A 51,254-nucleotide genomic window follows, 5' to 3' on the forward strand; every position below is an offset into this window, starting at 1 on the left:
ATCACTAAAATTTCTTTGAAAATAAGCAAATTACGCATTTGTGCAGAAGGCTGGTCCCTTTGACCTGCTTGTGCTCAGGGGAGATCTGGCTCCCTTCCTCCTTTGAATAAAAAGAGGGTTTCTTTTCTTCTTTAGATTTAGTTTTATTTCTTTTATTATTTTAATTTAGTTTAGTTTTTAGGCTTTATTTTATTTCTTAGATTTTACTTTATTTCTGAGTTCCTTATTAAAACAGCACAATTCTTCCTGTTCCATTCATGAAGTTTCTTCAGGGGAAAGATCAGCCCAGCACGAATTAAATGTTCCTTTATTTAATTTATATCTCAGGCTGACCTCAGCTAGCATGCACTCACACCACACACCTGGAAATGGAGATGTCAAAGTGCGGCTGGAAAGCCAAGCTTTCCACACCAGTTCCTGTACAAACCAAGTGATGGCTTTGTTTCATTTCATTCATTTTTCAGGTGGGAAAGAGAAGTCACATTATTTCGAGTTTTGGTATGATTTTAATCACTTCAAAGAGTTCAGGGGCAGGCTGAATTCCCCTCAATTCCCACCTCTCCCATCTGCCGACGTGTGTGTACACATATTTTGGTGTTTTGGTGGTTCTTTTTCTCAACTTTCTGCTGACACATGGAAACACTAAAAGGTGTTTTTCTTAAATAATAGCCCATTGTTCCTGCCGGTTATGAACCCTGAGCATAAAGCGAGATCAAACCCTGTGGAGTTCATGCCTTTGAACCCCGCAGATGCCGATGCCTTTGCCATCAGCAGTGAATTAGCTTGGCAATCTCGCACTTCACGTGTCCCGAAACACGACGCTGAGAGTCACCTGATGAGAGATTAAAAAAAAAATAAGCCAAGACGGTTATTTTCTGGGTTAAAGACAAAAATTAAATGCTACGTGAGGCTGTGCCACTATATATTAAAAGCAGCGTTGCCTGCGAGCTACCGCCGCGGTGGCAGGCGGCGGCTCTCGAGCAGGGCAGGAACTCGCAGAACGAGACTTTCTAAGGAAACCGGGAGATGTTTCCCGGTGACTTCGCTCCCTTCTAGCTACAGATAGGACGGGGCGGGGATTCATCACAACCAGTCTGATCGCTACTACCCAAACACATACATAGGTGTAGTCTGTGCCCCGAGGAAATTATAGCTCAAGACAAGCTAACGCAGGCACTCCCGTGCCGGCTGGTGCCAGTGGGGGTGGCGTGCAAAGGTGATAATTGAAAGTTGTTGGGTTTTGGGGTTTGTTTGTGTGTTTCCCCACCGCCACCACCTAGGCAACAGGAGGTTGTTTTCTACCTCCTTCTTTCTTCGGTGAAGGCGACAGCTTCTGTTCAACCTTGATGTAGCTTGGTAAGACAAGCAGCTAGCCATTGGGGTTGTGCCAGGAGCATCATCCAGCACCCAGGGAACAAGGGCAGGGAAGTCTGGAGGAGACAGGCAGTCGCTCGTGTCTGTGGGCAGGTCTAGGGACCGTGTTTACAGAAGCCAGGAGGCAAGTGATTCACTTCATTCATAAAATCTGAACCTCTGATCTGGTCTCCAGAGGTTAAGATAAACACAAGGTAGGAATCGCTTACCTTTTGGGAGGAGAGCGGTAGATGAAGGCAGAGGGTGTGCCAAGGGAAAGGGGAGATGGGAGGGAGAAATGCAGCCGGTGTGGGGTGCTGGCTCCAGGGATGGCCGTGCTGCGCCCCAACCATGGACATGGGCTTGACATCAGCCCACTAGTGCTGCAGGACCTCAGCCCCAGATGTCCTCTGGCCCCACGGCTGGCTGCTGCTTGTGTCTTTACAAACAGACAGGTGAAAACTTCGGACACCCAAAACAAGGCAGGCTTGAAGCATGAGAAAAACAAGTCTCTGCTTGCAAGATGAATCTCCTCCCTCCCCCTCCCTTGATTGAGAACTTCATATTTGAAAATCATTGAGCAGAAGTACAACAGCTCCAGCCTCTGAAGGCTGCCAAGCATTCTTGCTGAGTGAAGCTGTTCAGATACACCGAAACACGGCCGAACCTGGGGCTTGCGTAAACCCTCCTTACCCTGGAACAAAAGACCTGCTCCCATGGCAGTCAGGTGCACACCTGAATCCCCGCCTGTGAAAACATGCTGAACCGGTCTCTGTGCAAAAAAAAAGACAGGTTTGACTGGAAGGGCCCCTTGTGCAGAAGGGCTCTGCCAGCCAGGCCCCAGCATCAAAGGCAGGCGGCTGCGCTGGGTGCTCCACAGCCTCCGATTGGCATCGGCGTGAGCAGAGCCCAGATTTTGCAGCACTAAAGGCCACAACCAGCATCCAGCTCCAGGCTCCAGCAACGCACCTTGTTTGCATGAACACACCGGAGTTCGTTCATCCGTCTCCCTCGCCAGGATGGCTGCAGAGAGCTGCAGCGTGCGCAGCAGCATGCTGACCGCCAGCCCCAAAGTCTCCTGGCTGTTCAGCATCCCCGTTGACCTGCGTTTGTGTGAAGGACCAAACATCTCGACGTGCGAGGTGCACTGCATGCACTGCTGCTGCTAGAGGACCGCCCACAGAAGCGGTTGCCTTGGCATCCTAGCACTCGTATGGGTTTGGGTTTGGTTTTTTTCCATTTCACCCCTTTCTCTTTCATTTCCTTCCTGCCTCGCAGGAAGCAATGGTAAGAGATACGCCCGTCGCCACGCTCACGGCTTGTGGTGCCTACACCTCAGCTCCTCTGGCTGGCCCACCAAATGCTCTCACTTCTCTATGGGGTTTCACTGAAATGCTCATTCAGTATCAGTGCTTGCTCTTCCCATATCACCTTACTCTGTGCTCTGCTAACCCAGAAAGGTCTCTGCGGACCTTGCCACCATCTATCACCTTCTCCCATCCACGCCTTCGGCAATCATCACTCCCCTTTAATTCTTTCCCAAGCAGTTGGCAGGGGTGAGCCCCACCAAAGCTGCCGTATGAAGCTGCCTTTACCCTCTCAGCCTGCGGATGGGACCGGGCAGCATGGAGGACGCGGACGGGAAGCGGAGGAGGAAGCGACCGCGCTAAAACCATCGCTCAGCCAGAAATAGGACTTGGTGCTGCTCATGCTCAGCCCTGCGCTGTAATGTTCGAGCCTGTTGCCTTCCACCGATCTATCCATGGCCTTTTTTCCCTCTCCCCCACCTCACTCACACATCCTGAATGAGGTCCCACAACTCACTGGCCCCGCAGCCACGAGCTCGGCCCCGGCTCTTATCGCCTCCTGCGCCGTTTCCCCTCTGACCCTTCTCCAAGCCCTCCTCTTTCACCCAGACATCTGTATCCCTGTTTTCTTCCAAGTAGCCAGGGGTTAAGATGCAAAGCAAACACTTTTCTCAGCCCAGCACTTGCTGCACCTGAGCCAGCCCCACATGTGAAGGGGTCCCCGGGTCCGAGCTCTGGCCAGTCGCAGGCAGACGTGGCAGTTTCCTCCTCCCACCCGGGTTACTCAGACTCTGGCAGTGTATTTTGGAGATAAACTGGGGATTCAGGGTCTGTCCTCACAGCCCTTGCCCTGAAGCTAAAGTCTCGCCTCTACAACACACTCAACCCCCAAACGCTTTCAAATCACACACAGCACCACGAAAACTCCCTTTGCATTTAGGACAGGTGCAGGTTTACAAAGTTTTTTCCACGTGTAATAAAATATTACTACTAATTAGGATAATAATAGCAAGTGCTAGCTAAGTTCTGCTTGCTTAATTTCCACCTGCTCCTTATTTGCAGTTTGATGTGGTATTCTCTTCCTGCCATGCATTCTTGCAAATTACTTCTGTGCCGCGTTATCTTGCCGATGCGGTTCACCCAAGGAGTGGCCGAAACGCAGCTCTGACCGTGTGTCACTGCCAAGAAGTTCATTTTCTCCTGTAGGAGGAGAGAAAAAAAAGATAACAGTAAAAAGAGAAAAAAAATCAAGGCTGCTTTGTAACCATACGCTATGCACGTGTGCGTACGGGAGCACATGCTGCTGTGGGCTTTTTTTTTCTTCTTTTTCCTTTCCACCCACATCTTTGCAACCCAGAGAGCTGGAAGTTTTTTGTTCAGCTGCAAAGTGTCCGTTTTTCATGGAAAAGGTGCTGGTGCAGAGCGTAGTTGTGAGTCCTCCCAGGCAGGGGCTGTCCAGGACACCACCCATCAGCCACACTGTGGCTCTTCAGACTCTTCTTCATTTAAATAATATTTCTTTAAAGCTTATGATATTGCTAAAGAAAAAGGGATGCCCTCAATAAAAAGGGATATGCTCAAAGACTAGGCATAGCCAAGAGCAGCGCGATGCAAACACACAATGTCCCCGTCACACCCTCCCCAGCCAGGAGCTGGTGGGACCTTCTCGCACGACCATCTGAAGTGGCATTGGGTCCTTTTTATCATGTATCATAAAATCCCAAAGGGTCACTCACCTCCAATCGTCCCACTGGGCAAGGGCCCTATTTCCCTGGCAGGGGAAAGGTCAACCCAAAGGCAGAATGCAACTCGCACTGGGTTGTTTAGTTGTGTTATGAGCTTTTATTTAAAAAGCACATTTATACAGCAATAATTTCGCAGATACAAACTTCAATTTTGTATTCTACAAAAGTCTTTGAATATTCTTCTCTTTACAAAATGGAACATTACAAAAATACAGACAATTTAATATGATTTTTTTTATACAAATGTCTCTAATTGTAGTTATTCTCATTAAAATATTACTACCACAGAACTACAATATTTTAGTCGACTATAAAAAAATTAATTCAATGCTTTTTTAAGCAGCAAAATGTAAATAACACAGGTCAGGACACAGTTTATAGTCATAGTGGATATATCTAAAATTGTTTCAGAAATAATATTTTACATAGTTAATTTTTAAGGTTTTATACATTATTTATATAATATTTATATATAAAAAAAATCGTAGCTTGCTATAGTTGAAATGATAGGACGGATTCTGTAAGAAGGATGTGCAAATGGCCGTTCTGCATGCTTTGCGGGATCCCTTTGCAAACGTGCTCTGGGAAAGGGCTGCAAACCAAGAGCCTGTGGTTTCCGGGCAAAAAAAATATATATATATATAATAAATCACACTCGATATAGGCACGACTGATTTATCACAGTGTCACCGAGCAGAGCACAGGACCTGGCACCTGCTGCGGTGTGCACCGGGGTGCCCAAGGGAGAAGGAGAAGGGGGGGGGGGATGCACAAACCGACTGACACCCAGGCTGGGACGTGCCGCCCAGCAGCCCGTCCCAAAACTGCAGAATAAAAGTTTCCCCGGGACTCAGCCCCGAGGTCGTAGTGCGAACGCGTCTTCGACAGAGCCGCCGCTGCCCGCCCGCGAACCGCCAGCTCCCGCGGGCGGGCAGAAAAACCTGCTGTGGGTTGTTTGGGGGAGGAGGGCCGGGAAGCGGAGGATGCTCTTTTCATGAAGGGCCATTTGCGGGTGCTGCGCACGCCTGGGGGGCTCGGGCAGGACAAACCCTCACCAGGCAGCGAGCGGAGAGGAAGAAACGTGGCTGCTCCGTGCGGAGGATGGAGTTACTGAGCCTCACCGCGCGGCTCAGGACTGCTCGTTAAAGGTGTGTAGTGTGATGAGAGACCCTTCGGAGATCTTTGACTGGGCAAGCTTCTAAACTAAGTCACAGTATGGAATAGAGGAGGCAAAAATAAACTAGTATAAAAAAAAGAGAAAAAAGCAACTCTGACAAACCAATCCCAGATCTTGACTCAGTGCTGTTGCTCATATATAGTGCTATACAATTTAGTCGTGAGTTGGTTTTTTTCCTCGCAGGCATTGGAAATCTTCATAGTAAAAAAACCTAAGATGGCCAGCTTTCCAAAAATCCCTTAGTGTTCATCAGGCTATGAACAATTTGGCGTTCACTACAACATGAACACTCAAACCAATTGCACATCCAGAACTCCGGCACCTCTCTTTGTTCGGCTTTTGTATTTTGTTTTTTTTTTGTGGTGTTTTTTGTTTTATTTTTCCTTTCTCACTGTTGCTTTTGACTTAGTTGACCACCACCCCTTTCATCCACATGTCGCAAGTTGAAAAGACCACAGAGTAAGACTTTACTGGTCAGGCAAGAAAGTCTCTCCCTACATTCTACTGTCTGATGAGATTTGAGAGCAGCAGGTAGTTGCTGTCAGCAGTCATTTTTTGAAAAAAAAAAAAAAAAAAAAATTTTAAAATAAAATACAACATCCATCCGATTTGTCGAAGGTCTACACCATGTTGTGATGATTATTTCGCTCAATGATGTCCACAGGTGAAAGGATCTCCTTCCGGATGGGCGGTGGAGGCAGGCAAGTCTTTGTCTTGGGCTTGAAGAGATCTGAGACGTAAAACACCTGTAGGAGTAAGGGGAAAAGGCAAACTTAGCCACACTGGGTGATGCTTTGTTAAAAAATCTGGCTTACAGAATACATGCGTATCTTTAAGTTGCAAAAATAGCACTTTTTGTGCTATTGAATGCCTGCATGTAACACCAGTAGCTGTGAAATCCCAAGTGCCTGCTACCACCTTTCTGTACAATACGGGAAACACAAAACACAGCCTAAAAACATTACAGAACAATTTCATTTCTCACTGTGTAATCACCGAGTGCAATACTCAAACCTCCGCTGAACAGGTTGAAAAGCCAGGAAACAGATACGCGGCCCACGCTCCAATAAAATAACAAAGGTCTCCAAAGGGCTGGCCTGACTCATGGTGAGTGGTTTTAGGGATGGACCCAGTGTGAAACAAGTCATTCAGCCAGATATCAGGTAGGCAATTAAAAGCTTTCCAATCAAAGCTGCATTAAAAGTTATCGGCAATGAGCCAACGGCGAGTGATGCTCTCCGCTTGCCCCACCAAGGCACTGGTACACAGCTGGGGTCTGGTCCTGAAGGCAAAGCCTAAGGAGAGGAGGAACTATTCCTGACTACTTCTTCCTAAATACCCCGTGATGTAACCCCTCTCCCGGATGTGAAAAAGCCAGCACTTGGCAATTTCAGGAGGTAGCAACACAATAAGAAACAAAGTGCTGGGAGGAAACTTCCACATCCTCCCTTGGCAGCCGCCGCACAAAGCTTATCGCTCCTCCAGGACCGGGGCACTTTCTCCCTTGCCAAACCTCAGCCCCTCGCCAGAAGGGAAAAGAGTCAGACAGCGCGGGTCCTCCGGACGGGGCAGAAAGCGGCGAGGACTCATCATTTTGTTAGCTGGCACCAAAGCCCCAAACCTGGGTCCTGCCACCGACTGCCTCTGCCAGCCCCAACCTGCTGGCTCATCTCAGCCATCCTTAAGCACCGAGACCTCAGACTGAGCTGTGGGTTTGCTGAGCCGAAGCCTCGGAGGAGCAGCACACGGTTGTAGGAATTAGCAGCACGTTTGAGCTTCCTCCCACAGTACTCAGATGCAACATTTAAGCAACAAAATAAATCAGGGGAAAAAAAAAAAAAGTCCAAGGTGCTCAAAGGAATAATATTAGATTAGCACATCCAGGCTGGGTAACACAGGGAGGGAGTAAAGGTTTTTCCCTCTGCATTTCCACATTTTCTAGCTACCCAGAGCCCTACACAGCAGGTCTAGTTGTCCTTGCAAACAACTTTTGCAAGTCTCTATCAGCACGGGCAGATAAGGAACTGAGCTGAACAGAGAGTGAACCTGCTGGAAGCAGCAATTCACTCCTACAATTATAAGCGGGGACGCAGGAAGCTGAGCTGTTGTTGCTCGGCTTTTATTGCTTTGTGGAAAAGCAGGGAAGGAGCTGACTTATAAAACAGCTCTTTTTTTGGTGTATGTGTTGGTGTCTGGCTGCCTAGTTGTATAAGGGAGCTGATAAAGTTGTTTACGGGCAACCAAGTAGCAGTGTTTGTGCTTTTGGTTAAATAACAGGATCCAGCTGAACTCGTCAAGGATCACACGCTGGAGTCTGGCCTCTTGCTGCAGCATCGCAGTGTAAGAGCACGTTGGACTGCTCTGGCAATGGTTGTCTTTTGGGTCGTTAATAACTGTAAAACCCAGGTTCAGTGCATCTCTGATGCCACCTCGCTAACCTGCCCACCTCGGAGAGCTGCATTCAATCAAAAAGATGTCCAATTTCTGAACCAAGATAGCCATGACAAATCAATTTATGGGAAGAGATTGCTGAGTGCAAGAAGCATATGGGGATTACACGGAGTCTGGTCCTTATTTTGGACAGGAATGAGTTATGGTGGAGTGTCATCCTGAGTATTTTAGCTTTTACTGTGCTGCTCGCTGCTTTTCAGGGTTGAATTCAGAGACTGGGTAAGAGCTTTCATTTCTCTTTAAACTGTATTTCACTTTAACATGGCTGGAGGTTATATAAACACTTATAGGAATCATGAAACGTGATCTTTGGGGGTTAAAACAGTGTGTTAAATCCTCCTAATGCTTGAACTGTTTAACACAAAAAAAAAAAGGACTAATAAACGTGCAAAGTTTTTCACTTGGATTAGCTCCATTTCCTGTAGAAGGTGCTCTCCACCCGTAAAGAAAACTTGATGGCAGAAGACTGAGCGTGTACTATACAAAGTAAGCCAGTATCTTATATTGCCACTTAACCATTCCTATTCCTTTTCATTATATTGAAGAAATCCTTAATCACACACACAGAGGTTAAAACAACTCATCTGAGCTAACCAGAGCAACAGCAGAAGGAGCATATCCTTCCGACACCTCCCCTTTTGTCTCTCCATCACATGAGACAAACTACACGACACGTAGCAGGCTGCCAACAATACGCATAAAAACTATTTTCATCGAAGAAATCCTCATCGTATTTCACCCTGGATCCGTGTTCGAATTGTTTTATCAGCTGGAAGCGCTTGACACTAATGTCTTCTGCTTGTTATTTCAGGCACTGAAGGACAAACACATCTGCTGCAGCACAACCTGGATTTAAGCTCTGGCAACCCACAATTGGTTTCTACTGAAAATCACAGCCTGATAACTACGGTATTTTAACGGCCCTTGACAATCATCAGAGCGGACTCTAGAAGGCTTTGCTGGGGAAGGAGTGTCTGGGAGCACCCAGGGTGGGTTGGAGGTGATGAGACTCCAGGTCCCTCCCTCTGCTTCAGAGCATCCCATGCACAGGAGCTGGAACCCAGAGCCGGGCAAAGACCCCCAGGATATACCAGTAATTGCTCTGACATACCAGTCACTTGAGCAAAAAGCTGCTAAACTCTATATTTAATGCAAACTCCAGGGAGTCTCGGGGAGACTCTTCCCCTTGTCCCCTGCTGCCACCTCCCAAAAGGGAGGAAAGTCTGACGGCCCCTCCTGGGCCATGGCTGACGCCAGCAAAGCCGGGTTTGGCAGAACAAGATCATATTGCTGGTTCTCTGCAAGCTGATAAAACAGGACAAGGGTTTGGTTTAAACTCTGCCCAAGTCCTAAGCTGTTGCCTGAGACGTCCCCAGCCACCAAACCATGCCTGCAAAGGGTGCGGAGACAACTGCCCCCTCCACGAGCTGGCTGGGAAGAGCAGCGCAGGTCGCCCCAGGCTCACAGGCAAACCTGAGCCTGCCTGTGAAACTCCAGGCAGCTGCTGCTTCCTATGTCGGTTTACCTCAACACAGGAAAACCAGCCCAGCCCCGCCGCAGCCTCCCCTTCCCAGCACAGCTTCCAGCTGCCAGAGGGTCGGGAGGGGACGGCCAGCCCTGCCGCTCATCCCGGCCAGGAAGCATCCTGATGACCATCCCAAGCATCCGGAGAGCTATTGTCTTTCTGAAACGGCTGCCAGGATCCATGGAGCGATTGCCTGGTCCCCACTCCCCCTGTATATTGCTGTTATCCCACTTCCCAAGCAGAAAGGCACACGGAGAGGTAAATACCCCCTTATAAAACCACCTGGTGACACACACATGGTGTCTCGACAAACCTACAACATACAAAATCAGGCACCTGGACCAAGACAAGCTGCTCCATCGCTCCCCGTGTTGCCCAGGGCCTTTTCTCCCCAGGGCTGCCACCACTGCCATCACAGTGCCCCAGCTGAGTGCTGGGATAGGAAAAGATTTCCAGGATTTGGAGAAACACCCTGACAATACTGGTACGAAGGGCACAGGACCTGTAACGCTGTTGCTGCGAGGAGGCCTTACAGCAGCAGCACGCATCTGCACACACACACGCTTCTCTGATTTCCTTCTCTGAATTTGCTGGCCCCGCATGGGACGTTGGCATCAGGCAATGGCAAAACCCAACAGCTACTGCTCGGAGAGTTAATAATACTTCATAAAAACTTCCCGACAATGACATTTTTGTCTTGGCTTTGGAATATTATGGAGTGGAAAGCACATAAATAACCTATTTTCTCTCCTTGCTAAATACAACATTAGTGAACTTAATTCCTCCAGGGCTGCTTTACTTTTAGATCAGTCAAAAAAAAAAAAAAACAACCAACCCCAAGAAAGTGGTAAGCTGTTAAAATTTTGCTTTCAGGAGTTTGTACGGGCACAGGAACGACCATGACCCCCAGCCCCTTTGTTTTTACACGAGGCAGCCCCTGACCCGGTGCCCCCCACCCTGCCTACATTAAACATTTTACATGTGTCACTTTGAGTTACCGGGCTGCGAAATCAGGTCACTCTTTGGAAAGTAAATTGCATGAGAACAGACCAGCAGCCGCAGACAAGCAGGCACGGCTTTTGTTCGCCATTTTCTCACGAGCCCTTTCGCTACTTTAAAACCCCCCACAAGCGAGGCAGCCTGCCTCCCCTCGCCGGGCAGACACCAGCTCCCACTCCCTGGGACAGCTTTTGGCTGGGCTGTGCAGGGAAGAGCCATAATCCCAACCACCCCAGATTCCCCATTTGGGTCCTGGAGGAAAGACTTGCAAATGAGCTGATGCTCGTTACCAAGAGCAGCTGGAGAAGCAAATGCTGCTGGCCAAGAGGGAAATACTCTCCCTGCTTTGAACACCTGAGCTGCCTGGGTGAGGAGAGCCTCCTGGAGCTCAAGGCTGATGGGGGAAAACCCCTGAATGTTGTATTTTTTGCTGAATATGCTGTTTGCTCGGTGGGGGACAAGAAGAATTGCTTCACCCCTCCAGCACAGCAGCGCTGTTGCCCACAGGGAGGGGAAAGCGCCCACGGGTGCACCCTGCGTGGCTGGGTGCCCATCAGAGCACCCATCACTGGGCTGGTGGGGTGCCCCGCTCTTGAGCTGCGGTCCACCTGCAAACGATGTCTGCGTGCGCTGTCACACAGGGGTGACACCGGACCGAACCCCGGGAGCACGCAGCCTCCTGCCACATCGCCCCGGCTGTGACGGGGGGGTTACGTGAGCTTGCAGCAGCAGGGGCTGGGGAGGTGCCCGCTGTTCCCCTGGAACCCCCACCAGCCCACCCCGGGCGGTCCCCGCACGGCTTGCCGTACTCACCACGCAGTAAGCCACCAGGGCTCCCTGGGCAAAGCCCGCCAGCACATCGGTGGGGTGATGCTTGTGGTCCGACACGCGGGACAGGCCGGTGTAAAACGCCATCATGATGAGGGTGAACTGGAGGAGGGGACGGAGCAGGCGGGCTCCCTTCCACGTGAATCTGGCCTGCAGATAAAACTGCGGAGAAGAGAGGAAAACAAAAAGGTTGCGTTAATTTGAGGGCAGCAAAGGAGAAACTGTGCCCAAAACACGCACACACGGCAGCAACCGCTCTGTGGGGCTGGACGTGGGGCACTCGCACCCCTGTGGCTCAAAGAGGGGGGAGCTGTCAAAGAAGGATGCTCTTTGCAAACGTGTGGCCTCCATCATGCAGAGGGGAGTGAGCTGGTGGGGTTTACCCCGTGGAGGGGATGCGGGCAGAGGCGGGCGGGCACAGCCCTCCCTCGGTGAGCCAGGACCAGGAGCTTGGGACCCCCTGCATCCTGGCCCACCCTCCGGCCTGCTTCAGCCTCCAGGTCCATCAAGGTCACACACAACATCCCATCGGGCCGAGTAAGGAAATTCTTCCCCATCGCTATTCAGTGTGTAACAGAAGCAAGGTCCCAAATGTGGGGCACGCAGGACCCACGGCATCTCTCGGAGGAAAACCAGGAACCAGCGCAGCATGCCACACCTCCAGAGCCAGCCCCAAGGATTTGCAGAGAAACCGCAACTGCTGACAACGTGGATGCAAAACACAATCCTCTGACACTGCCATCACGTTTCCCAGCCCGAGCCCCGGGGTTTGCAGGGCTGTAGGGAGCAGCCACCCCACCGCATGCCACGGGAAGTCACTCCTACCCAGCGAGGGAAAAGCAAGGTCCTGGCTCGACCCAAAAAGATGAAGCTGACATGACGTCAAATGGACATTGTCATCCCCCCCCGTGACTATCTCTGGCCCGTTTCCGTTTCAGACGGTGAGCACGGCCAGTTCCTGTGGGAACTGGGAAGCCGGGTGGGAAGAAAGGACAGGAAAATGCAACCCGCTGCCCACAGACGAGGGAGGAAGGCTGCGGGAAGGGAGGGAGCTGCAGCAGCCTTCGGGCTCTGGGAGGAGAGAGGCACTCGATGGCTTGAAGAGGGTAAAAGTGCCTGGAAAATGCTGCTGCTTGGCTCCTGCTGCTCAGATCCGCTGCCCGTGGGCTCAGCCGCAGCGGGTCTTTTCTGCCTGTTCCTAAATGAAGCACTGGAAGTCAGACCCAGCATGCTTTGTGGGACTCTGCAACATCAGAGGGCTAGAAAGGGGTTTAATACCCATTTACGATCCCTTTTACACACCCAGAGCAGTTTACACTGCCTTGATACACATTGGAATGAAGCTCTCGCTGGGTTCCTGAAACCACAAATAACTTAATGACACAATTTACCTATAAAAGCAGAATTAATTGGAAAGCTGATAAGGGAGAAGCATCGTTTTGGCCAATTTAGTATGTCTGGTTGTTGCATAAACATTGTATTTACCCCGTTTTGGAAAGAACACACACTGGGATCTTCAGAGGAAATCAAACATCATGTCATTTGAATGGAGCAGATGCTCCAAATTATCCAAATTGTTAGCCAATTAACATGGAAAAGAGCAGTACCAAAACAGCTCGGCGCTGGCTAACGCACATTATGATTCTGGGGAATATATCTGCAAGCCAGCCTGAATCTGGGAATGGAGCCACATCACCACGGCGCACACCCCACACCATAAAGACCCGTGCACGCAATGCCACGGCACGAGTTACAGCTCTCCACATCCCCCAGCAAACCCACGCTGATGTACCCCAGCAAATGGACCACCGGGCTGGTTCTCTATCTTTAAATACAACTTCTCAGTGTAGAGATAATGTCCCTTGAAACAACAGTATTTGTGGAGAGCAGCATTTTTAAAGCACCCAAAAGATATAAAAATATGCTTCTATAAAAATATGCTCAGGATTATTTTCATTATAGCCCAGCTCAGACGACAGTGCAAAACTCAGGTTCCAGTATGTTATTGCAAAGCAAAATTAGCTCCAAGTATTATAACTTATAAACTATTACTATTAGCTTTACAATGAAGACTTGAAACCTAATGTCTTACTTTAGTCTTGAGGCTCTGTCACATCCAGTCCCTTAAGAAAGGAATTTGCTGCTGGATAATCTGACATTTGTCCCTTTTGCACAGCCCTGACATCCCCTCAAACCATTCCATCCCACAAGTCATCTACAGGTGAGGAAGCAAAGTGTCAATTAAAAATTAGGAATAAAAAGCTAACCTGAGTTTGAACACACAATAAAGCAGACACTTTTGGGGCTGAAGCAATTAAAAAATAACCGTGTTTGTATACCGACCCACTCATTCCAAAGCACAGCTCTGAACCGTGTGCCTCATCTACACACTTCAGCACTGAGAAAGGTGTGCAAAAGCAGTGTGGCAGCATATGGGGCATGCTGGGTGCCATCCAGATCCCCAGCACCCAACTCACACCCACACCTGCATACCTTGGAGGAGTAAAACCCACCCAAACAGATGCATCTCAGACACCGCACTATCAGCGCGAGGATCTCCACCGAGCTCCTTTTACTGCCACAGTAAGTGTCTTGGAAAAATTGCTCTTTAGTTCCCCATTCATAAAGAAAAAAAAGGAAAAAAAAGATGATAACAGCACTTTTCATATTCCGCAGGCATATTATAAGCATGCAGTACATCACAAACTGTGCTCAAACACCAGGGTCCTGAGGATCCCCTAAGTGCTTTAGAGCAGAGCCTCAGGGTGCTCCAAACTTTGCCACTGCTCTCTGTATGAAAGAAAAACCTAGTTAATAAGAGAAGATCAAAAAGCAAAAGTGAGACTTGGGGGCTGAAAGGATCAGAATTTCCCTAAAACAGGAATTAGTATTATTACTAAGAAATGGGAAGTTCCTGGCAATTCATCTGAAAACTTGATTTTGAAGGGTTTTTTTTTTAACCTGGGAGTAAATCTGAAGCGCTGCCTGCTGAGCACTGCCAGATTTGGATGGGAACGTGGGGCTGGATGGAGCCCTTCCTGGGAGGGAATGGAGGAGCAAGACCACAATCCGGGTTATTTCCACCACAGACCATCACAGGGCAACGAAAGTCAGGAGGAGCATCAATAGGAGCAAGGGTGGATGGAATGAAATGGGATCACACAGAGTAGGAGTTATTTGGAGCTCCCATCCACTGTCTCCTGGCAGAGGCCAAGTTACCACAAAGCAGATGGCTTCAAGGACATCACATTACTCTTTGTCTGCCAGGGGACTTCCACAGTGCTGGTGGGGACAGCCCGTGGCCACACACGGCCCCCAAGCAAACCCATTGAGGAGGAGCTGGCAAGGGACATGGGCTAAAGGCATCACCTCCAGCCTCCCGGGGCTTTCTGCCACCCAGAAATCCCATCCTGTTCACACTCTTCCCTACCACAAGGCTGAACTCCATCAACCATGTCCCTTAGTCACAGCTAAGGTTTCCTTCTGGGAAATGTGTGGTCTTGTTTCTGACTGTCTGACCTGAAGTTACCTCCATCTCCAGTCCCCTCTGCAAACAGAGCGGTACCCAAAGTGGTATGGGGCCAAAACTCCTCAAACTCACCCTGGTGTAATGCACTGCCCTGGGCAAAGCCAGCTGGAGGAAAGGGAACTGCAGAATTCAGCTTTTAGCACTGAGATGGCCAGGGGACAAGGACAGGAGAGGGGCAGAGACCTCCCAGCACCAGAGAGATGTGTTGTTTGCCTCTTCCCTGACTTTGCTGGGCGTACAGCATCTTCCCACCCCATCGGGAATATCCCCATCAGTTCAGGAACGCAGTTCACACCTTGGCCCTGGCCTCTGATGTAATCCCAGTTTATTCGCTTACTTATGTCACCATTAAACTTGACTCCAAATCCACAACCAACACCGAGTCTCCTTTGCACAGGCACGTCATCGCTCAGCAGCACAAGGGCACTGGGACCTTCTCCAACCTTCAGGAAGAAACCCCAGTGCAAAGCTTCATGCTCATCTCTAATTTTTCACATAAATCAGTAGAACACACTAAACCCAATCTGATCTGAAGCCTTCAACCTCACCCACCAATGCACATTAAATACAGAACCCGCCCTGTTTTACTCCCATTTTATCCAGAATCAGCCAACATTGCTGAGGGATATTAATTTATCTTTTCTGATCTTAATTTAGTTTCCCTGTGTGGTTTCAGGCAACTTCGTGCTATTAAAAAAAAAAAAAAAATCAGCATTATGGTCTCACGTGCTGGAGAGGAGTGGAAAGCCCCCATCGCTCTCCGCAAAGACTCCCCATGTCCAGTGAAACAAAGGTGTGGGTCAGGTCCAGAGGGCTGCAGGGAATAAGCTGTCACATACCTCCTCTTTCCTCAGCCTGCTATAAATATATATTACAGGCTTGCTCAGCCAAGGAGTAACAAAGCAAGGAAAATTAAGACAAAGAGGATTACCCAAGTGTAATTTCCCCTTTTAAATTTTTTATACAAAAGCCTGATGTAAATTGGGTATTCTCGGTGACAAGAAGGCTGCGAGAAACTTAGCCCTGAAGTCTCAGTGTTTAGAACTAAATCCCAGGAGCTTTTACTGTGTTGCAAATGCCTTTCCTGGGACTTTTCCCCCAAAGCCCTTCGGAGCTTAACATCTATCCACCTTTTCCTACCGGCAGCCCGTGGACAAACTGTTTCTCCTTGATGGATGCCGCAGGGCACCGCTGCTGTGCCGGGCAATGGGGAAGCCGTGGTCACACATCCACCAGCTGCCAAACGCCCGGGCAAATCCATGCCTGCAATGCAGGTGAACCCCTGTGGGATGCGTGGGAATCCGGGTATCTTTTAATAGACCGACTAAAGCTTTCTGGCACCCGTCTCCATCAGGTGAGGCAAACTTGGAAAACAGTATAATTCAGAATGGGCTCCAAGAGCGAAGCCAGGGAACGCCAAGAAAGACGGGAAGTGACTTATCGTTGAAATATGAAGTATTGTTCAACAGGGAATGCTCTCAGGACGCGGCTGATCAGCCAAGCCTCTGCAGAACGCACTCAGCCCCACAAATACCCCCACGCTGCAAAGGTTCCTGGCAAACTCCCGGTACCCAAAGCACCGGTGGCAACCTGCTGAGGCACAGCCCTCACTTCCCAGGAACCGGAATGCAACTGTTTTGATTGAGATGATTCCCCGATTAAATCCATCAAACTCACCTCCTGCAGGCACTGGCATGGTGGATGCCATATTTTTAATTAAGCTTCCAAAAACTCACTCAATCACTGTGCTGGGCAAGACAGCAGGGTTTATTTTGCATTAAATAAAATCCCTCTGGGTTATTATAACCTATTTTTTTAATTTTTTGTTTTAATTATTTTAGGGTATTATCAGCCTCTCCAACATGACAGATTTTCTGCCTCCTTTTTTCTACAAGATTTCTCATTCAGTCTCTGGCAGTGGCCAGGGAGCCGGAGTGATGGAGAGCAGAGTGCTGCGAGACAAGTTAGAATCACAGAATCATTTAGGTTGGAAAAGACCCTTAAGATCATCATTTCCTTGCCTCCAAGCTAAACGTCACTTTTGAAGCCTGCTGCAAAGTTAAAAAGAAAATCAGGCTGCAGGCATTGGTGCAAAGCAGTTCTGGGGTCTCCAGTGCACCTTCTGCCACCAGTCCCCCAGACACCAGCATTCCTGCTGTGCTGCCACAGGCCATTTCATTTCTCACCTGCTCTGTAACCACTGGCTTTTCAGAAAAACATGGAAAAAACCTGGCGAAGCAACAGGGTCTGGACGGTGCCCTGCGGAAACAGGGTCAAGCCCTGGCGACTCTGGGCAGCCACTGCCGAAGTGAGCAGGGTGGAAACGTGGGGAGGGGGCGAGCGCTTGCCCAGCTGGGCACGGCCCCCCAGGTTTGTCCCCTACCCTGAAGGATGCTGCAGGGCATGATCCTATGCAAAAGGTAAAGCATCGGGCTTGGCTTCCAAAAAGGCCCTGGAGTGGCATCTCCTAAAAAAATACCTGGAAGGACAACCCAAATCTTGCCAAGTATTTGGAGACAAACCACCGCCAACTTAGTAGGGACTGACAGTCCTCACTGCTTCTGGATGCCAGGCTTGTAAGCACCTCAGGGCGGACTTATCTGACTGCCTGCAGATCTCCTCGGAAACAAATAAATGCCAGTGTGAGTGATGGTTTCCAAACTCAGCTCGGAAAGTTTCGCGATGGTAGTGATGGAGGGCTGAGCCTCCTGCGAAGCATCGCTGGGGTGGCTCTGCATTGTAACATGGCAGAGAGGAGACTTTACTGAAGAAATCCGTAAGTTTTCCAAGAACAAAAAAAATACGGGGGAAAACAAGGAAAGATTTTAATACATCACCCCCAACAGCCTGGAAAGCTTAGCAATTAAATCACAGAAATTGCTCACAGGGAGGGGGGATCCAGGGCTGAAAAGGCAGGAGGGAGCAGTGGCAACTTATCTTTTCAGAGGGTAAAGTAAAGGGATAGGGGGGAAGCACTGCTCATAGATAAAAGTTCATTCTTGGTGTTTTTATCAGTGCAATGGTTTCTTTGCTTGCTAGTCTGAGCTTATAGGAGATGGAGGGACCACAAATCTTGAAAGGAATCCAGAACCTTTTTCCTGATTTTTTAAAAAATAAAGAATTAAAAAAAACCCAAACCAACCCTCAAACACAAATCACTATCCAGATGCTCCCAAAAAGCTGCGTGTGGGTCCAGCCCCTTAGGGGGTGCAGGCAGCGTTGCCTCCTGCAGCCCCGTCAGGAAGCACCTTGGCAGCCACCCTGGCCCCAGCCCCGGCACAGGAAGGGTAGAGCCATTTCTCACTGACAAAGAAAAACAAGTCCCAGCCCTCTCTGCTCCAGATCCGGGCGGACAGAGGCTGCTCCACCTGCTCCGCTGGCACATTTGGGATCCAGCCATCAGCCCCTGACAGAGCCACCACGGCTCATCTTCCCTCTCCATTGATACAATATTTTGGCTCGCCCCAAACTCTCCCCAAAGGAAACCACAACGTGGGGTGAACAAAATTGCACAAGTCGTCCACAGATTTAGTAGGATTTGGATCTGATTGCCGCCTTGGCTATATCCCAAAGCTGCACAGCTCATCACCCCAGGATTCTCCATCCCAAATAACACCGCAGGGGCTGAGAGTGGATGTTTCCACCACCAGCGTGTTCAGGCTCCTTTTTTCAAGCAACCTCCCATCTCCAACGCTCGTTGTGCCATTATTGCTACTGAACACAGGTGAGTGCCTTGGAAAAAGGGGACAGGGGATAAGTCAGCTCAGTCTCAAGCAAGGCTGAGATTACTTACCACTAAATACAGCATGGTGTAGAGGGAGAAGGACGCGTGCCCAGAGAAGAAGGACTTCCTGCAAAACAAAGCAGGTGCTAAGAACCAGCCACTATAATCTTTGGTATTATAATTTTACTTGTAATATTGTGACTTGCCTGCTGCTACCAAGAGAGTGCCAAAGCAGAGGGACTCACAACCTTCAGTCTTTCAGGTTATAAAACCCGTTATCTGCCCCGCTCACTGGCGAGGCAGAAAGCGAACAGACAGGCAGGATGCTCGCATTGTTCATCCCTTCCTGGTCTACTCACGGGACAGCAGTTATTTCCAGGATAGCCCAATAACTCATCATCTCGCCTCAAATAACCAGGAAACCATAAAGAAATAAGAAGCGAGCAGCTTCTCTGGTTGCTTAATTGCATCATGTGAAATGTGCCCCTGGAAATGTCAAAATTGGGCATCTGATGGATTTGATAGAGAGCTCGAAGGGGAGGCCTGGGCAGCCCTGCCTGCACAAAGCCTCCTCCTTGGAGAAGTCCTCTGCTCCACCACATGGGACAGCTCGAGCTGCTCACCATGAGCTCAGCTCTTATGGTGAATTCCCGCATTGAGCAACTGCTCAGGGAAACAATAGTGTAGGAATAAAGAGAAAGGGAAAGAAGTATTATTCATCAGAGTCCCACGACTCCCAAGGGAAACTGCCCGTCGCTGGCAGATGGAGTTACAGCCTTTGCAGAAAAAGCAGCGTTTGAATCATCTACTGCTGGCAGAGAATCCCCAAGACGTATTTAGCGTGAGACACCATTTTGGTGGTGGCAACCCATCGCTTTGATACCACGGGCTCTCACCTGGCTTCCTGGACCTTGCTGTCGCTTCCCCTGCAGGTGTAGTTTTGGATGTAAACTCCCTTAGCGCAGTTGATGGTGGAGAAATCCAAATCGCAAACTTCCAGGAAATGCGGCCGCAAGCGCCCGACGGACACTTTGGCAATGTCTGTGAAGGACTGGCTGATGGCGCAGCCGAAAACGAAGCAGCCCACCTGCTTGTAGAGAGCAGCCACGTAGGGGTTCTGGATAAAGGAGCGCGACTTCTCCTTCAGGTAGTGGATGCGGTAGAGCTCTCCCGTTATAATCTGTGGGGGAAACGCAACAGAGAGGTTAGAGAGCAGGAAAGATGCTGTGCAAGGCCAGTGATGGGTTGCAAATGCAGGGCTGAGACAGGTCTTTGTGCTCTAAGCATCTCAAAACAGAAAGCTGCTTCCACAGCAAGGAAGGAGAGCCCCTAGCCCAGCATCTCTCCACCCTCCTCCTCTTCCTTCTCAACAAGAGATTGCAGTGCTCAAAATGTTGTTTATGGAAAAATTTGATAAATAAGAAAGAAAAAAAGCCAGATTTTGGTTTAGCACATTGGCATATCGTTACAGAAGGGACCTTGCACCCCAGATCTATACCAGCATAGTGGGGGGGAAAAAAAATTAACATAAACCAGATAAAGAATCAGTGTGTGTTTGGGAAGGAGAGGCCAGACCCACTACCCTCTTATCAAACTGATTTTGTAGGAAAACAAACGAACAACCTGCTTATCTTCCTCTCTGAAAACCACGAACACAACGGGAAGAGTCAGAAAGCCCCAAACCTTCCAGATTCTGGTCCCAAATTTGCCGCCACCAGACCCAATTCAAGCCGCCCAAAGCCTCCATAAGCACCAGCTATTTCTGGGCATTTCAAGGGGTCTTGCCATTGCGTGGCAGCAAATCATGTATTTCTTGTGACAGGGGTGCTGGTGCTTGACAATACCACCATAAATCACAGTCAGGGAGCAGAGGACCTGACTTCTCATAATCCCGACTCTTAAAAGGCGAGTTAATGAAAATCAGGCTGCGAAATGAAGTCCAAATGTCTCACCTCTCCCAAAGAGGTAAAGGCTTAAATTGTTCTCTGTCACATTATACACCTAGTTTTTGAGCTCCAGATTTACAGTTTTAGGATTTTATTCATTACTTTAAATGTTTTTATACCTGAGTAATAAATCGAGGCGGGTTTTTTTTTTCGGCTGCCCCCTTGTCCCTGCCCCTCTCCAGTCACAAGGACTGTGATAGGTAAAATTAACTGTCAGGAAAAATGCCTTCATGTTAATCCCTTTCTGGAGCAGCCAGCAATATTCCTCCCAGCGTGGCAGCCTGCCAGCAGTGTGCAGGAGACAAGGCTCCCCTGCCTACCTTTTTTAAAAGCTTGGCACAACCTTTGGAAACTAATAAACTGGAAAAGTATGGCAATTAGACTAAGAAGAGATGAAGCTCTATCATTGTTTGAACTCACTCGTACTGTGGCTTGATAAAACAAAGGTTGACCTAAGGCAGTTGAAATTGCAGCTAAGCAGGCTTTATCAAAGACAGATACAACTATAATAACAAAAAATAAAGGCCAAGCTCTCTGCTACCATGCACAGAAATACTTTGGGTGGCTGCACTGTCATCCAGGGTTTACATGGCCCCGCTAAGATTTACTCTTGGAAACCTGGTCATGGCCAAGAGCACTCTGGGGAGCTGCAGCTAACCAGCTCCAGTGTCATTTTAATCCTCTCAGACTCCAAAGACCAAAGTTTATCTCCATTTTGGACCACCTTCCAGCACAAGCTGACAGATAGGAAATCTACTGTCATGAGAACAGCAGAGGGAGGTTGGAGCATCTCCTGCTCCTTTGGCAGGAGGCAACTCCAGGGTGTCCTGGGTGGACACAGATGCTACTGAACGAGGGCATGGCCACCGCCTGCAGCCTCCTGAAAGCCTAAATTTGCAAGAAGGGGAGCCACAAGGCTCAAAACTCATAGCTTTTGCAGAGGGGAAACAAGATGAATTAAGAATGACATCTGATACTGGCAGATGTGCCATTACTCCAAACTTACAAACAGATCCATGTAAACCCGAGGCTCTTGGCCTAGGAAAGGCATGTGACCATTTTAAACAGGGACCAACAAAAGTCTGGGGATTAATATTTTTCTCTCACTGTTGGTGGTCTGGATAATTGCACACATGCAGCAGATTGTAAATTGGAGGCTTCATTCCCTTGCTAACATGCTGCTGGGCAGCCATGAACCCTCCCCACTTAGTTAAAGCCACGGCTCAACCTTAATGAGATGCTAAAAATTGGGTAAACTTGTTTTTTTGGCAGCGTCTTCCCAGATACAGCAGGATGGTGAAAAACCAATGCAGCACAGATGTGCACGAACTGAAAGAACATCCTGAAAAGAAAACAAGTCTTAAAGATATTAAGCTCTTCTTATGCCTTGCCCTTCTGGCAAGCCATCCATATAGGACACATGCCATACCTACGTGATGGGCACAGCTCCTGGGGGACTGTCACACACATTTGAGAAAGATGGTCACTAGAGAGAAGCCAATATCAAACTCTTCTGTCTGTGTCTTGCAGACTTTTGTTTGTCATGCCCATTTTGCCATTATTATAAGGTATCACCAGCAATCCAATTAGCCTGTAATTACTTTTAGAGCTTTTCTGATCACCTCTGTCTCTGGTGTAATGTTCTCTGTGTGTAATCACATTGAAATGTATCACCTTCAACTGTAAAACAATCCGGCTGTGTAACTTAGATCATCTAGCCACTTAATTTTCTTAGGTATTTTTCATAGGCTTTCAAGACTGATCAGGTGTGGGGACGCAGGGTGGCTCAGCAGCGGTACCCGTACGTGGCTCAGGAAAAGAAAAATGTCACTTTTCCCTGGCCATCCCAGGGACCATCAACATGCTTCTGTGCCCAAAGTGATCAAATTAACCATCTTCCAGCAAGAGCATCAGTCAGGAGAGATGTGAGAAAGCACAGCCCAGGGGCATCAGCCTCTCTAGGGTCATCTGCATGGAAATTTGCCTGAAGTCAGTAAATATATAGGTATTAAAACCAAATGCACATCCTCTCACACGCTGATCGAAGCAAAGGTCTTTGCTTCTGCCGTTTACTTAATGAGCACTCTGGGTGTCCTCAAGCCATTTAAAAACATGACCTGGACCTTTTACCCCAGGCTAGACGGCCCATGACGCCACGTCAAGCAAGGGCGTGAAATTCTGGCCGCGCCACCCAAAACGCCAGCTCCCTGGAAGTCCTCGTAACTGCTGTCCTGCCTTCCAAAGGCAAACGTCGTGAGCGAAAGGAGCGGAGTCAGTGCTTTGTGGATTTGGAAGGAATTCCTATTATGCTACAGTAATGCTGGTATCTCGGTTACATCTGAAAAAAAGAGGTCAGGCTGACTTGAATTTTCCATGCGTGCTGCCATAGCAAAGAAATCTGTTGCTTCAATTCCTCGTTAGCCATTTTTATCACTCAACAGCAAATAACTGAGCTTTTGAATTTACCTTATTAAGTTACATTTGTTGTGGGCACAGCAAAACCAGGGCAGAAACATCTAATTCTTTGGGGATTTTCTTTCTCTTTTAATTGACCTGCTATTTTGTGGCAGAAAGCTGATGGATCACATAGGCAGCTGATTATGTTTCCAGTTTCTGTTCCAACTCCTGTATTTGCCACTGCCTCATTACTGATCAGAAGCACACTCCGCATGGAGCCGGCGTGCCGATAGCTCAGGCAGTAATGTGAAAATGAGAGGCTTTTTCATTTTGTTTTTATGGCTTTTCCACACTTGGGGGTAATTCACCTGCAGGGTAAAATTCTGCTGTGTTTATAGAACTGGGGGTCTGGCACCTTTTGGGCTTGTTTTGAGGAGGGAAAGGGCATAGGAACAAGGCAGTTTTGGGGACCTACTTTGCTAAGTGAGTATATGTGGTCAGGAAATGATGGAGAGATCAGGAAATGATGGAGATATTCACGGCATGAAGCAGCAAAGCTGGGGATGGGGTATCACCAAAGTAGGCACCGTGCCATGCTAAAATACCTACTGCCTGTGACATTGCTTCTATGAGGAAAGACGAAAGCTAGAAAGGGAACAAGTGCTCCTGACCTCTCTATCCCTCCCCAGCTGAAGGAGCAAGAGGAAGGCAGCACCTCTGGGAAAGCACCTGAGCTGTGCTGGCAGCAGGTGAGAAGGAAAATGTAGGTACTTTTAGTAGGGGAATTTCTTCTTCAGCTGGAAGCGTTTAACCAACTACCAGGAGACAGCTCTTGCCTTTTGCCCCAGCACCAGATATGTGCTGGCGTAAGGAAGCTCAGCTCCATGAGCTGAATTCAGCTTTTTGGCTGACATATAAAGCTCTTAGCGTGCAATCGTTCCCTAGCACAGCTCTAGGAAACCTGGCAGGAAAAGAGAAATGAGGAGGCATTGGGAAGGTGGTGCATTAGCTGCTTTTTACAGCAAGGGATCTGGGAATACGCTCCCCGTGGAAGGTTTTAATTGTCTTTTTAATATGGCTGTAACGTACAATCTCTTAAAAATCTAATACTAACCTGTGAAACTTTTCCAGGCACTGGTTAGCAGAAAAGATGTATCCTTTTTTTTTTTTTTTTTAAACCTCATAAAATAGGCAAATACCAAGAGTTATTTGAATAGGGACAAACCATGCCAAGTCCTTATTGACACTCAAGTCTTTTTGCTTCTACTCTGAACTCATACCGGAGGGTGAAAAAGCTCTTGTGGAGCTCACAGACTTGCCCAAACAGCTTTGGGCCTGTTTACAGGCTTCAAGAGTAATCTCATTCCTCCCATTACAAGCTTTCATTTGCAAATGTTTACTGTTCCCTGCTCACGCGGAAGTCAGATAATCGCAGAGGAGATGTGCACCTCGGTACGGACGGACCAGCAAGACGGCATTAAACCCCCAGTGCTGATAGGCTGTCAGTGCCATTGACTAAAGAGGTGACAAAAAGCCACCGAGGATGCCCAAGGGACAGGAGAGGAGGTTTCAGAGGTGGTACTTACAGCGAGGATGGCAATGAGGATGCCCGCAGCACACAGCACTGCGTCGTTGATTGTCTCCATCGTCTTCAGCGGGTACCTGATGCTGTCGTCGTCGCAGTAGAAGCCCCGCTGGTAGGGCTGGATTGTGCTCGTCTCAATGATGAGGAAGGGCAACCCGGCTAGAAAGAAGGGGAGACAACGACCAAACCCATCAGCCATACAGGCAAACACAAGCAACTCACCAAAAATAAAAGACACAACTAGAAAACCCCTTGCAAACCACAGAGCACCATTCCTGATGCTTTTCTTTTCATATTGCTATCTTTCCAAAGGGAATAGCATTGGGATTTGTTTTTCCAAGTCGCTCTTGGGGGAAAAGGCATCTCCTCTGTTATGGTTATCAGATGTCTGCACTGCCTGGTTTCAGTTAAGCCTTGTGCATTGCAAATATTAACTTACAGGAACGGACCCCTAAAGCAATCCCTCTGCAAAAAGCCATGAAAACGAATCTGGCACTTTTCTCCGGGGAGGACCCTATGCTCTGCCGAGTGCCCCGCGGCAGGGCAGCCCAGAGCTGTGCAAACAAACACTAGAGGATCGAGTATCAGCACAGCTTCTCCTACCTGGTCAGCCCAGCTACACTCCATCCCCATTATTTTTGGGCCTCTGAGCCTTCCTCTGCTCCCTCCTCTCTGTATCTACAGGGTGTATGCATGTTTGTACCTACATATGCCATAAGACGATGTGCTTTGAGCAGCTACGGGACACCCATCCTTGACCCATCTGTGCAAGGGGAACCTGAGCACACACCCAGCCAGTCCATCCACAAGAGCTGCTGAACTCCCGTCAGAGCCTGTTCACCTTCAATCACATTAAAGCCATGTAAAATCTGGTTTTTAAACACTGTTTGTGAACCTCCTGTGCAGGAGACCTGCGTCTGCACAGCTCGGCTGGACCCTTGCCCCAGGCATGGAGCAGATGTGCTCAAAAACACAGGGTGATGGGTTAGGACACACACTGTGGAGGGGACACCTCAAAATTGCTGCATGTGTGTAACTCCATATTCTTCTAAGCATTTCAGAGAAATACAGCGTTGTCTCAAACCTGGAAGGAGAGCCCTGGGTTACTTCCCAGCCACGATGTTACCTTGGGCAGGGCACCCTCCTTCCCTTCGCCTCAGTTTCCCCATCCATCTTTGCTATCAAGTCCATAACGAAGAGGAGCAAGTATAACCCCAAATTCCCCAAAACCCATGTTCAGAGTAAATCACAAATCACAAGGTACAGGAAACCCTCCTCCCTCTTGCAGAGCGAAACCCAGGTAAGGGGAAAACAAACGCAGAGCGGTTCGAACTGTCCTTGAGCCAAGACAACAGGTCTCACGCCCAGATCCTACAGAAAGCACTAGGGAATATTTGTTGACCACTAACTTGCTTAGGTATCTGTGGGTTTCTTTACACAGGTAGAAGTCTAAGACATCAGAGGGTTTTTCCTTCTAAAAGTAAAAAAAACCCCACATATATATACATACATATATATATATATATATATATATATATAAATGAAGTGCTATTGGGTTTCAGTGAAATTTGTCCATGGTACATTTTTAGCGATCGTGATCTGCTATATGTGATTAGCAAAGGTACCATCCAGGGAGTTAAAAAGTGTCATCAAAATAATGTTCCCCATCTCCACGTGAACCACTTTCTGCATTTCACTTTGCACAATCCATTTTGGCTCCTTGTCCTACATGTTAATAGGTTTGCCTAATCCAGGATTATCAGAGGGTTTTGTTAGTGTTAAGAAAAGGGAAAGTCCCCATCATCTGCTCCGTGTGAGCAGGGACAACCACATACAGACCTGAAGCCTCTCAGGTACCCAAGAGCAGCCAGGGCCACCGCTCAGGACCCCTTTCAGATCCCCTCTAAGAACCTCTGGAAATGAGTTAATCACAAGCACTGGGCCCCACGGCGCTTGGCAGGGCAGCACTGTTTCCACCGCACGTGTGAACCGGCAAGGAAAGGTTTCAGAACCTCCTGCCCAGCTCAGATTTGGTAAATAAAATCGGACATCTTGTGTGAATCCAGTTGATCTTCATTCCACTATTTAACCGTTTTGATGCCTGGCCAGCTTGGCCCCAAAACTTGCCTCTGATGCCAGCAATCCGGTATTAATAGGCCACTTAAAAAATCTACTTAGTTTCCCAACGAAAAATTGCAGGAGAAGAGCTAATGTCGCTTGGCACGATCCAATTTCACATGCACTTGAAGCAGCGGCGTAACAGTTGAACTCGGGGAGTAGACATGCCACGGTTACGTGGCTTATTGTTATTTCTCCAGTTCCTCTTGTTAATAGCTTTCACATGACAGGTCTGTAAAACACATGTTCCCACAGACAATAAAATACATCTGAAAGCTAAAACTAGCTTAAAGAAAAAAAAGACAATAGTGTTCCTATATATTATGTGAACCCAGGAATAATAAAGATTTGTTTTCCCTTCATTCATTGAACAGCATGGGGTAGTATTTCCGCGTTTCAGTTATATGTACGCTTGCCACAGCTATAATAAGAGCAAAACTGACCTATATGGTACACATTTTCCTAAAGCGTGCACAGGCACAGTTTAGAAAATGCAATGGTTTTGTTTTCTCTCCTACAAACTTGTGGTTTAGTGGGATATTGCCAATCGAGTCTTGACATTTTTCCAGCAAAACAGTAACCTCAGATTCCCTTTTTTTCCCATTCCCCCCTTTTTTTTTTTTTTAAACATGAGAAACATAAACATACTTTCCATAGCTGAACGGATATTACTTAGAAGACATAACATGCCCTTGATTTCGAGGGCTGAGTGAGAGGTTGCTCTTTCAACCCAAGGAAGAGAAGACCCCAGCCCATGCTGAATGGTGAATCGTGCTCAAGATGGCTCTTCTTCCAAGAAGTTATTTCTTGGAGGACAGGTTGTCTAAGTGACTAGGTCATCACCCACGGTTTTTTTGGCAAGGGGGTTCCAGCACAGAGAAGCCTGTAGTGGTGCCAGAAGGCAGCTAGAGAATGGGTTTTGCAGAAAAACACTACAGGGGGAAGTCTGGAAGAAGATACAGAAAATTAAATGTGGAGAGAGATGCCTTTGGGATCCCTCAGCCACACAGCACAGAGACATTATTCACACTGGGAGATCTGCTGGAGGCAAAGATATCCAGAAGTGGGGCTACAGCCCACACGTCCCTGGCAATGGAAGGCAAGCAGCGTAGGGTTGTACCATGAAGGTGGTACATCTGGCCTCCTCACTTCTTCTGCCCCAGTCTACCTCTCTGATTCAGTGTTTTAGTGGGAAATTCAGATTATGCATCCCTGGCTGTGCTGATTTGCATCTACAAATTCAACAGCTGAACTCCCCGCAAGGGTGCCAAATTTTCAACCTCCATCACTTCCCATCCCTGCCTGTGGCAAAAAACTTTTGAGAATACAAGAGGTGCATTTCAGAAAATGGTAACAAATGGTGACTTTCATTGAAGTGAGCAACAGCCCTACACGGCAGGCAAAAAATTACACGGATTTTGGGGATGGTCACTCTTCCCCCAAAACGGTCCTATTTGGCCACTCTGTCTGTGGCTACGACTCACCTACATGTACAGACCTACTGCAAAAACCTTTATTAACACTCTAGAAGGGCCTCACATCCTCCTTAATACCGGTATCTCCATGCTGAGAAATTACACAGCAGGCCGTGGACCATACCCTAAGGCATGGAGGCAGCCCTGGCACATCCTTATAGGACTGTGTAACCAGAAGTACTGTTATCCCCATTTCACAGACAGAGGAAAGCAAAGTACAGAACAACAAAGGGATTTCCTTATTCCAATGCAAAAAAGGAGCAGAGATCACCTTTCTGAATGGTAATAGCCTTCACGAGGTGAAGGAAAGGGCTTTTTTCCCCTTATATAAAGGGGATTTTTTGCTTTAATAACAGAAAGAAATCCCAACCACATGCTTTTATCTAACTATGCTGTAGGAGATCAAACAGGGCTCCAAACCATGAGCATAATAAAAATCTCCTGGGGTCTGATCCTGCCCCATCCAAATGGGCTCAGCCCCGCTCCGAGCGGCACGGAGCAGGTGTGGACAGTAACGAATTGTGCAAGGCACCGCGGGACGCCGTGGGGCTGGACATTGAAAAATGATGTTGCTTTTCTTGGGAGGAAGTCCAAGTGACTTGGTGACCTCTAACCGCTGGTGTCCTACGCTAAGATATTTCAGTGCAGGGTTTAAATTTATTTGTCTTTCCATTTAATAAAGCCAATCAAGTTTGGAAATCTAGCACCAAGGGAAAAAAATATTCCTTTCCTTGGTCAGCACCTTTATTAAGAGGCAATTAATAGGCAATAATCTTGGGAAGGCTGGCAGCATGAAAGCTAAAACCCCATCACTAAGCCTAAACAAAAAACTTTACAAAACCCCGATGTACTCTCTCACCAGCTTGAAATGTGCATAAAAATCAAAGGCAGGAGAAAAAAGGGCTTTGTGTTGGGTACAGCACTTCAAATCTCAGAGTCTTTGAAAAGTTAACACTTGTGCAGATTTAATGGAAAAAAAAAATTTAAAAAAGGGGATAAGCTTTCGTTGGCCACCCATCGGAAAAGCCACGGAGGGAGTGGGAGGGGAAGAGGCGTTTCTGCAGAGATCCGCCCATGCAGCTCATCTTCCCAGCCCAACCTTCACCTTTGCACTAAATTAAACACCATCCTGGGCTTTTCTTTTTTTTCTTTTTTGTAATGTTTGGTTTTGATGGAGGTTGTTGGGTTTTTTTTCCACTAAATCTTTCTTCTTTCAACACTGCAGGTCAGTGGGATGTTGCTGGCTATCTCAACAAAGCCATGGTAATTTCTAACAAGCACTCTGTGATGTGTTTGGCTGCCAGTGTCCAGGCTCTGGGCATGTTTTTAAGGTTTCAGTAGATTAGACATCTAGCTTAATGAGTGAAAAAGATCATTAAATAATTTGGCAGGGCTGAGTGAGGCATCTAATTCCCCATTCAAGACCCACTCTGTAAATATTTGCGCACCTACAAGTGACGGACTTTCTGTTTGAAGTACTTAGTAGCTGATCTTGGGTACATACAAACCTTATTTGGTTTACAATATTTGTACATATTTTAAAATGCATAAAAATTAGATTAGCCTACGGTAGGCTTTTATTGGGGCTTTAAAAGTGGGCCTTGGCAGCTGCTGCAAGAGTGAACAACTCTTAAAGCCAGTTGACATTATAGACAGATACATATCTCTATATATACACATAGATAAGAATCTAATAACACAAAGAATAGAAGTATTTCCATGTTTCCATCATATCAGGCATATGCTGCCAATCACAACAGAGCCTGGTTCTGCACCAGCACCAACAGAATGGGTGGCTGAAGGAAGGGTAGGAACTTGGTGAATTAAAAAATAATCTCAAGGGACCTGACCCACAGCCCAGCAGTAGCCAAAGGAAGGATCCCACTACAAACTGGATTGGGCCATTATGTTGGGATTTTCACAGGTCTTGAAAGCGTCAGTGATTTGCCTCCTTCCCAATGGTTTTGACTGAATCTAAATACTTGATGTCCATATATTCGCAAGAGACAACTAGGCTAACATCAGAAATACAGAGTACCTTCAACTCCATATTTTCTTAGCTGCTCAGTCTTAATTGTTCTTCACCTTGGTTCTAGCAGTCCAGAAGACTGCTCTATGCATCTGCCTGTATTTTGGAAACACATTTAATACCTGTGTTTGCAAAACAGATTCCCATTCAACTCTATTACAGTTCCACTACTCTCAGCTACATGCCGCATAAGGATAGACAATTCTCTAAACACACAAACAAGCCCTAGACTTTACTGTAGAACAGGTATCTGCTTTAGAGTACTAAAGAATCTATAAATAAGAATCAGCACCTAGTGCATTTCTCTGATTTGACCTGTTTGGAAAAGTTCTAGGACATAACAGGTTGATTTCCACAAAAAACAAGATATTAGTTCATTTTCTACTTGCTGTACGTTCTTCCATGTTACTCACACTAACCTTTGCACCTACCTACGTCAATCTGTCTGGTGTCATTCCTATCAAGAGGGTGACATTTCAGTCCACTTTACTATTATTAGCTGTATTTCAGCCAAATCATAGGAACTTCAACGTAAACCGCACCATTTTTAGGTCCACCAGCTGCTTAAGAGTCCAGCAGACTTCCCAGTGAGCAGACACACCTTTGACCTAGATGATGATATTTCCTGGGTTCCTACTTTTGGCGTTTGTTTGTTTGGTTTGGTTTTTTTTTTTTAGTAAGAACTGGTTATTCAGGAACACTGGGCAAAATGCCTTCTCATGCCTGCTAGTGCAATGGCAAACAAGAAGAAAGTAAAGAACATTCATTTTCTATACAGACAACCCTATAACATCAATGACCCCAAGCTGCAGAGGTATTTGAGAAGTGCCTCTGAAAGCAACCGGTGGTGGTGGCAGGATTGCCACTGCATGACTGACAGATATCTCTATCTGCCGCCCAAACCCATCATCCAGAGACATACCCACCCTTTGCAGTGAATACAACACTGTGCAACCTGGCACATGGTTATTGACCCAACCATTCTGGGAGGATATTATTATAGAAAAGCTCTTAGTCACAGGTACTTTAAATTAAATCTCAAATTATTCTCACACACTGCAAATTCCTCTGGATTTGAAATCTCGGTAGAAACGCTTCCTCATGCAGCTGAAGCACAACGTGCCAGACCCACACTCCAAGAGCTCCAGATGAAAGGGAGTGCTGCCATGGTTTTGCAGGGAGAAATACTGCTTTTACAGAGTACCTGTTACCTATTTCCAGAGGTAAACACCATGTACAAAGGAAGAAAGAGGAGAAGGGAATTCTAAGAAGTGTGTTAAGTTGTTCCTCCTGGGAGTTTGGCATGAGCTGATATATTAAAAGAGCTTTATATTAAAGTGTGCCTATATTTTTAATACCTAAAAAATGCATTAATAATAACAAAAGGCCTTATCCAAGCCATAATACCTAGATGTATATAAAATTCTGCATTTGTGGGGTAAAACAGATTTAAGCCAGACTGGCTGACCAGTGAAAGTTGGAGAGGGTGAATATAAAAGGTATTATCAATGGGAACCCAGAGCCAGCTCCAGTCAAACACGATAGAAACAAAGCCATCATTTCATATTGTCTACAGCAAGGAATAAAGTGTCATATGCCGTGAAAACCCCAATGTGTCAGCATCTTTTGAGGCACCTCTACACATCCAAGTTCTTTGGAAGGTCTCGCAGATATGACAAGTCTGACCTAAGTTGACCCAGCTTGAATAGAGGGAGAGAAAAAAAAATTAAAAACGTGTCTGTGAACTCTGCAATACTCAGGGCAAATGGATCGTGTGAAAAATACACTGTGGCGACTATTATGTTTTCAATTACAAACGAAGCGAACATGGTTTACTCTGCCGGTCAGCGGGGTTTGGAACGAGCCCTGCCTCGCCACGACTCCTCCAGGCTCTGCCTTCGAGGAAGGGCTCGGACCACTGCCTGGCCCCGGCAACACTTGCGCTGCGGGGAAGGGGCACGACATCCCATTTCTTTGGGGGAAATCTAGGAGCTTTCTTCCAAACTGACATAAGGTTGAGCAGAACTGCTGCTCCCCTTCATCCACGTCATCCCACTGGTACACATCGGCTGCGTGAACCCTAATATTTCCCCATATAATAACCAACCTGCTCCACTCCATCAACCTCTATTCAAGAGGAAAGTTTTGTGGGCTGTAGGTGTCGTTTTAATGTATAAAATATCAAGCAGAGACTCCTTATCTCAACTTACTGCCCCCAAACACCACCACATATAAGCCCTGGCCCCTTCTCTTTCCACAGCCACATCGAACCCTAACAAGACTGAGTGGAAACACAAAACTGCAGCCAACGCGATGCAGTCGATAAAATTATCTTGATTATTTTTAAAATCAATAAAGGCGCAAAGCTTTTGAAGCAAAAATAAAGCCAGTTCACCAGGTCAACATCAAGTCCCTTAAAAAGAAAAAAATATTTATCTGCTGAACTTCCCAAGCTTCCTTTCCCCCTTCCCAGAGCATCCCAGCCAGGCACCGCAGCTGTAATTAAGCACGTTTTGGGGAGCAACTGCCCCAGTGCAGGAGGCGGCAGAGCCCACGTCCGCAGCGCTGAAGCCTGCCACGAGTAGCCTTCTGACCCAGTTCTGTCAATGTACCTATTGTAAATGCAAAATCCTTCTTCAGATTTGAAGCAGCAGCCACCTGCACAAATAAGGCCAGGTTATAACTCTGTAACCGAATACAAGCACTGAAAGCTTAAAAAGTTTGTAGTCCAAAAGGCACTTCTGACCTCTTCCTTAAAAGTTCACTAATCACTTTTAATTCATAATTTATTTCCTCTTAACATACTTGCTTTATATAAAACCCCCCTTTTTTTCCCCCCTCCCTCTCCTCCTTTCTTTTTTCTGGAAGTTCCCCAGGAGAAAATGGTATTACACAACTCCCTTGATTAACTGGAAATGAAACTTTTCCCCCTTGGTAGTCGAGATTTGGTAGAGTTTCCAGGATATAATGCACGGTACACAGTGCTGAAAGGCAAAAAACCATGAGCGCAGGTGGAAATGATCCAACAGCCCTTCAAGGGACAAGGGTTTGATCTCAGCGGCCCCTAGAGCAGAGCTCAGTAAGGCTTTGCCTGTTCACCGATGGGTTAAAGGTGTAAGATTATCTCTTTTCTCCCCCCTCTGTATTTTGACTGCAGTTACTGCATAGTAATCTAATGTGTAACACTACATGATATAACTGAGATCGCACTGGTACTCAGGTAATATTAAAAAAAATAATAAAAATCATGCTCTTAATTAAAATAACTTTGTATTACAGGGAGGGGGGACCTTGCAGGGGAAGGTGGAGGTGTGACGGCTGCTGTCTTGGCCATGCTGCCACCGTGCTGCTCGCAGAAGTTTGAGTTACTTTGGTGGAAAGTAGCTGGGAATGGGATACCTTGGTGACAAGCCATCACCCGCAGTGACAGAGGTGCCCACCTCACGCTGCTGCTCACAAGGACTTACCTATCCTGACCCATCTGCCCCTAGACAAGACCCTATAAATTATTTGGGTTCCTGAAAGCCAAACAGAGATGTTTTGGGAGAGCACGGTTCCACGCTGCACGCCATCTCAGACTTCTCAGTGTTTTTTATCCCCCAAAGAAACCGCATGTTCTGCAAATCCAGGTGGTGCAGCAGTGTCACAGCGACACCATCTTCTGCAAGCACAAGGCCAGTGCTGGAACAGGGGCCTGCCACCGCAGGCATGTCCACCTTGTCACACCCAGTGTCACACCAGCCCCTTTCCCACACACAGCCCAAACCCGGCCTCGATGGTGGCATTTTGCAGCCAGGTGACATTTTGTAGCCCTGTTTCCTTAGGGGACAGTATAAATCGGGTTGGCACAGGCAATGGCCAAGTCTCTATTCACACCGACTCAAGGGACACAACATGTACTGTGCTCTTTAAACCCAAAAATGGATAACTCCCAACTTCCCTTTTCAGCCCCCCTGCAACGATGCTGTGCCCTGCTGTCAAGGAACGTGTGAATAAATTGGGGAAAAAAGGTTAAAGAAGCCCAAGGGAACAGCTGTCCCCTTTTCTTTATTGCGGTTAATTTTGACAAAGGTTCCTCTGTTCCACCCCCCGCCTTTTTTTTTGGAAGGGCTTCGTGCCAAGTTGCATTATTCCTCTTCACCATGGTACTGCCATGAAACCCGCCTGGTATGTTTGCCTGAAAATCGCAGGTTTTCATGGAAATTGTTTTTATCTCAACAACAACTCCCTTTGTCACCTCAGACATTAAAAGAGGAGGAGAAAGGCTCGGGCTCAAATCCAACCCCAGCAACAAAGCACCTACAGAAAAGCACCACGACATTCCAAACGCAGCATCACGAAAACCTGCCCTCCCAATGGAGCAGGAACCCTCCAAAAACCCTTTTATCACCTCTCTTGTAACACCAATGCAACTGCAGACCCGTGCGACACACTGCAACCCACTTTGCACAACCTCCGTTTTAGGCCCTTTGATGCTTGGGAAAAAGCCCGTACCATTGGTGGGGTTGTTCTGAAGGATTTTTAAATGGAAATAGTTTCTTTTCTTGCAGCCCATTGTGGCAACAGGAGCCTGCTGGCACTGGTCAGCAAGGCAGGAGCTCAGCAGCTCGTCGGGGTGTCCTCTATTTCCAGCCTATTTACTGCTCTGCTGAGAAAGGCGCCTATAGATGCTCTAGTTCTCAGATGGGAGTTTGGAGGCACTTGGTTATTCAACAAACCAACCCTTTCTAAATGCTGTCAAAGGAGTGATTTGATGCCTTTCAGTGCTTACTATACAAAACGCTGAAAGACCAGGGAACTTCAAAAGCCGCAGAAGTGGAGCTGGAGTTTGGCAGGAGATCATTAGCTGCCTGTGTCCTTCTGTGTGTGGCTTGTAATTACATGCAGACCTGGTGCCAAATCCTCATCTACCGAGGAGTACCAATTAACGTGCTGCTGGATGATTCACAGGTAGCTAACGTTGAGATTTATACAACCGGCATGCCAAACATCCCATGCTTTATTATTATATACTTTTTAAGCTGGCTTTTTTTCAAGCTGGCTTTTTTTTTTCCTCTTTTCAAGTTACTGTACAAGCAAGTTTTTGGCAGCAAAATTGGGAATGTCCAGCCTGTTCCCAGGCCACACACCGGTGGGTCTGATCCTGCTGTCACTGTGCACCAGCATCTGCAGGGACACATGCATCCCCTGGTGCATGGGCCAAGGGCCTGCAAGTTGAACCATCTACTGTATTTTGCCTTTGTATAAAGCATACTTCTCTGCTCCAAGGAGAAAAACTCAAATTGAGGTCCAATTTGCACTCCATACTTGCCATTCCTGCTGCTTGCACCCTCTTGTATCAGTAGTGAAACAGTAACAGCAGGAGCTTTAACATGTTGCAGAAGCTGAAGAAGCAGGTACCTAAAAATAACAATTCACCTTTGGGGGAGAAAAATATAGAAAGCTGCATCTCCTGCAGGAAAATATAGCAATTATTGGATCCTCAGACCAAAAACAAACAAAAAAAGCCCTTCTTCTCTTACTTGAGATCTGCATCCCTTTGCAGCCAGCTGGCTCCCAATGCAGCCCTTGGCAATTAAAACCTTGGGAAGTCAAACACAACTGCACGGAAACCAACCTTTTGTTTTCCTGCTTTTTCATTCTTGTCTTGTGTTTGATCTCCAAACAGAAACACAGACACTGATTTCTCAAGCTAAGGGGAAACCATGGGCCCAATGGAGCATCTTGGCACTGACTTGGAGCAGATCTCCAAGCGGGCTGATTTGCCACCACCATTGGCTTTCCCATGGAGAGCAGGAGACCCAGCCATCATTTCCTTCTTCTACTTGACTTTCTACTTTCCAAAAGCCAAGGCAAGTCCACTGAACTTCTCCTGCCCCCACTCTGCAGCATCTCGGTCGCCTCCTGTCCCCAGAGCCACCACGAAATGAATGGCACATGAGATGGGCATGATTTCAGATTTACTGTTTGATGCTCGTGGGCAGAAAGAAGACTGTAAACAGGGGCAGCAAGAGGGAATGTACAGAAACGGTCAGCCTTGACGCAACACTGCTCCCAAAGGTACCAGCCACAGGACAACTATGCACTCAATCACGGGTCTGGATGCATTATGGATATAACACCCAGAGACCCTCATTAGGAATAATTTGATGGCTTTTGCTCTTCTTTACCTTTGTCATACAGCTTTCCCCAACAGCCAGTTTCGACCTTAATTTTTCTGACAGTTTTTCAGCACGCAGACACCCATGTCTCCCACTCTCTCCTCCAGACACCCCTGTTTCCATACATTTTCCTCTCTCCATAGGAGAAGAGGTTTCTCCATCGCATTTCTTGCTCCCATACCACTGCAAAACGCCTCCAGCCCTGGGGGATAACTCAACACCAGAAGGGCTGCGAGCACAACACAACGCTCGTACCACTTTATCCTTCTAATAAACCTTTCACTGCATTTGACACAATACAGGTCTCGTCCAGCCATGAAAGCTTTCTTGCTTATCAGGAGAATTTTTAATCAACTAGAAGGGAAAACACGGCCTGACATTTTATTGCTTCCTTGCGCTTTGCTTTTAGATGTTTTGGTTTCTTCCAATTTGTACTCTTGCTAATCTCTTTAACCGGGGATCGGTGGAAAGCCTCAAGTCTTTCATGCCCAGCAGCTTCCCCCAGATAATTTTGAGGCAGGGCAGGCAGAGGAGTGTGGGGACAGCAGCAGGGGGGCTCACGGTGGGGTGGGAGAAGAAGGTACCAGGCACCAAGCTCTCACATTCACTGCAGGTTCTGGGACATGGTTTTGTCCTGGCCACAATTACAAAACAACAAACAACGTCTGTGGGGAAGGGTCATAAGAAGTTCAGCTTTCCTCTATTAAAACCATCTGGTGCCTATAAAAAAACCCAACTGGTTGGTTGGGATGGTTGGTAGCACCTCCTCCCTGCTCAGCTCTTCCTGGCACTTCTCGAGAGCGTGGTGGCACTTGGAGGTGCCACCGTGAGAGGCAGGGCTGCCGTGGGAACAGGGGGCCCGGCGGGCGCACACCCCACTGTGCATCCCTCCTGCTGTGAACAAGGTGCTCCAGCATCCACCTCCTTTCACTTCTCCTTACCTGAGCCAGACCCTTCTTTAGGAGATGCCTGTCCTCCCAGCACCCTGGCCTCCTGCCAGAGCACCCTCGGTGAGCCTGTGAGCGGGCTCTGCTCTCTGAGCAAAATAAAAAGCCTCTACGAGGCTGGCATGGGACCCAGCAAGGGGTTTCTCCAGGTTGGAGAGACCACCGGCTCTCCCTCCAGCATCGACAGTGAGAGGCATCGCCAAACCTGCGTGGGGAGGTGGGGCAGGGGATGGGAACCTTTATTAAAATAAAAAAGAAGCCTAACCTCTCCTTTGTTTCCTACAAAAATAAAAGGATAGAAAAAAAAGAAAGGAGAGGAGCACTTACAGCCAGTTCCCCAGCCTGTAACACAAAACCGCGCTGTGCTGGGAAACCTTACACCGCGCAGCATCCAGCTCGCGTACCCCTGCTCCGCTCGCCGCCTCCCGGATGCTTCCCCAAGCCCAAACTGCCCTTGAGAGAAGCCAAGCCTCAGCCTCTGCTGAAAAGCCTCTTTGTTTGGATTCCCTTTCCAAATCAGCGTATCCCGAGATTGAACTCCCTCCCAGGAGGGAGGGATTGAACTCCCTCCCTCTGCAGGGCTTTTTAATGTTCAGATGCCTTTGGCAGCGGCCAGATCTGCCAGCAGGTTTGTGGTCCTGTAACAGCGTTCAAAACCTCGGTGCTGGGGCACGTACAGTGCTAGGAACTTCACGTTAAAGGAGTGAGGAGGAGAAGAAAAAAAAAAAAAAAGAAAGCATTGCAGAATTACTTCAAACGATTCTTTAATCGTGAATTGTGACCAGAGGAGCTAAGTTCTCCTTAATTAAACAATAGCTTTAATCAGCCTTCACTAGCCTACATTAAGGCACACCAGTGAGCTGGAGAGGCACGTTTTTTTTTTCCCCTCCTCTCTTAAACTGGAATAATTGAAAGAAAACTAGACAAGGCATCGCCGCTCCTCGGAGAAACCTAGGCTCACGGTCTGGTCCATACATGCACCACCAAGAGGGTTCGACTCCAACTGCTGCCATGAGCTTTCCATGCAACTTCAAGTCCATCACTCATCACACCCAGAAATTAAATGCATTTTCCTGCACTGCCCATTTGCTCTGCAAGCTCAGGGGCACAAGCGTGCTACATCCATACAGCCCCTGGCATGCAACAGGGTCCCCCGTCTCCCTTGGGGTTTGTAAGCACCCCAAAAATCCTGCAATCCCACAAAGGGCAGGAGACACGGTACTCTCATGGCAGGACCTCTGGTCTAGCAGAGACCCACGTGAGACCCACAAATAGTACCAAGGCAATGATTTCAGTTACCACTCAGAGCAAACACACCAGACCTTGCAGCAAGGGACTAAGTGGAACATCAGCCCCGCACCTCGCCCTGATACCAGAGGGAAAATCAACCCTCTTCTCCAAAACAGGCCTCAGGCCCAGGACTTTAAGCAGTTTAATTGCGGAAAAGTTGTTTTTCACTTGCAGTTAGCTTTTTAATTGACCTCAGCGTTATATCTTTCTCTGTGAAAGCAAAACGCTGAGCATTTAAGCAGGTGGATTTCCAGACTGTGGACCCAATCCTGCATTTGGAAAGCAATACCCAGTTTTGCAGACAACTTCAGCGAGGGCAAAAGCGAAGTCCCTTATGTTACATCCACAACCCAGATGCATCCCAAGTGCTATCGCACTTGTCTGGCTGTTTTAAACACGCTGTGTCCCTGCAGTAGCTCTTAGAGCTTTAGGCACTGGAAAACTTCTTTGTGCCCACACACGCAGTGATTTATCAAAACAGGCTTTCTCCAAAATGCTATTTCACTTTTCCATGGGTTTGCATTTGACAAAGATTCATGCCAGCTCAGTCAGAAAAATAAATGCCACAAAACTTCTCCTTTAAGGAAAAAAAAACCACCACCCTAACCCTCCCAGCCCAATGCTTTAGAAATGCTTCCACATGCTAATCAGCCTCCTATTCAGCTCCAGACTGAATAGGACTCCAACAATGACAAAGAAATACGCTGAACCTATTCCACATTTCATCCCCTTCACTCAAAATGTTGCTGTTGCCTTGGTTTTCAGCCGCTTTGTGGGAGCTACAGCAGAATGACAGCTGCATGCTAAAAGCTGCAGGGATGGTCAAGAAATGAGGAGTGATAGATGAAAAAATATCCATTCTGGATTATAGGAAAAAATATGGAATTATTTGATGAGATAGTCACTGATGCTGCAAACTTTGGTAAGAATAAATACTTTAAAAAAAAAAAAAGAGGTTTCTACGGAAAGTATAGCCTCTTGTGGTCAGGCAGGAAAGAGAATTACTTCTTAGCTTGGCAAGTATGAGCGGGCTAAAGCCCCCTCCAAGCCCTTCCTTTGAGAATTAGCCATTTGTGTTAGATATTATCAACTGGCAGATGTTTCAGTGCACCTTTCCTCCCTCTAAATCCTTAACTAGCAAAATTTCAGCTCTTATTTTGGGAACAGATGAGCCAGTTCGCGTTGCAACAGGTGATGTGAGGTGGTTTCCCTTTTCTGCAGAACACGGAAGCGTGGGAACAGAGCCACCCGGGGAAACTTTCACAGGAATTGAGGTGGGAAGCTCCGGGACAGGTGCACACATGTCCACTGGAACAGGCTGCCCGGGGAGGTTGTGGAGTCTCCTTCTCTGGAGATATTCAAAACCCTCCTGGACACGACCCTGTGCAACATGCTCGAGGGGAACCTGCTTTGGCAGGAGGCTGGACTAGATGATCCCCAGGGGTCCCTTCCAACCCCAACCATTCTGTGATTCTAGGGACATGCTTCAGCCTGAGCCCTGGGAGCTGCAGACTTCCTCCATGGTTGCACATCGCTGAGGATCCGATTTCAAAAGAAACTTCAGGATGCAGGCGATGGCCTGGTAGGACTGGCAGAAGCATTGAAGTTTGTGGCTTCACTGAAATTGTTAGGAATTAGAGGTACCTCAGTAGCTGTGAAAACCCCACTGGGCACCTGGGTGCATCCATACTGGAAATATTGCCTTCAAAGTGTGCCCTCACTCTCGCCCTGCTCCAGCTCCCTGCCCACGCACATAGGTGATGCTCCCTCATGCTCCGCGTCTCCTCAGATTAGAAATTCCCAGAGGCACATACCTCCCCTGCGACGTGCCCGGGCAGGACCAAGGGCAGCAGGGTTCAAATCCTGGCACAGGACTCCTCTGGGGCTTCGGCTGGGCTGCAACCCAGGATGTAAAGGGAGCAGCAGCTCCCCAAAAAGCAAGGGCCATCTGATCAGCGATCAAAGAGCAGCTTCGCATGCCTGCTAACACTAAACTGATTCACAGCTGTCGACTTCAAAGGGGTTTTGCTGCCTGCCATCAGCTTACTGTCCATCCAAAATTACTCCGTGAGTATCACTCAGAACATAAATGCACCCGACGTTCACTGACCAGACCTGCTTACCAGCGGTTTGCCATGCTATTCTCGACTCTCCCTTTGGAAACTAACACTTGAAAGAGTGGCGGACTTTGCAGAAAAGCCTTGCAAGCCCTCAAAATGCTTGGGGTGCAGGATCGGTTGCCACGGCCGCTGCACTGCTACGAAGACCAGAGCAAAGATCTCACTGTCAACATCAGTGGGAACGATAACCGGGGCTGGGCTGGCTGCTTGCTCCGGCCAGCCTCAAGCCGAGCCTTGCAGCCAGGCTTAAAGAAAGGCCCACCACACCACCCCAAAACAGACGTCATAAATAACTTGCTGAGCATCAAGAAGACAGGAATCCCAGATCCTGTTTGGCACATTGGCTTTCAAATTCAGTGGCCGGACATTCTGAGGCACGCGATGATGTCTCAGTTTTGCATAAGCACGTGCTGAATTAACAGCAACGCAATTAATACCTGTGTGCGGTGCCTGTCTCCAGTACATGCATGTAAAAGCTTTCAAAACTGGCTGTCATTCTCACTAATTTACAGTAAAACCTGCTGAAATCTAATTACAGGATGCCATGCAGCCTGTCACTTCCTTTGTGCGGCAGCAGGCTACAACCCTGACACTGCTGGGAGAAGGGAGCTCTCAGAAGGAGCATCATTTGTTTCAAGAGGGATGGCTGCCCAAAACCACTAACCAGCAACTTTCACTTTTTCTGTTTAACCCCGTGGAAGGAAGAACCACGCTGTTCTCAGCTCCTCCAACCAGCAAAGCTGAAGTGGCTCTGAGAGGTACAGCCTGCTGTCTGCAAACTCCCAAAGCAGTGAAGGACACCTCCATGCCACAGCTACCTTTGGTATGAAAAATTATTGGAAAGTACTAGAGGATTATGAGCACTCTGCATTGATTCAGTGTCACCAGCATTGTCAGACCAAAAGCAGCTTCATTTGAGCTTTGGTTGGCAGTCCGAGCCTAGCCCTGCAGCTCCTGACTGAGAGCACCATATGCTCTGATAAGACAAGCTCATATATGGGTGTGAGCTACATGCAACGCTGGAACAAGAACACAGGACATAAAGAGCACAGGCATTTTCAGAGCATCAGAAGCTCTGGAGTTAAATTACATGTTCTGCTTACAACATTTACTTGATGCGGAGAGTTGGTTTTCAACCTTCTGTCTTCAAACATCCAACACATGTGAAAAACAAGACCACTTACGTGACCAGCTTGAAGGGATGGAGTTTACAGGAATTTCTGGTACTTAGAAACCCACCAGGACAAACCTAATTTTCAAACTTGTTAATACCTTGTCTTGGTAACAAACTTATGCTTAAGGCAAGTTTTCCAATGGTTTGTGTCAACAGCTACACAAAGACACTTCAAATTCCTCTTTTTTGGTGACATTCTGCCTAACTTGAGAAACAGCTTCTGCTGATCATGATCCCACCATTACAACTAAGCCATTGCGTGCAGCTAGAAGACATGAAGGGATTCTCGAGCATAACTTCCCAACAGCTGCTCCAACACAACCCCATACACAGACACCCAATCTGCCCTAAGGAGCTTTTCACCTGCCAAAGTCATGGAGCAGGTAGTGCTTCTCCAAGGCAGATGTCATGGGAGAGAGCAAAACAGGGGTAGATAGGATGGCTTTGAAAGGGATACGAATGCTCTTCTGAGAAAGGGACCACATTGATCCATGAGTAGATGTGACAGACAGGGCAGCCTCTTGCCAGCTTTTGGTGAGACCCCCCCCAGCCAAGGTATCTGCAAAGCCAGACCGAAGGCTGGGCGCAGGCAGGACCCACACGCACGCAGCGGTGCAGCCTGTGGCACCCTTTTAGTGAGGGGCGAAGCAGAGACCTGCTCTAGCCTCTGCTGTAGCAGGGGTCCTACAGCTCTGCCACACCAGCCAGTGAAAAAAAATAATAAACTGACTTCAGGCTTTTTCATTACAGAATAAGTGCTGGATTACTTTAATTTACCTCTTTTTTTGAGGCTTTATCCTTCACTTGATTCTCATTTTCAAGCCTTTTATTTCTTTTTTGTAATAAGAAACCTGAACTATCAAAAAACCCCAACACAACAGCAGAACCCAGGGCCCTAAGACAGAACAAAAAGAAAAAAAAATATGACAGCACTCGTCCTAAAACCCCAGCTGGCATCCTGCTGAGCAGGAAGGAAAGCTGCATCTGGGGAGGGGGTTTCCCTGCTGCCCCCCCACCCCAGGACACAGCCCCCCCCAAGGATGCACGGGGCCTGGAAAGCCACCGTTCCCAGTGCCGGACATGCTGACGTCGAGATAGGAGGGTTTGAAGGCTGCTGCCTTTCCCCACGCTACCTTCAACAGTCATGCCCTTGTTCGAGGCGCAGGCAGACTGGGCGACCACAACGGTCCCTTCTGGATTACCACGGATGAAGTGGGAGCATTGTACGAACGAAACGGAGAGGATGGAGTCTGCTCCACCACAGCAAGCGATGCAGAGAAAGGCTGGGGCTTTCCTCCCCTCCCCTTTTAAGTCATTTCAGACAGAGATGGAGGCATGCAAACACCCTTCCTATCGCAGAGGCAGGCACTGAAGAGAAGCCCTGGTTTGCAAGACTGCGCCCATGCAGTGCGGGTTCTCCAGCTGTGGTATGCAAACCATCTTCGGGCGGTATACGGAGGCACATGCATCTGGAGGATATACCCAAACAAAGTCAGACCAAAACAGCCTAAGAAAGGCATGCATATTAAATTGAGACTTAAAGAGTATAAAAACAATCTGTTTGATCTGGGAGTGATGTTTATATTATTTTCTGTGCTCACTACAAACAGAGACAATTAAAAAAAAAAAAATATGTCATCTACTGTAATTGTGATCCCATCTCCTGCCTGTCTCAGCAGCAGGTACACAGGATTCAAAGCACTTCTGGCCATGAAGCAGTTGCACATAATTCTGCTTTCCTGGAGACACATCTTCAGGCTGGCCAAATTCCACCAACTCAGGAAAGCCAGCAGATTTACACCCCCGAGGACTCTGTCTGCCATAGGTACAGCATTTCCTTGTTCTGCAATTAACACCTCAAGTATAATTGTCACTAATAACCTGCTCTTGATAGGGTTTTTTTGTTTTTTATAAAGCCAATGAAAAAAAGTGTATTTTAATCACCTCCAAAATACTCCTCTCATATTTTCTTCCAGTCATCTTTGGCTCCTCTGGCCTTTCAAGAGATGGTCAAAACTAAGAATGGGTATCATGCTTAGATACTGACTGTTGGTTTAATAAGAAACTTTTCAAGGCTCAAAAAAGCTCTTTTACTCCCAAGTGATGGTGGGATACAATCACACAACCTCATGCCAAGATGCCACCTCTGCAAACCACCTCTGCCACCTTTGCCAAAGCACTTCCAGACCAGCCATTCCCGAGACAGGCCCTGCTGCCTCACAGGGAGCTCGCTGCCGCCAAGAAATCCTACAGGTCTTAAAATAAATGATACATAAACAGTAACGATCAAACCCTATCTAGGGATGCTCAAAACACAATGATGACTCTCCACCCACACAGCTTCTCATGTGTGGTATGGACTCAGTCCTCCCCAACATGGAGGAGACAACGTCAAGGTGTTAAGACTGCCCGGCTGGTTTAGTACAGTCGGATCTTGTTGAAAATAAGAAATGGTTGCGTCAACAGTTTCTTCAGGAGTGTATAGAAAGATGTTACCCAGACAAGAAGTGAGCCCTGCACGGCAGGGTAGTCTTAAAAATAAGAACCCCAACCCAAACAAAGCAAAGCTGCTTAGCTCATCAAATTCAACTTTACAGCACCCAAATAACTCTAAACCTCATCCCTCATCTTTAATTCCTCCCACTCCTTACACCTAAATGACAATCCCAGGCCTGTTTGCGCTGATTTTCGTGATGGAGCGACAGGGCCTCCGGCAGAGCTCAAAGCCTGTTTGCTTCTGAAAGCTGGACGACAACGCAATTTTCTACACAGAAGAGGAAAGCTAAGAGTAATCTAAACTGTTAGCCCAAATTATAAGATTATATCCTCAGTTGCACAAACATGTCAAGGTCCTGCTAGTGTAAATATTTACTTTCAAAGTTCATTTTAGCATCAAGCTCACTGCAGAAGAGGAGATGACAAATTTGTGAGAAAGCTGAAGAGATATTAAGGTTGTAAGAGGCCTATCCATCTGCTGCTTCAAAACCTCTCAAAGGCAGTAAAACTCGTGTTGTACAGATTAACTGGGACTGACAGAAGAGAGAAAATTAAATCAGAGACAGAAAATAAGAAGGGCAGTAAATTATGTGCAGTTTACATCCCACCAGCCTGAAACATATGCTTCCATAAACTCCGTTTCCACGAGCCTAGGAAGCAGGTACACCAGATGAAACCCCTCTCTTTTATAGCGCAAGCAGGACTTTTTGGAAGCTGTTCTACCTGCGCAAGCTGCACAAATACAAGCTACCGAAGACCCTCATCTGCCCCATCGGCCTTGCTGACACGGCCTTCCCCTCTTCCAAGATTAAACACTCGAGTTAGCGTCCGTCAGCAAAGCACAGGTGGCTGCTCAGGGTTTGCTGAACTCAGGGAGTCCCAGCCAAGGGGAAAAAAAAGCAGGTCTGAGAGGAGTAAATTTAATCCTAGATGCTACATCTGTGGGGCCAGGCTCCAAAATATTCCACCTTAGGGGTCAGGGCAGGAGGTCTTTCCCCACCTGGCCCATGTCTCCTGCAGAAAGGTGGTGGCTGGTCACAGCAGCTCCGTGCAGTGCTGCATTTGGGTATCAAAACCCCGCGGCACTGGGGAAAGCTGCCCCATGGGACCAGCCCCAGCCAGGGTCACACCAGTTCCCCCAGTAACAACTCTATGCTCCGGGCAGGAGGTGCACGAAACTCCTGGCAAAGGGATGGGGCCACGACTGGGCTGAGGATGATCAGGTGAAGGTAGAGTGAGGTCCTCCCACCACACCTCTTATTTTGCTGCTCAGAGTTCCCCACAGCTCTCCAACATGAAGTCACCCATTGGCTTAGTAGGGGCAACTTCAGGCCCCCCCCGCAGGCTGAGCTCCATAATCACATTTTCAGATGTGTCATGGTGACCAGCGAGACAGGAATGGGGCAGCAGGGACTCTTCCACACCACCAAGCTCGCCTGCGGCCGTAACAATTTCAGGAAGCATCTTCTAATTCTCTAAACAGAGCCCTCCTGAGAGGAGGAAGCAGATGGAGAAAGTTATTTTCCCCCCCTCGGATGACCCGCTTTAATAAATGCACACTCAGTCCTTTTCTGCCTCTTTTACAGAGTTAAGCGCTGACATTAAATTTCTGGGAAGTTCACAGTGTCGGTGATGAAACCTCTTGTTCACGCAAGAAACCAGGGATTTGTCAGTGCCAAGGGCACTCATTAGAGGAGTGGGGCACTCCAAAATATCCAGCTCCCTGCCAACCCAACACAAGCTGGAAATGCAGGAGAAATGGGGGTCTGGTTCAGCAGATCTTCATCCAGCCTAATCCACCAGCAATGCACTTCTGCCAACAGCTTGATGACTTTGCTCCCCGCGATCCCCAAGGAACGAAGATACCAATCTTCCCTTTATGCATTTACTATGAAGATAACCATTGTACTTAACGATAAAAGACAAAAGTGGATCTTTTTAACAACTCATGCCAAATTAAAGCTGAAGGAAGCTCCTGATAGCTCTGCTTAACTTATTCTGACTTTCTTAGATGTTTATGATAATTGTCTTCTGAGTAATTTGTTTAAATTTGTATGTAAACAAAGAAGGGTTGGTACACATCTACCACTGCAGAGCTGACGTGTGTCATTGCTTAAAGACATTTCAGCCATAGTTTATTCTTTTAATTTTCCCCCCCATAGAAAACAGATTCAGGTCAGAATTACAGCAGTACCTGTGGTAGAAGCCAACACAGCGTCACAGACCTCCGCAAATCAAATGACCAGTTTTAATCATTTCCTAAAGTGGTCCTCAAATGAGAAAAAGCCTTCTGTTTCCCTGCTACTCTGAATGTCTTTGGGCAGCCTCTCCAGAGGCGTAACTCAGTTTAACTGCACTGGAGGCCATTGGCCATGTGCCTACGTGCACCAGCAGAAGACCTCTACTGAGTACCTCCACCTTAAAACAAGTCATTTCACCCAATTCCCTTCTCATTATCTTACACAGGACTCCATTTTTTTTAAGGAATGTGTAAATACCCATCAACTTGCATCTGTCCAACTTTCTCTTACAGGCTTCAGCTAGAGCATCTTTTTTTTCACTTTCAAAGGTTTTTTTTGTGGTTTTTCTGTTTTTTTGGGGGGTTTTTTTTACAAGCTCAGGAAGGAAGAAAATGAAAATCAAGCACTTGGAAACTATAAGCTCTTAGTCTTCCCTAGCAAAAGGCAGAGAGAAGAGCAAGTCAAGCCTCCTGTGAGTGAGGCAGCTGGCTTTCACAGCAACTCATGCCCAGTCATCCACCAGCAGGTCCAATACTACTGGTCTGGGTGTATTTGAAAAGCCCATCCCCAAACACACATCATGGGCTATCCATCATATAACCACCTCCCTCACTACGTCCCACCCATGCTCTTCACCTGCCAGTGATCAGCCAGATCTAAACTTTCCTTCAGCTGTTGAATTCATGCTCTTAATTCAAATGCTCCTCACACTAATAAAAAAAAAAAATAACAAACCAACAAAACAAATCAGCTCTGGTGTTTACTCTCTGATTTCCACCTGTAGTAATGTGAAACAAAGCAACAATCACAGTTTTTGCTGTATCACATTATTCCCCGCTAACAATACCTTCCAGTGATGCTTGATAAGTTCTGTTTACCCAAACTATCACAAGTAGAATAACACATGTCAACTAACTGCTTTTGCAGTTACGACCCTTAGTCTAGAGACTGGGAAGAAAAACCCTTTACCCATTCAAACAGCACTTACTCATGCCAGGAACGCCTGAAGTTAAGAAAACTTGCGTAAATAAAAGTTTAAAAGTTCTGACTTCTAGGAGCTGTTTTACTAGGAATCCAGCCTTCTGTTTAAATAAGTGAGGTAAGTCAAGCTAGTTATGTTTCTACTTATATTAGTTTCATATCTGGGATATCAAGTATTTTTATTTTTTCCAGATACAAGAAGATGAAGCTTTCTGCACTGGCCTCTATTCTTGTGGGAATATAAAGAGAAAACCATGCCTCTCTTCTTAATGTATTAGTGCCTCGTAATATACACCAGATGATCAATAAACTACATAAAAATTAAATCAAACTGACAGTCTTTAAAAAAATGGGTTCTAAGCAGAAACAATTGTTTTAAAGACTGTGGTGTCTGGAGTATTAAACTCACGTGCTGTTGTGTTATTAATCTCTTTGTTGGAAGCCAGTTGATTTCCCCTGCCTGTGTCTGTCAATTAAATATTCAGCATCGCAGCCATAATTGAACGGTTGATGTTTTGGCACGCAAAAACCTTTTTGAGGCAGACTGTTGACAGTTTCCTTACATGCCATACCGTTTCCAAAAGCCGAGCAGGCTAGCAAACTTAAGACCTCTGCCAGTGACTACGAGATGCCTGAGAGCACTTCAAAGCAATCTTTTAAAGAAATGAGTTTAGCGAGATGCCTGCGCTGGGTGCAAGAAGGGGAGAGGGAAGAAAGACAGAACCACGGGTAAACCCGACACCCCAGCAACACAAAGTAACTACAGGGACAGGAGCTGGTGGGGGTTTTTTTTCATTATTAGCAAAAATACCAGCAAGCCCCAGCCGTAGAGCACTACCTCCACCTGGAGCTGGCCCTGGCACCCACCGAGGTGCCGCTGGCCGGGCGCCGGGCAGGCGGCGGGGTGCGGGGCACGGCCCGGGGGGCGCATCCCCGAGCCCACAGTGCCCCCTGCGCACGGCCGGGCTGCCCCCCTCGCCCCGCGCCGGGTCAGGACATGGCAGAGCGGGGAAACGATTAATAAACAAAATAATAATCAGTAAATCGGGGTGTGGGGGGGTGTGCTGTGCCCCGCTCCCCGCGCGGACAGCCGGCTGCCCCGCTCCCCGCCATGACCCCGGCGGGACGCGCTCCCCAGCCCGGCCCAGCGCCCCCCAGCCCGGCCCGCCGCTGCCCGCTCCCCGGCTCGCCTCGGCCGGCGGCCCCGCTCCGCGCCCCGCTCCGCTTTTGTTTGGGAAGCGGCGCGGCCGTGCCCCGGCCGAGCTCCGCCCGCCCGCCCCTCCACGAAACTTTCCCGAAGTAGGAGCCCGGGGGACTGGGGGGGTTGGAGGGAAGAGGAGCGGAGGGCAGGGGCGCGGAGCCCCGCGGAGCCCCCGCGGCTGCTCACCCATGACGAGGCAGAGGAAGTCGAGGCAGATGAGCAGGGCTTTCTTGCTGCTGCTCTTGGCCGGGTTGTTGTTCAGCGCCGGGCTGCCCCCATTCTTGCTCTCCGGCGGGATCGCCTTATCGTACTTGTAGCTCTGCATTATCGGGGGCGAGCGCCCGAGTCGTGCCGTGCCGAGCCAAGCCGAGCCGGGCCGGGCCGCGCCGAGCCGGGCTGTGCCGCGCCGGGCCGAGCCGCGCCGCGCCGCCGGGCTCGCAGGCGGTGCGCCGGGGAGGTGCTGCCCGCGCCGCCGGAGCCGCTCCCGGCCTCTCCGGTGGGGCACGGGAGGAGAAAAGCAGGCGGGTCTTCCAAAGTCAAAAAAAAAAAACAACAAACCAAAACTTAAAAAAAAATAGCAAAACAAACACCAAACCACCAGCAAAGGAGGGGCGGGAGGGAAGGGGGAGCGAGGGAGAAGTTTGCGGGTGTCCCAAGGCAGTGGAAAAAGTCCTGGAGGAAAAGCCGGGGAGGAGGGATAAAAATATATATATCTTTGTATTAAGATCTCAGTACGCGGGGGGAAAAGATGCGGGGCGAGGAGCCGGGCGATGCTGACTCCCGGAGGCAGGTGGGCTCGGCGGTGCTCCGCGCTCTGCTCCGCGCTGCGCTGGGGGCTCCCGCCGCGCCCGCCCCGGCCGCTCTGGGAGCCACCGGCTTGTTTCTGCACTTTTATTTCGCGAGGTCCTTTCCACCCCTTTGTAAAAAAAAAAAAAAAAAAAAAAAAAGGGAAAAAAAAAAATCAGTCACTTCGCCTCGGATGGGATATCCAAGTAAGCACAGCCCCTTTCCTGCATCTGACATTTTACATAGATAATTAACTCCACATTTTTTTCCTGAGGGAAGTTTAAAAAAAAAAAAAAAAGAGTCAGGAACTAAAGTTTTTTCGCAGACCAGAAGGAGGGAGCCTCTAGCGTTCACACACCAAAGAGAGGAGTGCAATGGGAGAGGGAAGGGGGGAAGGAAACCAACCAGCCGACCCAAGGCTGAAGGACTCCCTAAAGGTGGTAACGGTGTGGAGGAGAGAGAAGTAGTAACAAATAATTTTTAACGTTTTTCTCCTGGTTTTTCTTCTTGCCCTCCAGTTCTGCTCCATTTGCTGAGATGGACCCTTCTAGAGGGGATGCGGTGTGTGTGGTACCCACAGACCCCGAGGCCTGGCAGACCCCTATGGGGCCACCACGGCAGGGCCGGATCCTGCCCTGCCTGCTCGGGGCTGAAGGATGTGTTTGGCCATGCCACCCGCCCGCCGGGTACCACTACCGAACCGTAGAGCTTTGCCCTCCTGCACCTGCAACGCCACCTTCGTAACATGAGTGTAAAGAGAGCGTTTGGAGTTGGGTGAGGGATTACGTTGGTGAGGGATTACGTTGGTTAATCGCCCCTTTGGTCTAATTAAAAATCACCAAGGAAGTAAATGGAAGGTTTCCCAGGAACCTGGCTGGCGGGATGGCGATGCTAGCAGCTCCGAGCGGGGTGGCTGGGCGCACGGGTAGTGGGAATGAGTGCGTGGTACCAAAGGGAACTGCTCAGGACAGCATCTAACTGCTTTTCTTCCTTTTTTTTGGTCTTGCATCCGACCTCAGCCTTCTGTCTGCATGCTGGCAAACCACCACTGGGCCGAATCCTGTGCCGAGGCACATATCCTGCTGGGCCCCTGGTATTTCTCTGCCTGCGGAGGCAGGCAGGAAGGGAGGGCAGGCAGGGAGGGAGCGCAGGTAGGACCTCCCAGCAAGGACACGCTTCCCTGCTGCTTTTCACAGAGCTGCAGACTATAACACGAGCGCTAGAGATTGCGCCTCGGCAAGGGCAGGTTTTCCAGGAATCTGTTTAGACACATACCTGGGCATATTGGGGCCAGCCTGGGAGGAAGAAAGCAAAGGGACTGTTTAAATATTTTACTTTTATATGTGCGGTGTAAAAAGAAAGGGGAAAACAGATCTTGGATTTTCCTCTAATTCTGTCATTATGCCTCAAGTGACACACACTCAGGGGCCATCTCCCACCTTACTTTGGAGGAGATGGCTCTTTGCCCGGTATCGCCGCACGGCACTGAGCACAAAACCATCAGTTTTGGCCCAAAATGGTGCCCCGCGGTGACGGTCACCCACCCAGGGGGCCAAGCTGCCTCTGGAGGAGACGTCTCAAGGCCTCCCTCTCTTTCCCCTGACTGCGGCAGAGGTGCGGGTGCCTAATTTAGGCTCCCCGGATGCCTGAGGCGAGCGGAAAGAATCTTC

At 48.1% G+C, this 51,254-nt stretch overlaps 1 protein-coding gene across 1 annotated transcript; it reads right to left on the reverse strand.

Moving 5' to 3' along the window:
* Positions 1 to 4,663: 4,663 nt before the first annotated feature.
* On the reverse strand, positions 4,664 to 49,206 carry PLPP3 (phospholipid phosphatase 3). Its single transcript, XM_068406066.1, has 6 exons — positions 48,985 to 49,206; positions 24,568 to 24,725; positions 19,535 to 19,818; positions 18,708 to 18,765; positions 11,371 to 11,547; positions 4,664 to 6,328 (listed from the first exon to the last, which is right to left on the reverse strand). Exons 1-6 carry the CDS (start codon positions 49,121 to 49,123, stop codon positions 6,203 to 6,205), a joined length of 942 nt encoding a protein of 313 aa, XP_068262167.1. The 5' UTR covers positions 49,124 to 49,206; the 3' UTR covers positions 4,664 to 6,202.
* Between the last annotated feature and the right edge of the window lie 2,048 nt (positions 49,207 to 51,254).

Source organism: Nyctibius grandis, chromosome 8 (genome assembly GCF_013368605.1).
Source record: "Nyctibius grandis isolate bNycGra1 chromosome 8, bNycGra1.pri, whole genome shotgun sequence".
NCBI lineage: Eukaryota > Metazoa > Chordata > Aves > Nyctibiiformes > Nyctibiidae > Nyctibius > Nyctibius grandis.

Excerpts from the sequence above, each read along its gene's own strand:
- PLPP3 (XM_068406066.1), bottom strand. The coding sequence starts at position 49,123 with ATGCAGAGCTACAAGTACGATAAGGCGATCCCGCCGGAGAGCAAGAAT. Across the intron at positions 18,766-19,534 it reads AGCAAGGTCCAGGAAGCCAG|GAAGTCCTTCTTCTCTGGGC; the intron begins GTGAGAGCCCGT and ends TTTGTTTTGCAG. Across the intron at positions 11,548-18,707 it reads ACACCATGCTGTATTTAGTG|TTTTATCTGCAGGCCAGATT; the intron begins GTAAGTAATCTC and ends TCTTCTCCGCAG.